The sequence below is a fragment of the Pistacia vera genome, unplaced genomic scaffold, assembly GCF_008641045.1.
Source record: "Pistacia vera cultivar Batoury unplaced genomic scaffold, PisVer_v2 Contig926, whole genome shotgun sequence".
Taxonomy (NCBI): Eukaryota; Viridiplantae; Streptophyta; class Magnoliopsida; order Sapindales; family Anacardiaceae; genus Pistacia; species Pistacia vera.
In genome coordinates this window covers 153,208-225,296 of record NW_022196808.1, presented here as the reverse complement: position 1 = coordinate 225,296, position 72,089 = coordinate 153,208, and the positions used below count along the sequence as shown (strand labels likewise).

The 72,089-nt window shown below is 37.3% G+C and overlaps 3 protein-coding genes and 1 pseudogene across 5 annotated transcripts; all 4 read left to right on the top strand.

Annotated features, from left to right (window-relative positions):
* Positions 1-7,534: 7,534 nt before the first annotated feature.
* LOC116120134 (FT-interacting protein 3-like) lies at positions 7,535-8,698 on the top strand (the record flags this gene model as incomplete). The annotated part of the gene is made up of 1 exon (XM_031406072.1): positions 7,535-8,698. A coding segment is annotated over one exon (846 nt), but the record flags the coding sequence as incomplete, so codon positions are not given.
* Positions 8,699-30,663: 21,965 nt separating this feature from the next.
* LOC116120121 (molybdopterin biosynthesis protein CNX1-like) lies at positions 30,664-31,594 on the top strand. The gene is made up of 2 exons (XM_031406062.1): positions 30,664-30,725; positions 31,371-31,594. Exons 1-2 carry the CDS (start codon positions 30,684-30,686, stop codon positions 31,587-31,589), a joined length of 261 nt encoding a protein of 86 aa, XP_031261922.1. The 5' UTR covers positions 30,664-30,683; the 3' UTR covers positions 31,590-31,594.
* A 2,129-nt stretch (positions 31,595-33,723) lies between these two features.
* Positions 33,724-50,064, top strand: LOC116120132. 3 transcript variants are annotated; one of them, XM_031406069.1, is made up of 11 exons: positions 33,724-33,742; positions 46,035-46,178; positions 46,375-46,468; positions 47,395-47,442; positions 47,659-47,854; positions 47,953-48,149; positions 48,275-48,567; positions 48,671-48,820; positions 49,040-49,260; positions 49,353-49,499; positions 49,706-50,064. In XM_031406069.1, exons 5-9 carry the CDS (start codon positions 47,793-47,795, stop codon positions 49,103-49,105), a joined length of 768 nt encoding a protein of 255 aa, XP_031261929.1. In that variant the 5' UTR covers positions 33,724-33,742; positions 46,035-46,178; positions 46,375-46,468; positions 47,395-47,442; positions 47,659-47,792; the 3' UTR covers positions 49,106-49,260; positions 49,353-49,499; positions 49,706-50,064. The 3 variants fall into 3 exon arrangements, with proteins under 3 accessions (XP_031261929.1, XP_031261930.1, XP_031261928.1); XM_031406070.1 differs by having other exon boundaries at positions 47,649-47,851; XM_031406068.1 differs by having other exon boundaries at positions 47,649-47,854.
* Positions 50,065-58,160: 8,096 nt separating this feature from the next.
* Positions 58,161-67,339, top strand: LOC116120127 (annotated as a pseudogene).
* The last annotated feature ends 4,750 nt before the right edge of the window (positions 67,340-72,089 follow it).

Sequence of the window (72,089 nt, the reverse complement as noted above, 5' to 3'; positions counted from 1 at the left end):
TTGGTTACAGCATTACAATATTCGTTAAATGCTCATATATGAATTTTGTAAAAGACTAATAACACCTTCTTTTTTTTCTTTTCTTTTTTTTTTTTTTGAGAGTAAAGGCAAAATATCATGAAATTTTCTATCAAAATACCCTCCTCTTCTTCATCTCAACCCCTTCCTCCTGTTTTCTTTGTTCTCTCTCTTCTAAACTCCATCTTTATCTCTCCAAACCCAATCGAATCACTCTCCCTACCTCATGGCCCAATCCATGAACATCACAACTTATCATCCATAATCAAGAAAACGCAAGATAGTAACCATAAACACAAATCCCAAAAGATATAAACCAAAATCCTCCATTTTTTCTCATGGCACTCATGTCTGTTGAAGTGTTCTTCATGTTCTTGTATTCTGATGAACAACCCAGAGGACTGGTACACCATAGGAAGGGCAAGAGGGTAAAACAGTAGAAGAATAAGTAAAAAGGTTGGAGTTTGTTAGAGAGGACAGATGGCTTGACAGGAGCAAAAATAGGAATTCGGTTAGAAGTACAAAAGGTGCCAGGAATGAATAAAAAGGGGAGGAGAGAAAAAGAGGAATCAAGTAGAAAATTGTTAATTTGGAAGGGAGGCAGCTGACCCTCGAAGTCAGTATTCTGGGAGGTGACTGACCCTCGAAGTCAGCCTTAGTACCATTTCTTTTATTGCACTTTCTGTGTTTATTTAGTACATTTGCTTAGTGAGTACTGGTAGAGCAAGGCTACTGGAAGTATTGTTCTAGTTGTAGTGTTCTGTGCAGATATTAATAGAATTGGGCATTTTATTGTTGATTGTGAGTGACTGGTTGTGTGTTGTGGTATATTCTGTGGTATTGCTGGTGTTTTTGCAGGACAGCTTCATCAATTGGTATCAGAGCACTGTCGTCTGGGTAATGGTCTTGACAGGATGGATTACAAATGGATAATGTTGAGAGAGAGATTACGAAGTTGGGGGTTGAAATGGGTACAATCAGAGAATGCTTAGTGGAGTTGCAGTCTTGGGTGCGACGGAAAGACGAGGAAGAAGCTGGCAAGCTGAGATACGGTCGCAGAGAATATACAGTCTCACCAAGAAGGAAACCCAAACGGAGCTAGTGGTTCTGGGAACGATGCGTCAAGCCGCAGTGAAATGGGGGGCGAAGTTGGAAATGCCCATACTTTTTGGCGAAGATCCGTACGGATGGATCTTCAGGGTTGAACGCTACTTTAACCTCAACGGGATATCGGAGGAAGGGAAGTTAACAGCTGCAGCCATTTGCTGGAAGGTGAAGCTATAATTGGTTTCAGTGGACGGAATCCATAACTCCGCAAGCTCGTGGGCCATGTTTAAGCTGGCACTACTGCAGCGTTTTGTGGGTCACAAGAACTCAACCCTTACGAATCGTTAATGGCATCAAACAAAATGGTTCAGTCATGGGTTCCGTCGCCAGTTTGAAGCAGTGGCAGCGCTGTTGGTGGGGTAGAAAGATGAAATACTGCAGGCTGCTTTTGTGAATGGGCTGAAGGTGGAGATACGGGCTGAAGTCAGATTAGCCCAACCAAACTCATTAATCCAAATCATGGAATTACCCAAAAATTGAAACAGAAATCGGGCTTTAGAAGAAGCCCAAACGGATCAAATAAGCCTTCACGCCAGCTGGGCCGGGTATATCTTATGGGCCCAACAATCAAGATCCAGGATGACGACCCATTTGAACCCAACCCAACTAATCAGCACCACCCGACCCGATTTGAACCCAACTCAAATGACCAAATTTCCCAACTCCGTTGAATCCCTAAAAGACGCCACATCTCGTTTCAATCGTCATTCCCCAGAATCCTCCATGCGGATCTTCGACGAATTTTCCAGCTCGCGACCATTCGACGACATCTGTCCGGCCGTCAGAACGTCAAAACTTCCCACGGCGAGATTTTCCCTTCGTCGAATGAACGATCAAGTCCAACGAAAACAGAGAAAGGGATTTGTTTCAGGTGCGATGGGAAGTATTCGATTGGGCACAGATGCGGGGAAAACCAGTTTCAGATCATCTTGATTGACGATGAGAAGATGACCCAGATCCGATTGGCGTTGGAGATACTGTCGAAGCGATATCTGAGCAACAGCAGGACAAGTGGAACTCTCTCTAGTTCGTGTGGGGGATCCAGGCCGAAAACAATGAAGCTTAAAGGAAGGATCCAAGTATAGGAAGTGATTGTTTTGGTTGATAGTGGGGCTTCCCACAATTTTATTAGTTCAACGGTGGTGGAACAGTTAGCACTTCCAACGGTGGGGACTCAGTCTTTCGGGGTCAAGTAGTGAGGTATAGTGTGCGATCGAAGGGAATGTCGGGATGTATGTATGGAGTTACCAGGAGTAACGAGTTGTTCAAAATTTCTTCCCATTTGATATGAGCGTGGCGGACGTAGTCCTGGTTATTGCGTGGCTTGAGACTTTAGGCGAGACTGTTACGGATTGGAGGAACAAACGATGAAATTCACGTTGGGAAACCAGACAGTGTGTCTGTATGGGGACCCGTCTCTTAGCAAGACAATGGTCTCCCTCAAGGCAATGATTAAAGCACTGCAGAATGAAGGCCAGGGCGTTTTGATAGAATTTGGGCAGATACAGACTCATTGTTAGCGGATGGGGAACATCGATGACAGACTGCTGGGGGTTTTAGGAAGTTTAGCAGAGTCTTCGGCACTTCCGGGGTTACCACTGGTCAGATCAAAAGATCATACACTCCAGTTGGTCCGGGAGCACAACCCCCGAACCTCAGGCCATACGATACCCTTATTACCAGAAAAACGAGATAGAGAGCATTGTCAAGGAAATGTTAACTTCAGGGATTATAAAACCTAGCATTAGTCCATTCTCCATCCTGTTTTTGGTGAAAAAGAAAGATGGAGGGTGGCGATTCTGTGTAGACTTCGGGCAGTCAACAAAGTGACATTCCGGATAAATTTCCGATTCCCGCTATCGATGAACTGTTTGATGAGTTAAAAGGACAACGGTGTTTTCTAAACTCGATTTGAAATCCGGATATCACCAGATTCAGTGAAACCCGAAGACACCCACAAGACTGCTTTTCGAACACACGAAGGGCACTATGATCCCTTGTGATGCTTTCGGCCTTACCAACGCACCGGCAACTTTTCAGGCAGTCATGAATGACGTTTCAGACCGTACTTAAGAAAATTATTGGTCTTCTTCGATGATATACTGATTTACAGTCGGGAATGGCCGAACTGCGAAGCATTTAAACTTATTTTGCAGTATGTAGGAGAATCAGCTGGTGGTCAATCAAGAAATGTCAGTTTGGGCAGCTCCAGATGGAATATTTGGGACACCAATATCTCACTAAGGGTGTGGCAGTAGATCCATCAAAAATTGACAGCATACTAAATGGCCAGAACCGAAGAGATCCGAGCACTCAGAGGATTTCTTGGACTCACAGGATACTACCGTCGCTTTGTGCGAGATTACGGTAAATAGCTCTACCTCTCACGGGCCTGTTAAAGAGATTCTTTTAATAGGAACACAGCAGCTCAACAGCTTTTGAGGAGTTGAAAAGGATCATGACCAGTGTTCCTGTCCTACGGATGCCAAATTTTACCCGGAATTTATATAGAGACTGATGCTTCAGGCAGCGGATTAGGGCGGTGTTGATGCAAGAAGGACGGCCGATCGCATTTCTCAGCAAAGGGTTATCTCTCAAGTCTAAACTGAAATCAGTCATGAGCGGAATTAAGGCGGTCGTATTGGCTGTGCAAAAGTGCGTCATACCTCTTGGGAAGGCATTTTGTTATCCGAACAGATCACGGAGTCTCCACTTCTAACCGACCAGAAACTATTAAGTGAATGTCAGCAAAAGTGGGTTATCAAATTGTTGGACTTGATTTCAGTATCCAATATAAGCCAGGACCGCAAAATAAGCGCAGACGCTCTTTCCAAATGCCTGATACGATTGAGCATCATGCTTTGTCGGTGGGTTGTTTTTCCGGCTTAACGTTTAGAAGATGCATTCCAGCAGGATGACAGGTTGCGGGGAATAATACAACAACTCCTGATTGACCCGAACAGCCATTCCCATTTCAGATTAGTGGGACCACCTCGTTGTATCATAACAGGTTAGTACTCCCTAAATCGAGGCCTCACATCCGAGAATACTGCAAGAATTTCATACTTCCCCTATTAGAGGCCATCGGGATTTTTTCGGACATATAAGCGGCTCTCGAATGTGGTGTTTTGGGGGGAATGAAGAAGATATCAAGGAATGTGTGCTGCTTGCGCTGTCTGTCAACAAAATAAATACATGCACTAGGTCCCGCAGGACTGCTTCAGCCGTACCAATTCCTAACCAGGTGTGGGAGATATCTCCATGAATTTCATTATGGGACTGCCCAAAGCAAATGGGGTTGACACTATTCTGGTTGTGTTGATCGTTTGACCAAATACAGCCATTTTCTCACTCTTAAACACCCATACACGGCCAAGGTGGCGCGGATTTGTTTAAAAGAAGTGTCAGGTTACATGGATTTCCCCGCAGCATTGTGTCAGATAAGATGAATATTCATGAGCAACTTTTGGCTGAATTATTCAAACGTCTGGAACCCATTTACTCATGAGTTCGCCTCCCATCCGCAGACGACGGTCAAACAGAAGTGGTAAACCGAGGCTTAGAGACATACCTCAATGTTTTGTAATAGCCACCCCAACAGTGGCCAAAATGGGTCCCTTGGGCAGAATTTTGGTTCAATACCACCTATTATAGCTCCGCTGGCATGAGTCCATTTAAAGCCCTTTACGGCCGTGAACCTCCAACAGTGTTACGCTATGCAGACCGATGTGTCACCCGTGGAAGAGTTGCAGCAACTTCAGCAAAGAGACCACATTATTGAGGAGTTAAGGCCAATCTTCTCAAAGCCCAAAACCGCATGAAGTTGTATCTGATCGCCATCGTCGAGAGGTTCCCTTTGAGGTTGGTGAATCTGTCTATTTGAAATTACACCATACAGATTACGTTCCTTAGCACGTCGCTACGAAAAGTTGAGCCCACGGTTTTACGGTCCGTTTGTAATTACCGATAAATTGGGGCCGTGGCATACAGGCTGGAACTACCTTCGTCCGCCCGTATTCACGACGTTTTTCATGTCTCTCAACTGAAGAAGCAGCATTTCCAATCCCCAATAGCCCCTTTACCGGCAGCCCCACCGAGGATTTAATTCTACAACTAGAACCTGAGGCAGTCCTCAAGAACGAAAACTCCTGAATGGGCAGTGGGGGTGTTGATTCCTGGCAAGGATTACCGTCCTACGAAGACACATGGGAAATATTTCGACGTTATCCCCACCAATTTCCTTCTTTCCACCTTGAGGACAAGTTGGCTCTCCTTGGGGAGGTATTGATGAACACCCCAGAGGACTGGTACCATAGGAAGGGCAAGAGGGTAAAACAGTAGAAAATAAGTAAAAGGTTGGAGTTTGTTAGAGAGGACAGATGGCTTGACAGGAGCAAAAATAGGAATTCGTTTAGAAGTAAAAAGGTGCCAGGAATGAATAAAAAGGGGAGGAGAGAAAAAGAGGAATCAAGCAGAAAATTGTTAATTTGGCAGGGAGGCAGCTGACCCTCGAAGTCAGTATTCTGGGAGGTGACTGACCCTCGAAGTCAGCCTTAGTACCATTTCTTTTATTGCACTTTCTGTGTTTATTTAGTACATTTGCTTAGTGAGTACTGATAGAGCAAGGCTACTGGAAGTATTGTTCTAGTTGTAGTGTTCTGTGCAGATATTAATAGAATTGGGCATTTTATTGTTGATTGTGAGTGACTGGTTGTGTGTTGTGGTATATTCTGTGGTATTGCTGGTGTTTTTGCAGGACAGGTTCTATCATATTCTGTCAACAAATCTTCAATTAAGTTTTTCACTTCCAGAAAAGATGAATTCCCAGTAATTCTTCTTGAGGTCGCTCGTGTTCTTCAAAAATTTACAAAGCTTATGGGTTTCTGTTCTTCAGACTTATTCAAACTGTTCTTTGTGCCACACCACACGAGTTGTTTGGCAAACTCTTCCATTAAAAATTTTCCAGAAAGTTGTAAAAGGGAATGGTTTTTCTGATTAAGATTGAACGCACTGTGTGAGTGTAACTGTCTTTAACCCCATTTTGTTTCAACCACTACTTTCCATAGTTTTCCTTTTCCATTCTAATTTAATATCTACCAACTCAATCAACAAAAACTTACACACACAAAGTGTGTGTGTGTGTGTAAATTAAATGCATTGTCTAGGGTAAACAAAATAGGGAGAGTGGTGGGTTTGGTTTAGGGACATAAAATGGAGTTTAGAAGAGAGAAAAAGGAGATGAGGAGGAGGAGGAGGAGGAGGGTATTTTTGGCATCTCAATTAAAAAATTTATATTACTCTGCACTTGGTCTCGAAAAAGACAAAAAAAAGGGTATTATGGTATTTTAACTGATTCACATATGAACAGTTAACGGATAATGTAATGTCGTAACCAATTTGGGGGGATTTTGATGCATTTCAAAAACTACTAGGGGCAAGGTAATTGAAATCGTTAAAGTTGCCCTTAGAGGATGCCATTCCGAAACTGTAGGGTAGGATTTTGATGTTTTTTCTCTATACAAAATTGTAAGTCACATTAAATTTTTTTTTTTTTTCTTCACAGGTAGGAAACTATTTTAATTTATATATTTTTTGTGTTGTTTAACTATATTATGTTACTTGGATTTATAATAAGGACCTTTTTTAGCTTTATTTTATGAGAGTGCTTTCAATCTAATTGTCTGAAATTTTATTTTAGGAATAACAATGTTGGCGGTATATAGCATATGCGAAGAAAATGAAATGCTAACTATATATATACTAAAACCTCTGTATAATGGTAATTTATATAAGAATAATCTCTATATAAATAAGAATAAACTCTACATTGTAATAAGTTATAATTTCTTTAATTTTCATCTTAAGAAAGTTGTCTTTACATAACAATAATTATATGTATATTGCAAAAATACGTATAATATGTTACATTAAAGGTTTAAAATGAAATAAAATATTTATCTAAAATTGTTTGGGATAATAATTTATGTTTTAGAATTGTTAAAACTTAAATTAAGTGTTTATCTGATTAGGTCTACTTCCTTGACAAAAGTGATTATTTTTCCAGGTATTCAAATATTAAAAAGAATTGAGCCCATCTTAATGCTCTAATGACAAAAAAGGTATTGAAAGCTTTTAAATCTTATAAATGAAGTTGATTTAATTTAAAACAAGGGAGTTTTGAGTAAATATTTTTCAAAATTAAACAGAATCTCAAGTGAAGTGAGGAAATGATGATCAATTACCTCACTCAATGACTTGGCTTTATCACTTTTTACAAATCTCCTTCTCGAATATGCCAATAGTAAAATAATTTTATTTTTATTAAAGACAAAAAAAAAATTATTACATAATATCCTACAAACATTTTAAGTTTATCTAACACTCAAAATTTTCAACCACTATTTTTACATGTACAGCTTGGGTAAACATGGTGACGCAGTATGGAAAACCATTGTTTCCCAAAATGCATTATGTGCAGCCAATACCAGTTAAACATATTGATTGGCTTTGCCATCATGCCCAGCAGATAATTGCAGCAAGGCTTGGAAGATCAGAGGCACCACTCAGGCGCGAAACAGTTGAGTACATGCTGGATGTAGATTCCCATAGGTGGAGTTTGAGGAGAAGCAAAGTCAGTTTCTTCAGAGTACTGTCACTTCTTTCAGGGGTTATAGCTGTTGGTAAATTGATAAATGACATTTCCACCTGGAGAAACCCAGTTACGACAATTATTGTGCACGTATTATTTTTGATACTGGTTTGCTATCGAGATCTGATACTGCCCACAATTTTCCTCTACCTCTTTGTTATTGGAATCTGGAACTTCCGTTTCAGGCCAAGGCACCCACCTCCAATGAATGCTCGGCTTTCACACGCAGACGTGGCACACCCAGATGAGCTGGATGAGGAATTGTATACAGACCCAACATCAATACCTGAAGACATAGTAAGAATGAGATATGACAGACTTCGTAGCGTGGCAGGTAGGTTCCAGACAGTGATTGGAGATTTGGCGTCACTTGGGGAAATGGCTCAAGCTATGCTCAGCTGGAATGACCCAAGAGCTACCGCTATCTGCACCATCTTCTTGTTGATCTGGGCAGTGTTTATTTATGTTACTCCATTGCAAGTGGTGGCAGTTCTCGTTGGTCTATACTTTCTTCGCCATCCCTGGTTCAGGAGCAAGATACCTGCTGTACCTGCCAACTTCTTTAAAAGATTACCATCCAAGTCAGACGGGCTATCATTCTTGTAAATGTCAAGATAAATCATAGCTGCAGAGGACCGCAAAATGAAGCTGCAGCAGTTCTCTTTTGTCCCTGCTATCCTGCATTAGCAGAAGAAGTTACTCTGCAAGATTTCTCAGCACCACTCTTTTCGTCATCTATGTATACCTGTTTATTTTTCTCCTGTTGGGTGAATTTTGAATGTTATATATATTGTCTTCCTGAGTAATAAGCAATGTACTAAAGATTAGCTAAAAAAGAACAAAGCAATCATGATAGGAGAAAAAAGAGTACAGAGTGTTCTGCTCTAATTGCTGTCTCACCATCCAACTTCCTTCCATAAAACATCTATAGCTGAGAGGGAAAAAAAACAAAGTAGAAGCGAGAGTAAATATAGTTTTTCTAGTCTGTAAATAGTGCGTCATCAAAACGTGATCTGAAGCTCGTTGCCGTCCAATCGTTTGATTTTTGGACACTGTTGTTCATGACACAAAATCTACATTATGAACGGGGAAGATTGAAATCAAAGTACTGTAAGCAGTCAATTATAAGGTAAAACTATCCATTAATTTGGTAATAGTGGAAAGACTTAATCCGATGGATTTTACTCTCATAATAATTTACTACAACTGAAGAGAATCCAGATAAAATTACACAAAATTTACGTAAAATGATATATTGTCTTTTGTTGTTTGTTGAGGTATATAATTCATTATAAGTATAACATTGCTCTTTTACTCCTCAATTGGAGGTTTTTCCAAGTAAAATGTAGGTGTCATTGATTTACTAACTTCTACATATATTTGTAGCTTTTGATTATATACACTCATTAAAGAAAAGGAATTGTTGAATTGCTAGGTTCCTTTTTAGTTACAGAAAAGCTAGAGACAAAGTTAAACAAGAGAAAAGTAGAGAGCAAAATCAAACAAAAGTGAGGATGATGCTGGAAATAATTCTTTATTTATTTTTTATTTTAAATAAGAGGTTTTGAGGAAACAAAAAACGATAAACAAGATTGCAGAGGGTTGTATTTATTTATTTTTGTAAACGAGAAATAAGGAATGCAAAAGGGTTTTCTTTAAAAAAAAAAAAATAAACAAGAAAAAGAAGAGTTCTTAAGTTAAAGGATTTTAATTTTCAGCAATAAAAAGTATTAAAAGGGCTTAAGAAGAGGTAGAAATTAAGGAGGGGAACGAAGAGATCAGTGATGGATGGCAAACAATAGCAAAGTGATCTTGATCGAGAGTAACTAGCAGTGAAATAACACCTATCACTTGACCGTAGGAGGAACCAACATATAAGTATATTGTTTGATTTAAGTACTAATGTTTGGAATAGAAAGTCAAGTCTACTACCGAAACAAAAAAAAAACTTTGAATCAGACCACTTTGCATAAAACAAAACAAAACTTTGACTAGAAAGTCGACTCTGCTACCGAGAAGAAAACAAAACTTTGAACCAGACCACTTTATGCAATAAAAACAAAAGAAACATGATAAGTCTTCCTCGTAAACATGTGGACCCCAAGTGGAAGAAATTAAAATATTCCTCAAGCGGTGGCCTTGATCTGCAATCTAACGTTAAGACAAAATGTGAAAGCCAGAAACTACAGAACAGGTGCAAAAGAAATGATAGGGCAGAAATAAAAAATAATATTAGCAATTAATAAATATTAACACTCTAAATTAAATAAATAATTAAAGAAGTGGCACACGCCAGAGTGATGTAATTGAGTTGTGGGCTGTAAAAATAAGTTAAAAAAGTGACACAATATTGAAGTGGTGGTATAAATTGATGTGCGTCATAAAAGAATATTAAAATGCATGCTCAAATCTGATGTGTAATAGTATAAGCAGATACAACCTTTGCACTAACTGTTCGTTTCATATGTAAATGGGAAGAGTAATGTTATGTGTATTAATTAATTTATATTAATCCAAGTACTAATATTACAAATTTAAAATTCTTAAAAAAAAAATTTTAATTTTTAATATTAGTACTTAGATTAATACAAATTGATTAATACACCTAATATTATTTCATATAATATATCTACCGAACCTTTTATTTGGGCTTTAATTGCTGATACTTTCAGTTGATACAAGGACATAATTCACTAAGAATCTGCTTGTATACTTTTTGGACTGTATTGTTTACTTTAACTTTCACAACTGATTTCAACAAAATATCCTAGTGTAATTGATCAGAGGTTTTAAAACTTGTACCTACACATTAGCACACTAATGCTTTTGATAATTGTAATTGATATATACCTTTCTTCTTCTTTTTTATTTTTTTATTTTTAAGTATTTATGATAATGGCACGTATGATTTATATATAAGAAGTTATATATATACTTTCTTTGTGTAATATGAATTTTAGATCTATATGTGGGACTCCTGCAAACAAGTGTTCTTTCCAAAGTTGGTTCCTGTAAATAAGGCAAATTTCAAATGCTACTGGTGCAATAAAAATCATGGGTTAAAAATACATTCTATTTGTTATAAATAAATGGAAAATTATATTATCTAGCTACTAAATTTCAGAAAGACAAAATTACCCTTACATATAAAAATCAAACTAACACATATACATTTCTCCCCTAACCTTCTATATTCTCTCCAATTTCATAACTATTCAAAACTTAAAAGAGACCAATTAATCTTGATATTCTAATCCGATACACCCTTACCTTCATCATTTGAAACCGACAAAACTTTTGTAAATCACGGATAGGTGGCCATTTTTCAATAATGGAACAAAAAAATTAGAAAATTTATAATAATGCTTGATTTTTAATTTCCTTTAGGATATTTATCAATAGTGGAAATAGAGTCAAACGGATAAGAATGAAACTACAATATATGATAAATGCATTTTTAAAAGATATGAGAATTTGTATAAAAAGTTTGTACATAAAATATTATCGTTATAAAAACAAATTGAAAACAATGTGTAATGTGTCAACAACTTATATAGTTAATGAAGATATTTTCAAGAAGAACAAGAATATAAAGAACACGAAGAAGAACAAAAAAAAATCCAGAAACTTTGTTGTTCTCATTAAGTGATGAAGAGAGGGGAACTACATTTTATATTTTCGTACAAACATAAAACAGTGCGTTTCACAAAGTTAACAAAAATACAACGATACAACTTTCTAATTTTACAAATATAACCCAGAATCCAGGTTTTTAAGTTCTGTCTAATAGTCCCCCTTAAGCTAAACATTCCTCCATATTAGCAATTCCTGCTTTGTCCAATATTTCCCTTAAACAAAACAGCTCTCCAGATTGACAATTCTTCCTCACTCCATGAAACTTCAAACATCTTTTTCAACCGCTATCAATACACACTCCCAATAGAAATCCTACCAACACTTCAATTATTAATAAACACACTTCAATTATTAATAAACACACTTAAATCATGAGCAAACACACACTTGTAACATACACAAACACTTCAGCTAGACTTCCAACATCTCTGCAATGAACCACCACACTACTTTTGTTGCAACTTCAACCACCAGTATGTCACCTCTTCATATTAACATTAACACTTCATTACACTACTTTTGCTGCAATTTCAAACACCAGCATGTCTACTACAGACTAACATTAACACTTCACCACATTACAAATTTGCACAACACACCAACTCCACCAACTATTTTTTACAAGTATACCAAAAATTGATAAGCATCAGACTTACACCAACACTACACCTACTGCAACAATAGTATCAGCATGTCATCCTCTTCGGTTTGCTAAACACAGTGCACAGTACACACCAACTACACCCAAAAAAAAAAAAAAAAATTATAACATGACCAGATTAGCATGTAAGTACTTAGGAAGAATAAAGACAACATGTAACTTGTCCCTTAACAAGGCAAACCTATTACCAGGAAGTGCTTTGGTAAGAATGTCAGCTATTTGATACTCAGAAGCCACATATTGAACACTTAAGCTTTTCTTGGCAACCAATTCTCTAACATTATGAACATCGATTTCTATATGTTTGGTTCTAGCATGGAAACAGGATTGGAAGATAAGGCTTCAGTACTCATGTTATCACACCAAATCACAGGAGTGTTATTCATCTCAATCCCAAGTTCCTTAAACAAATGTTGGGTCCACACAAGTTCAGTGGTAGCTTGACTCAAGGATCTGTATTCTGCTTTTGTAGAGGATAGGGAAACCACTTTCTGCTTCTTTGAACTCCATTGGACCAGATTTCCTCCTAGACAAACATAACACCCATTGGTTGATTTCCTATCATTCACATCACTACCCCAATCTGCATCAGCATAGGCTTCAACAAAAAAATGTTCCCTTTTTGTAAACAAGATTCCATGTTATAGTGTTCCTTTAACATATCTTATAACCCTTTTACATGCAATCCAATGTGCTACAGTAGGAGCTTGAAGAAATTGACTTAACTTATTGGCAATAGAACTGAGATTTGGTCTCGACAGAGTAAGATACTGCAGACCTCCGATGATACTCCTATATAGAGTTGGCTGATCAAACATGTCACCATCTTCTTTACTAAGCTTAGCTCTAGTAGCCATAGGTGTCGCAATCTATCATATTGGCCTTTTGCAAAAAATCTTGAGCATATCTGGTTTGAGTCAATAACAACCCTAAAGAATTTCTAGCCACCTCAAACCTAAGGAAGTAGTGAACTTCTCCTAAGGTCTTTAAGGCAAATTGTGTATTGAGATCTTCTACTACTTAGGATATAATCTGAGGACTATTTCTTGTTAACAAGATGTCATCTACATATACTAGTAGGTAAATCACTTGAGATCCTTGTTTGTTAAAAAAAAAATAAAAATAAACTGACATCAGAAGCAAAATTAACAAAATCCCAGTTTAACAAAGCATTTTTCAATTTATCAAACCAAGCTCTTGCAGCTTGTTTATTATGCCGTCTACACACATGTTGTGGTTCAAAAAAATTAGAAAATCCTTCAGGAGGTAGCATAAACATTTGTTCTGTTAACTCTCCATTCAAGAAGGCATCGTTCACACCAATTTCTTGAATGCGCCAATTATGATGAATAGCTAGAGATATCAGATTCTAATAATGGCTGCCTTAATTGGTCAGAAGGTATCGAAGTAATCTAGTCTTGGGTTTGCTAAAACCCTTTAGCACAACCTAGCCTTGACTTTTGAAGAGAGAGCTAGCCATCAGTTTAACTTTGTCTTGAACACCTATTTATTACCAACTACATCTCTGCCAAATTCATAAGGTACTTCTCCCAAGTGTTATATTCATTAAAGCTTGATATTCGACTGCCATAGCAGCCTTATTCCATTCAAGTATTTCTCAAACTCCTGTAACAGATTGTTTCCTGTAAATACCTTGAGTAGACAAAAGAGCCTGTATCTAGATTCAGACAAAGACTTTTTGATCTGGTAACCATAAGATTACACTTGTAGCTGAAGTATAACTGGGAAGAGACAAAGGTTGTACCAAGGGAAGCACTACTTCTAATGAATACCAGAAGAGTCTTTTGTGCTGTTTGAGAACATATATTAATTAAGTAGTAGTGGAGTATCATTAGCAAATGCAGACTATATGTTGAGCTTGACAATTTGGACTTAGAGAAGATGATCTGATGAGTGAAGCTAAAGAGCAAACATGTGCCTCAGTAGTTGTGTATGAATCAGAACTTGAACTAGTGAAAGTAAAGGTTGAAATTGTTTTTTGTAACTACCCAGGACTTGTTTAACTCGGGAACCATAAATCTATAAGCTGTGATAGAATCTGAAGAAGTTCACAGGATTTTTGCAATGTACAAAATCGCACAAGTAATAAGATGAATAAAAGTGTCGAATCCCAAGAGAACTACTACTACCAAGTACCAACTAACCTATCTTGTTACTATTTGATAATCAAACTCCTCAAGAAAGAATTACTAAAACTAAAACAAATTAAAAATAAACAGTAGCAAATTTTTTATCAAAACTTTGGTTGAAAATCATATGAGTAAACCTTGGCACAGATTTCACACCATTTAATCTTATGCATTGACAATTTACAAAACTCGAACAATTTCTCTTCTCACTCAATTGTAGTTTCATTCAACTGTTCTTTTTAAGGTTCTCATCTTCACCCCTTGAACGTTTTTTTTCCTGCTTTGATTGTGGGTTTATGATGAGTATTGAAAACATATTATTGCTAGTGGGGTTTTGAGTTGAAAAGTTGTCATGGTACTATAATAAATAAAAAAAAAAAAAAAATCTAATGATGGTTGTGATGGTGATAATCTACTGATGGTGGATTAAGAGTTTGTGATTGTGATGAATGTGTAGATGGGGTTGGGTTAATTAATTTTCATTAATGAATATTAAGGCCGAAAATCATTTTCTCACCCTAGGTTTAGTGAAATCAATGTTTCCCACCCATTGAATTGGAGACTATCAAAGTTTCATTGAAAACCAAACACCGTTAGTTTAAATGTACCGGTAGAGGGGCATAATGATCACACTACATGTGGTAGCTAGAAGTAGTGCAAGGGCTAAATTTAGGGCTGTTGCTTATGGAATTTGTGAAGTATTATCGATTAAAAGAATATTAGAAAAATTTAAGATCTCTAATCCATTACCTATGAAGGTGTACTGTGACAAAAATTTGTTATTTCTATTGCACACAACCCGGTGCTTCATGATAGAATGAAGCATGTTGATGTCGATAGATACTTTGTAAAAGAAAAGGTGGAGATTGGACAGGATATGCATGACTTATATTCCTACTGGTGAACAAGTTGTGAGCATACTCAGTTACTCACAAAGGGACTGTCAAAGAAGCAATTCAAAATTTTAATTAGCAAACAAGCTTTAGAAGATATTTTAAATAAGCTTGAGCAGTTGCAAATCCAATAAATGATGAGTGGGGACCATGGTCCCCACTGAATTTATAAAAAAAATTCAGATTTTATATTTATTTAAATTTTGCCCCTATAGAACTTTGAGATTTTGGGAACGGAACGGCCCCCATGGTAAGTTTGGATTTTGTTTTTGTAAAAAAAAAAATAAAAAAAATAAAATATATATATATTTCATATTTTTTGTGATTTTTATCTTTATGCAATGGGATCTATTAGTTTTTAAAAGGTTTTATTAGGAGTGAAAATGAAAGGAATAAGAACTGTTGGGTTTGCATGTAATTGAGGGGAGAATCTAGACATTTTTATAATAGAAAGTTGATGTGGGGGGGTCATGGTGAGAATAAGAGAATTTTAGGGCAATTTCATAATTCAAAGAAGCTGTTTATATATAAACTGGGCTTTTTGCCCAAAATAAAGAAAAAGAGAGAAAAACCCCTAAACAAGAAAGGAAGAAGAAGCAAAGGAAAAGGAAAAAGAGAAGAGAGGGAATAATGTGGTTTGACCAGTTTTATTCATCTGATTTTTCCGTACTTGAGTTGATGGTACTTGAAAACCAGGCTAAGACTTATGTTATTGACATGTGTTCTTATGATGAATTTACTGATTTACAAGGAATTGGTGATTTGGTTAAGAATTTAGTTAGATTTTAAGAAGACATTTCGTATCCATTGGTGTATAAGCTTGTGAAACTTGCATTGGTTTTACCAATTACGACTATGATTGTTAAAAGGGTTTTTTCTGCAATAAATCTTGTAAAAAGTCGGTTACCCAATCAAATGGGAGATCAATGGATGAATGATTGTTTGGTCACCTATATTGAGAAAGATGTATTTGATATAATTAACAATGAGATGATTATCTAACGTTTTCAGAATATGAAAACTCGTCGAAGACAATTGTAGAAAAATTGTTTTATTTTTACAAAAATTGTGTTGTTTGAAGATATTTATTTGTATTTTATAACTTTTTATTGAAGCTAATCGTAATGAAAAAAAAAGTATGGTTATGATTAGTTTTAATTTTCTTTTCTTTATTTTTTGCCCCCATCGAGTGAAATTCCTAAATCCACCACTGAGCTTGAGGGAGTGTGTTGGAAAATATCAAAGACATAGGATTTGCTGTCTTTAATTAGATCAGATTAAATGTGACAATTTGTATTTGTTAATTGTAATATCTGTTATTATTACAAGGGCTTAATAGTTGTATATGACTGTAGGATTTTTTAAGATTGGTTAGCTTTCTGATTATTTCTTTCCTTATTTGTTTTTCCTTGTAGATCCTATAAAAACCTACTGTGTATATCAACTTTGAAGGAGAATCATATAACTTTGTTTCCAATCTTATAGTCTTTAGTGAGGCTATCAGTATTTTAGCTATTCCTTAGGGGACGTCAGTGAAATTTATTGTAATTTCTTGGATTAGTTTTTTACCTTCCCACCTTCATCTGAAACAACTATTTAGATTTTATTTCACCATCATGTCTTTGTTGCAGAAAAAGATTGGGGGACCTTTGGGGCTTTGTTAATGTAGACTACTTTTTGTATGTGATTCAACAAAAATGGCATATGACCACTGATCCTAAGCATGGATTTGACTGTGCAAGATACTTTGTTCAGCAGCATCCCTACAGTTTTGCTGCCTAGAACTGCTATCTAGGTATACGATAATGTAATATGTTGTCTTGCAATAGCTTGCTGAATTTTATCAGTTTAATCAACTTACATCAATGGCTCTGTCTACTTCTCCTTGTGATCCAAGAATGCTATTTTTTCATCTAGAGTGTTTATGCAGTCATGGCATTTTGTGTTTGGATGCTATAGAAGAGCACCAACACCTTAGGTGCATTTATTTTAAATGGACATGACACAACCTGCAAGCTTCAAATATTACTTGAGAGCATGGTGATTTTTAAACTAATATTTTTTGTAATTTATTGATGGGTTTCCTTGAATGTCATAGGTTGGGGAAAAGCCACTACAGGCATCCAAGTTTCTTCAAATATGAAGATTGTGCACCACCGCTTATCATTTCTGGGCATCACTTTACCTTCGCTAGCCATCGTCAAGATGCTGCAAGAGAATACTTAGAAACTTATAAACTGTTGCCTGAGAATCCATTGATTAACTTATGTGTGGGAATGTTCCTCCTTCCCCAAGGGCATGCATACATATTGTTGATAATTGAAAATGCTTGTTGACATATATCTAAACTTTCTGCTGTAGGATCTGCCTTAATTAACTTAGCCCTTGGATTAAGACTTTCAAAACAAGCATCAATGCCTCGAACAAGGCATAGCTTTCCTGCACACAATTTTGCAGCTTTGTGAAAACAGTTGGTTTTGATTTCGCTCTCTTTTCTCTTTCTATTGTTCCAAAGAATTTGGTATATTTGTAATTGTTGTAGGAGTTTGATTCAAGTACACCAGTCTTCACCAATTAAACCAATTTCACTTTCATCTCTGGCCCGGCTTGAAATACATATTGTTAGAGTTGATGAACCCTATGAAACTTTTAGGTACCCATTTTTAAAGGCGCAATGGAAATGTTTTACCATGTTGATTAAACATTATCAAGTTAGACATGAATCAACAACTATAAACGAAAAACATATCGAAAGCACACAAGCATATAAATGGTTCGGTTAAAACCACTCTTAGCCTACATCCATGAGACCTTGTCCAGATTGAAGTTAATCCATTATAACATCAAACTGATGAATTCAAACCACCAGATTGACGTTTGACAGTGGATAATAAGAGAAAAACATACACTCAATGAAACACACTCAGCAAGAAACTGAAATAAAAACTTATATTAATGAAATGTGTTTGTAACACTTGATTGAGAACAACAAAACAGAAATTGAAAGAGACTCGACACTATGCTGAACTTCGAGGGTCAGCTCCTCCTAATTACTCTCCACTAATTCTCCATGTTCTTCAAGGCCTACTGTTTCCCTTTTATCTTTGCTCCAGATTCCTTTCGTAACAAATTCCAGACACTCGTCATTCTTTCATTGTGCCAACCAGTTGATTCATAACAGACTCATAACAAATTCCTCACACTTGTCACCCTTTCATTGTGCCAACCATCAATCCTTCTTTGCTGCCATCTGTCAACAGTTGGTTATGCCATTTGCCACCTATCTAGTCCTACCTTTTCCATTATGCTTTGTTCTGACAAACCATTTGGTTACCGGAGGTCCATCAATACCCTCCCTAAGGAGTGCCACCTTGTCCTCAAGGTGAAAAGAGGGAAATTGTTGGCGAATATTGTCGTAGGCCTCCCAAGTGTTGTNTTTTTCTTTGTGTTTGCAGGATCTAGGTGAGGACGCGGTCGGATGGGCATCGGCAAGCGAGGAGTAATAGCTACACTGTCCACTGTTTTTGATAACTTTTACTTATGATGCCTTACTTTGTATAAAGAAAGATTAAATGTATTAAAAGAAAATTTTGGGCCCATTTACTTTTGCTAATATAAATATATTTACTTGATGTATTTCTATACGTATCCTAGTATGAAGCAGTTATTACATTTTCGATCCGCTCAAATCTGCTTACTATTTCGTCTAAAGTATGAGAAGACATATCTTGTATATTCTGAGATGATCCAGGTTCAATACTCGTTCTTCTTCTTTTGTGTACATAGAGTTATCCTTGATTTACTCCTTCTGGAATAGTGATACCTTCTTGAACTGTTGCTTCTTCCTCCATTTCATCCCTAATCACAAACATTCTCTTGCCATATTCTTTTTAATCAAACACATTGTACACAATGTCACATCCCCCAACAAATTATTTTCAGAAAACTTAATCTTATTTGCTTCATCATTAGGGGTGATCTGAATACACAACTTCTCATATATTAATGTAACAAGCATCCCCCAGTATATTACTCTTTTTTCTGTTTGAACCTCTCCCAGCTTCTTAATCAATAACTTTGCTGAATTTGCTTGCCTCCCTACTATTGTTGCTTCCATGAACAATAAATCCTTAATCGTCACATTTCCATTTGTCTATTTCCTGCCATTAAATGTGTAAGTCAGAAATATGTGAAATACTCTCATAGCAGGATTCTTTAACTTTGTAAATTTACACCTATGTGGATGGTAAATCCCTATTCCAGAAACATCCATCCAAGCTTGTTTGGAATCCCATGTTCTAGATACGTTATTTAAACTTTCAAAAATCAAATCCTATCTAGGTTGCTAAATCTTGTGGTCTCACTACAAAATTCTTATTCTTTAATCTAAAAAACATTGTATACACCAGAAACTCATCAATATCTATCTCTACGACTTCCAAACTACTAAAAAACTCATAGATCAAATGCTTATATCTACCATATCTAATACTCACCAACTAGACCCATTTCAAATTACGGATTCAACCATTAATTTCATCAAATAAACTCAAACTTGTTATAAGTCCTAAATCCAAACTTCTTCAAGGCAAATATCTCTTTTCGACACCTTCTCGTATTGCTTTCTTTGTCGCAAGTCTCGAACTTGGAATTTAGATGATGATGTGCCTCTTATGAGCTCAACCACCAGATTCACGTGTTGACAGAAAGAAAAAAGATACACTTAATGGAACCACTCAGCAAGAAATAGAAATAACACTGATATTAATTGAAACGAGTTTGTAACACTGGATTGAGACAATAAAGCAAAATTGATATGTGTTTACAACACTTGATTGCGAATAATAAAACAGCGAATAAAACAAGAATTGAAATGGACTCCACACAATGCTGAACTTCGAGGGTCAGCTCCTCCTAATTCTCTCCACTAATTCTCCATGCTCAACCAGGCCTACTATTCCCCTTTTATCTTTGCTCCAGATTCCTTTTGTAACAAATCCAGACACCTGTCACTCTCTCATTGTGCCAACTAGCAGATTCATAACAAATTCCTCACAGCTGTCACCTTTTCATTGTGTCAGCCCTCAATCCTTCCTTGCTGCCATCTGTCACTAGTTGGTTGTGCCACTTTGCCAACTGTCTAGTCTTGCCTTTTCCCTTGTGCTTGATTCTGACAAACCATTTGGTTACCAGAGGTCCGTCAATACCCTCCCCAAGGAGTGTCACCTTGTCCTTAAGGTGAAAAGAGGGAAATTGGTGGCGAATATCGTCGTAGGCCTCCCAAGTGTTGTTACATGCCGGTAACATCTTTCACTTGATTAACACTTCATAACTACCGTTTAACAGACGTCATTGTTTAAGGACCTCCTCGGGTTCAACTTGTAACATCAAATTACGGTCGAGGATGTCAAGAAGAGCTTGCGATGTAATAGGGTAAGAGGTGGCTTTCTTCAGTTGGGAGACATGGAAGACGTCATGTATGTGGGCTGTAGGGGGAAGATTAATCCGGTAAGCCACTTGACCCACTTTTTCAATGATCATATAAGGACCATAAAATCTAGGGCTGAGCTTTTCATTGACTCTTCGTGCCAAGGATTTGAGGCGATAGGGCTAAATTTTCAGATAAACGGTGTCCTTGACCTCATAATGAATTTCTCGCCTGTGGCCATTAGCATAACGTTTCATACTTTCTTGGGCTTTAGACAAGTTGTCCTTTAATTCTTCCAAAATGATATTTTGTTACGTTAACTGCTGGTCGACCTCATTGACGGCAAAAGTATTTTCAGTATATTTGAGGATGATGAGAGGTTCTCGACCATATAGGGCTTGGAAGGAGGTCATGTTAGAGGAGCGATTGTATGTGGTGTTAAACCAGTATTTCGCCCATGCCAACCACTTGGGCCAATGTTGTGGTTGGTGTCCTACAAAACAGCGCAAGTAGGTTTCTACGCAATAGTTCATGACCTCTGATTGTCCATCGGTCTGTGGGTGGTAAGCCGTGCTCATGTGTAGTTGTGTGCCTGATTGCTTGAACATGTCTCCCTAAAAGATGCTTATGAATACGCGATCCTGATCCGAAACTGTAGTGCAAGGGAACCCAAGTAACCAGACTATCTCTCGGAGGAATATGCTGGCTACGTCCTTAGCGGTGTAGGGATGCCACAAGGGAAGGAAGTGAAAATACTTGGTGAGGTGGTCCACGACTACTAAAATAGTATCAACCTAATGAGCTCTTGGGAGACCGACTATGAAGTCCATGGAAATGTCTTCCCAAACTTGGGATGGGATAGGAAGTGGTTGTAACAATTCGGTTGGTTGGAGGGCTTCATACTTATTTTGTTGGCAGGTAAGGCAAGCTTTTACAAAAGCTTGGATGTCGCGTTTCATTCCTTCCCAATATACGACGTTTGCTAGCCGTTTGTAGGTGCGGAAGAACCCGTAGTGACCCCCCAGAGGAGATGAATGGAATTCCTGTAGAAGTTGTTGGGTCTAAGGGCTAGACTGCAGGAGCACCAACAATCATCGTAGTACAGTTGATGGCCAATGAGCTTAAAATGCCGATGACTGTCGGGATCCAGAATCAAATCTTGGCAAATTTTCCTCAACTTAGTGTCTTGTCGAATGACCTCCTCCCATTCTTCCCTTTTGGAAAAGAAACAAACAGATAAGACATGGTACTCTACTAGCTCCTCTCATCTGGATAAGGCATCTGCCGTCTTGTTTTCTAATCTCGGCTTATATTGTATTTCATAACTGAGCCCCAACAACTTGATAATCCATTTTTGTTGTTCCTCCCCGTGTAATGCTGCTCGTTCAAATAGTGTAAACTGCATTGATTAGTCCAAATGATGAAATGTCTTCCCAGCAAATAATGTCGCCATTTTTGTACGGCTAATACAATGGCCATTAACTCCTTTTCGTAAACTGATTTTAACCTCGATCGTGTAGAGAGTCCCTGACTGAGGAATGCTATGGGTCGACCCTCCTGCATAAGAACAGCTCCGATTCCCTGTCCCGAGGCATCTGTCTCAATAACAAATGTCTTATCGAAGTTAGGCATGACTAAGACAAGTACGATGGTCATGGCTCGTTTGAGTGCTCCAAAGGCTGTTTGAGATGATTCTGTCCATATGAAAGCGTCCTTGCGGAGAAGATTGGTCATGGGCAGTGGATTTTACCATATCCACAAACGAACTTTCTGTAATAACTGGTCAGACCAAGAAAACCCTGGAGTGCTTTGACGTCTTTCGGAACATGCCACTTCAATATACACTCCACTTTAGAGGGGTCAACTGCAACACCTTGGGTAGAAATAAGATGGCCCAAATAGTCCAACTGTACATGGGCGAATTTGCATTTCTTCTTATTTACCACCAATTGATGTTTCAAAAGTACCTTAAAGGTAATTCAAAGATGATGTAAATGTGTTTCCATATCAACACTATAGATTAAAATATCATCAAAAAACACCAATATGAATTTTCGCAAGTAGGGCTTGAAGATGTCATTCATGAGTGCTTGGAAGGTGGAAGGAGCGTTTGACAACCCGAAGAGCATGACAAGGAACTCATAATGTCCTTCGTGAGTTCGGAATGCTGTTTTGTGGATGTCCTCATCTTTAAATCTGATTTGATGGTATCCCGATTTGAGATCAAGGTTTGAAAATATGGTGGCTCCTCCCAACTCATCGAACAATTCGTCTACGGTTGGAATGAGAAACTTATCAGGAATGGTGATCTTGTTGAGTGCCCGATAATCAATGCAAAATGCCATCCTCCATCTTTCTTTCGTACTAATAAGACTGGGCTGGAGAACGGGTTGACACTTGGTTTGATAATTCCAAAAGCCATCATTTCTTGGACTATTTTTTCTATTTCATTTTTTTGATAATACGGGTACCGGTAGGGCCGAAGGTTGGGTACTGGCATGCCTTGTTTGATCGTGATGGCATGGTCTTTTGCGTTGGTTGAGGGAAGTCCTTTCAAAGGTTCAAATAACGCCAAATGATCATGTAACAGTTTATTGACGGGACTGTCTGCTTCTGACTTGTCTTCTTCCTGTACTTGCAGGTTCCCAAACTCCACTAAATACCCTTCTCCTCTATTTTGCAATGTCTTGATCATGCCTTTGAATGACACCATCATCTTACTCAACGAGGGATCCTTGGCAAAAGCCACAATTCTGCCGTCCATATTGAACTTCATGATGGATTTTTTCCAGTTTGTCATGGTCTCTCCCAATGTCTCTAGCCATACAATTCCCAAAATCACGTCAGCGCTGCTCATGTCGAAGGGAAAAAAATTTTGAACTAGTGTGATATCCTGTAGCCTTAGACTCACATCTTAACACTCTCCCTGACATCATACATTAAACCCATCTCCCACTCGGACTCCAAAGGCTTTTGTCTGAACTATTGGAATTTTTAACCTTTCAACAACCTCTCTGTTGATGAAATTATGTGAGGCTCCGCTGTTAATGAGCACAATGACCTCTCTATTCTCGATTTTTCTTTTTAATTTCAACGTTTTCGGTCCCTGTATCCCAATTATAGAACTGATTGAGAGTTCGACTGTGCTTGGGGCCTCTTCTTCGTTTGACTCCTCTGCTGCAATTATTTCGTTCACCTCAGGGTCCTCTTCGTTGACTAACAACACCTGGAACGTCTTATCCCCGCACAGGTGACCAAGCGAATACCTGGCGTCACACTGGAAACACAACCTTTTTTCCTTCTTCCGTTGGATCTCGATTTCAGTCATCCTTTTATAAGGATATTCTCGTCGGAAAAAACTCGGCCGAAAATTGACAAAGGACTATGAGTTTGGCTTGACTGAACGCCGTTGGAATTTCGTCAGAAATGGGATGGGTTTGGAGTTGGTGTCCAGGTCGGTTCAAGTGGGTTTGGTTTAATGTCTTCGGGTCGGGTTAGTTGTGGGTAGGATTTAGGCCCAATGTTTGGTGAAACCCATTTTCCTTGGCGACGTGGCCCAGTTATGGCCAATTCCACTGCAACATTTCTCTCTTCAACTCTTTAGGCTAAATGGGTCACTTGGATCAAAGAGTTGGGCTGGGTCAGAATGTCGGGTTGTTGCAGACAAATCTCCACCTTGATCTCGGGTTTTAGACAATTCAAAAATGCAGCGGTGAGAACTTCCTCGCTTTCACTGCTTGCTAAAGCTGCCAGTTCCTCAAACCGGCAGCGGTATTCCAACACAATCCCTATTTGTCGCATCGCCATCAGTAATTCAAGTGGGCTAATCTCTTGACCTCCACTAAAGTGTTGACAGAGAGAGATCTTCAACTTGGCCCATGTCGTCAAGGCTCCCCGCATTTCCATCCACTGATACCAGTGGAGGGCCTCCCCCTCCATACATAATGCCACCGTCGTCACCCTCTATTCATCGGAGATTTGATTGATCGAAAAGTACCGTTCCACGCGAAAGATCCAGTCATGCGGATCTTCGCCAGAGAAAACTGGTAACTCTAGTTTCTGGCCCCCCCACTCGTAGCGACCCCATGCTTCTCTGTTGTGCTGTCTGGTGTGCTAGTGGGACTCGTGTTCAGTTCGACCACCACCGTGATCTTCTTCCGTGTCTTCCTGTCGATCTCGTTCGTTTTGGCCTTCCTTGCCTCTGTTCGAAGTCCCAGATAAGTTCCTCCTTCATTCCTCTTCTTCCTCGTCTTTTTTCGCATCCAACTCTGGATGCCCATCAGAATCTCACTCATCGAGTTCATCGTTTCCGTCACTCTGGCCACATCTTTCTCAACATTGTCCATCCTTACTTCCATCCTTGTACCAACCATGCCCTACACTTGCCGAGCTCTGATACCAATTGACGAGCTCAATCACCAGATTCATGTGTTGACAGAAAGAAAAAAGATACACTTAATGGAACCACTCAGCAAGAAACAGAAATAACACTGATATTAATTGAAACGAGTTTGTAACACTGGATTGAGATGTGTTCATAACACCTAATTGCGAATAAAACAGGAATTGAAATGGACTCCACACAATGCTGAACTTCGAGGGTCAGCTCCTCTTAATTCTCTCCACTAATTCTCCATGCTCAACCAAGCCTACTGTTCCCCTTTTATCTTTGCTCCAGATTCCTTTTGTAACAAATCCAGACACCCGTCATTCTCTCATTGTGCCAACCAGATGATTCATAACAGATTCATAACAAATTCCTCACACCTGTCACCCTTTCATTATGCCAGCCCTCAATCCTTCCTTGCTGCCATCTGTCACTAGTTGGTTGTGCCACTTTGCCACCTGTCCAGTCTTGCCTTTTCCCTTGTGCTTGGTTCTGACAAACCATTTGGTTACCGGAGGTCCATCAGCCTCCATGAGGAATGGTTGTATTTTTTGCTCTTGCCATTTTCTGCTTTCTTCTAAAACCTGTATATATAAAAAATTCATCATCATAATTAGTGCGTAGAGAAGAAAACCTGTATATAAAAATTCATTATCATAATCAGTGATAACTAAAAATGTTTGAAAGATGCAAAACAATCAACAATCATATGAAGTCAATACCAATGAGAAATGACACAAACAATCACAAGAAGAAGAGAAATTAAGCTCAGATAGCTACATTAAATAATGATGTTCAAGCTGATGTTATTTGGTAATTTTGGTTCTCAAGCTTGAAACTGTGAAAGAGTTAGCATTCAAGTTTTGAAACGAAGGTTAACTTGGAACAAAAAAGTGGGAGCAGAGGTTTAACAACTGAAAATTCTTTGGAGGAATCATAACAGTAGCATTGTGCAAAGAATTATTGAATTTGTGAGTAGACAGATTATATATGTACTCTATAATGAATCTCATAGCATTTTTGTTGGTGTTTGGGCATTGTTGTTGTTGGATACTTCTTCCTTGTATTGCCAGAATGATGAACAACCCAGAGGACTGGTATACCATAGGAAAGGCAAGAGGGTTAAAAGTAGAAGAATAAGTAAAAAGGTTGGAGTTTGTTAGAAAGGACAGATGGCTTGACAGGAGCAAAAATAGGAATTCGGTTAGAAGTACAAAAGGTGCCAGGAATGAATAAAAAGGGCAGGAGAGAAAAAGAGGAATCAAACAAAAAATAGTTAATTTGGCAGGGAGGCAACTGACCCTCGAAGTCAGTATTTTGGGAGGTGACTGACCTTCGAAGTCAGCCTTTAGTACCATTTCTTTTATTGCACTTGCTGTGTTTATTTAGTACATTTGCTTAGTGAGTACTGATAGGGCAAGACTACTGGAATTATTGTTCTAGTTGTAGTGTTCTATGCAGATATTAATAGACTGGGCATTTTATTGTTGATTGTGAGTGACTGGTTGTGTGTTGTGGTATATTCTATGGTATTGCTGGTGTTTTTGCAGGACAGGTTCTATCAATTGGTATCAGAGCCCTGTCGTCTGGGTAATGGTCTTGACAAGGATGGATTCAAGAATGGATAATGTTGAGAGAGAGGTTACGAAGTTGGGGGTTGAAATGGGTACAATCAGAGAATGTTTAGTGGAGTTGCAGTCTTGGGTGCGACGGAAAGACGAGGAAGAAGCTGGCAGGGCTGAGATACGGTCAGCAGAGAATATACATTCTCACCAAGAAGGAAACCCAAACGGAGCTAGTGGGTCTGGGAACGATGCGTCAAGCCGCAGTGAAATGGGGGGGCGAAAGTTGGAAATGCCCATATTTTCTGGCGAATATCCGTACGGATGGATCTTCAGGGTTGAGCGCTACTTTAACCTCAAGGGATATCGCAGGAAGTGAAGTTAACAGCGGCAGCCATTTGCATGGAAGGTGAAGCTATAAATTGGTTTCAGTGGACGGAATCCAGAACTCCGGCAAGCTCGTGGGCCATGTTTAAGCTGGCACTACTGCAGCGTTTTAGTGGGTCACAAGAACTCAACCCCTACGAATCTTTAATGGCAGTCAAACAAAATGGTTCAGTCATGGAGTTCCGTCGCCAGTTTGAAGCAGTGGCAGCGCTGTTGGTAGGGGAGAAAGACAAAATACTGCAGGCTGCTTTTATGAATGGGCTGAAGGTGGAGATACGGGCTGAAGTCAGATTAGCCCAACCAAACTCATTAATCCAAATCATGGAATTAGCCCAACGAATTGAAGATAGAAATCGGGCTTTAGAAGAAGCCCAAATGGGATCACATAAGCCTTCACGCATAACTGGGCTTGGTCTATCTTATGGGCCTAACAATCAAGGATCCAGGATGGCGACCCGATTTGAACCCAACCCAACTAATCAGCACCACCCGAATAGCATGACCCGATTTGAACCCAACCCAACTAATCCCAAATTTCCCAACTCCGTTGAATCCCTAAAAGACTCCACATCCTGTTTCAATCGTCGTTCACCAGAATCCTCCATGCAAGGATCTTCGACGACTTTTCCAGCTGGCGACCATTCGACAACATCTTTCCGGCCGTCAGAACGTCAGAACTTCCCACGGTGAGATTTTCCCTTCCGTCGAATGACAGACGCAGAGATCCAATGAAAACGAGAAAAAGGATTTGTTTTAGGTGCGATGGGAAGTATTCGATTGGGCACAGATGCGGGGAGAAACAGTTTCAGATCATCTTGATTGACGATGAGGAAGATGACCCAGATCCGATTGGGATTGTAGACACTGTCGAAACGAGATCTGAGCAACAGCAGGAACATATGGAACTTTCTCTTAGTTCAGTGGTGGGGATCCAGGGGCCGAAAACAATGAAGCTTAAAGGAAGGATCCAAGGTAAGGAAGTGATTGTTTTGGTTGATAGTGGGGCTTCCCACAATTTTATTAGTTCAACGGTGGTGGAACAGTTGGGAATTCCAATGGTGGGGACTCAGTCTTTCGGGGTCAAAGTAGGTGACGGGTACAGTGTGCGATGCGAAGGGGAATGTTGGGATGTATGTATGGAGTTACCAGGAGTAACGATTGTTCAAAATTTCTTCCCATTTGATATGAGCAGTGCGGACGTAGTCCTGGGTATTGCGTGGCTTGAGACTTTAGGCGAGACTGTTACGGATTGGAGGAAACAGACGATGAAATTCACATTGGGAAACCAGACAGTTTGTCTGTATTGGGACCCGTCTCTTAGCAAGACAATGGTTTCCCTCAAGGCAATGATTAAAGCACTGCAGAATGAAGGCCATGGCTGTTTGATAGAATTTGGGCAGATACAGACTTAGTGTGAACAGATGGGGAACATCGATGACAGACTACTGGAGGTTTTAGGAAAGTTTAGCAGAGTCTTCGAGCCACTTCCGGGGTTACCACCGGTCAAATCAAAAGATCATACCATCCAGTTAGTGTCGGGAGCACAACCACCCAACCTCAGGCCATACCGGTACCCTTATTACCAGAAAAACGAGATAGAGCGCATTGTCAAGGAAATGTTAACTTCAGGGATTATAAAACCTAGCATTAGTCCGTTCTCCAGTCTTGTTTTATTGGTGAAAAAGAAAGATGGAGGGTGGCGATTCTGTGTAGACTATCGGGCAGTTAACAAGGTGACAATTCCGGATAAATTCTCGATTCCCGCTATCGATGAACTGTTTGATGAGTTAGAAGGAGCAACGGTGTTTTCTAAACTCGATTTGAAATCCGGATATCATCAGATCCGAGTGAAACCCGAAGACACCCACAAGACTGCTTTTCGAACACACGAAGGGCACTATGAATTCCTTGTGATGCCTTTCGGCTTTACCAACGCACTGGCAACTTTTCAGGCAGTCATGAATGACGTATTCAGACCTTACTTAAGAAAATTTTTATTGGTCTTCTTCGATGATATACTGATTTACAGCCGGGAGATGGACGAACATGCGAAGCATTTAAGCATTATTTTGCAGGTATTGTTGGAGAATCAGCTAGTGGTCAATCAAAAGAAATGTCAGTTTGGGCAGTTCCAGTTGGAATATTTGGGACACATAATCTCAGCTAAGGGTGTGGCCGTAGATCCATCAAAAATTGACAGCATAACTAAATGGCCAGAACCGAAGGATATTCGGGCACTCAGAGGATTTTTTGGACTCACGGGATACTACCGTCGCTTTGTGCGAGATTATGGTAAAATAGCTCTACCTCTCACTGGCCTGTTAAAGAAGGATTCTTTTGTATGGAACACAGCAGCTCAACAAGCTTTTGAGGAGTTGAAAAGGATCATGACCAGTGTTCCTGTCCTATGGATGCCAAATTTTACCCAGGAATTTATTATAGAGACTGATGCTTCAGGCANTTGAGACTTTAGGCGAGACTGTTACGGATTGGAGAAAACAGATTATGAAGTTCACATTGGGAAACCAGACAGTTTGTCTGTATGGGGACCCGTCTCTTAGCAAAACAATGGTCCCTCAAGGCGATGATTAAGGCACTGCAGAATGAAGGTCAGGGCTGTTTGATAGAATTTGGGCAGATACAAACTCAGTGTGAACAGATAGGGAGCATCGATGACAGACTGCTAGAGGTCTTGGAAAAGTTTAGCCGAGTCTTTGAGCCACTTCCGGAGTTATCGCCTGCCCGATCAAAAGATCATGCCATTCATTTAGTTTCGGGAGCATAACCACCCCACCTCAGGCCATACCGGTACCCTTATTACTAGAAAAATGAAATAAAGCGTATTGTCAAGGAAATGTTAACTTCAGGAATTATAAAACCTAGTATCAGTCCGTTCTCCAGTCCTATTTTATTGGTGAAAAAGAAAAATGGAGGGTGGCGATTCTGTGTAGACTATCGGGCAGTTAACAAGGTGACAATTCCGAATAAATTTTCAATTCCCCCTATCGACGAATTGTTTGATGAGTTAGAAGGAGCAACGGTGTTTTCTAAACTTGATTAGAAATCTGGATATCATCAAATCCGAGTGAAACCCGAAGACACCCACAAGACTGTTTTTCGAACACACGAAGGGCACTATGAATTTCTCGTAATGCCTTTCGGCCTTACCAATGCACCGATAACTTTTCAGGCAGTCATGAATGACGCATTCAGACCATACTTAAGAAAATTTTTATTAGTCTTCTTCGACTATATACTGATTTACAGTCGGGAGATGGACGAACATGCGAAGCATTTAAGCATTATTTTGCAAGTATTGTTGGAGAATCAGCTAGTGGTAAATAAGAAGAAATGTCAGTTTGGGCAGTTCCAGTTGGAATATTTGGGACATATAGTCTTAGCTAAAGGTGTGGCCGTGGATCCATAAAAAATTGACAGCATAACTAAATAGCCAGAACCGAAGGATATCCGGGCACTCAGAGGATTTTTTGGGCTGATAGGATACTACTGTCGCTTTGTGTGCGATTATGGTAAAATAGCTCTTCCTCTCACTGGCCTATTAAAGAAGGATTCTTTTGTATGGAATACAACAGCTCAACGGGCTTTTGAAGAGTTAAAAAGGATCATGACCAGTGTCCCTNCTGTGCTGCACACCCCTCATTAATTCATGGTCGCTTTCCTCTTTGTTATCATTGTTGAATATATATTTTCTACTCTGTTTATTTGGGCTTTTACTGAATGGCGCTCTCATGAGTAAGAATTCTTTCTTCCTTTCTGTTGTCTAAAACAGGTGACACCATTTGCTATGCTTTCGCGCTCTGCTGCAGGGATAAGAGGATCAACATTGGTAAGCTGCAATATTGTTATGCTATTGTTACCCATAGATATTGTAGTGTGAAGGATGCTCATCATGAGTTTTTTTCTTCTCTTTTTTTTTTCCCCTCTTTTTTCTGAAAGGCTTTTATAATTGCATTCTATCAGTGACCTGCCATCATTATCTTTTGCCATGTTGTGTATGGTAATTAATTCTAATAAATATTCTGGTAACTGTAGTGAAAGATTATGAAGTTCATGCTGTTGGGGGATTTGTTTGAAGCGCTTTATTAATAAAATGAGACTGGTGATTTGAAGGAAATTTAACTTCGAAACCATACTCTGGTGCCCTAAAACTTTTCACTATGCCTTAATAACAGCGGCGAACCTTTTTTCTCAAAAGATAGCTATGCAAATACCAGAAAGTAATTTGACCTTATTTTGTCTCTAGCATGGTAAACATCTAGAGCCTTATATATTTGGCTCCTGAGTTTGCTGAATTGATTTCTGAATTTGGTCATGTGGAGTTTTGCTAGAATCATTTTCTGGGAATTAAAATTCCTGTAAAAGCTACATGTGATGCTTTTGTAATGTTACTGTACATATAATCAACATCAATTCTTTAATGTTGCTAATCTGAACATTTTACAATGGCATTCTGCTTATTTTGTGTACTCAGATCATTAACATGCCTGGGAATCCGAATGCGGTTGCTGAATGCATGGAGGCTTTGTTGCCGGCCCTTAAGCATGCATTGAAGCAAATAAAGGGTGACAAGAGAGAGAAACATCCTCGTCATGTCCCTCACGCACAGGCAGCGCCAGTGGATACATGGGAGCACAGTTACAAGATGGCTTCTGGTGGTAACACAGAACATAGTTGTTCTTGTTCCCATTAGCGTTTTGTATGTTGTTCTTGTTCCCATTAGCGTTTTCTTTGGGAGAAGAAATTCAAATTCTGTAACATTGTGTAATTTTGGTTCACTTCATATCGTGTGTGATTAAGGATAAGTACTCCATTTTACACGTGGGAATTGTAATTTTTCAGTTTTATTATTTTCATTTTCCCCAAAGCTAAAATAATAATAATAATAATAATAATAAATCATGGATAATTTGTTTAGCCTTTTTTTTTATGTGATTAGAATGTCTTGACACAAGATATGAATAATTTTGAAACTAGATCTGTGATAAAAGAATTATTTCAGAGTACTATTAGCCTCCCATATTTTGTCTCATTTGATCCCAATTATTGTTAAATTTTTAATTACAATTTTATTTTTAAAATTACTTAAAATTTAAAAACACGTAAAGGAGTTATACGTATTTAAAAGTTTTATTTTCTCTTTCAATCATAAACCTTAATTCAATTAACCCTAATTTTATTTTCAAACAATGAAGATGTAATTTATATTATCGAAAGAGTTTGATTAAGATCATGTAAGTGAAATGGAGATGAAATTTATGATTTGTAAGTTGTTTTGTTAATTTTTCTTTACTTTTTTATTCTTTTGTACTTTTCTAAAATTTACAAGTTAGTTTGATGTGTTCAAATCCTTATACTATTATTTTTTGAATCTTGAAAGCAATATTCATGTGAACGAATTTCATGTTTGAATATCTTTTAATCCCCCTACTTGAGAATTAGATTAAATGATACATTCAAAACAAGAATCATAAAAAATATTAAAAATATAAATAAAATAGTATATTTAGAAGTAAATGGAGTTTATAAAAACATGCCATGTGTCAAAACATTTTTATGGGGTAAACTTTTGAAAGATAAAATATGAGGGACTAAATATCCACACAAAAATAATGTAATTATAATATTAATGACCAAAATCATATGATTATTTAATAAGTCCTCCAAAAAATTCATGTCATCTTCACATAAATATGATCACTCTAAAGTATTTAATTTTATATGCTTGTGGCATAAGAGACGAACAAATAAATAAAAATAATATTTCTGAGCTTGGGTTGACATTGGGCTGCCCATATATTTTTGGACTGGGCCTAATTTGGGCTTCAGAAATCACCTTAAATCAAACCATTGCCAATATTCCACAGTGTACCATCACCAGTTTGGCATACTTATACTTTCTTAAAAAAAAAATGCAAAAGTTTAATACTTATATGGGAAACGTTAAGAAGGAGTGGGTATGTTCTCTGAATGAAAACAAGCTTTTGTTATTTATTTATTATGTTTAAAGAAATGTGAGAGAACTTTATATCCTTAGTCTTTTTAACTATGTGTTTGTAGAAATGTCTACTAGTATTAATACAATATAACAGAATAATTCTATTTTATTTTATTTGTACAACTTGACTCTGCACATGACCATTTAATGCACTCACAAGTCACAAAATACCAGAATAATTCTATTAATTAATAAAAATAAAAACAGAATAATTCTTCAACTAAATAAATTGATAGAAAGAATTCATTCTTTACTTTTTATCTATTAGTAAACCGTGTTTTTCCTCTGTTTTCTCTGCAGTTTTCAAACTTTCTCCTCAAACGGCTCTTTCGATCCCAAGATCTACAACGGCTCTTTCTGATCTTTGGAATTTTTTATCCCAAGATCTTTGGGTTTTTTACAATTCTGGTACTACACAGCTTCGCCTTCGCTGCAATATCCACAACATTCCAAGCAATGGACAGATTTTGAACGCCGATTCTGGGTAAACAAGCAATTAAACGAACATCCAATTTTATTATACGGTTTTTTTTTTTTTTTTTCACTTAATTTTGAAGTTCTTTTGAATTTTTTTTAAAATTTGTGCAAGTGAAGCTGTTGTGCGCATCTGAAGATGGCGAATGTTGTGGTGGTAATTTCTATTTGTCAAGTGTTATTTGCTTTACCTTTATTGAGAAATTGGATAGTTTACTTTTGTTGGGATTTTAAATTTGAAAATTTTATTGTATGTAGGGCGTTCTTTTGGTGATGCCCAGAAAAATGTGTTTGATTTAGGCGCATTTGTGGGGGACTTGACTTTTGAATAAGATGCAAGTGGGTAAGTTAAGAATTGAGGAAGATGCAAGTGGGTAAGTTAATGCACTCACAATATAACAGAATAATTCTATTAATTAATAAAAATAAAAAACGAAATAATTCTTCAACTAAATAATTTGATAGAAAAGAATTCGTTCTTTACTTTTATTTATTAGTAAACCATGTTTTTCCTCTGTTTTCTCTGCACTCTTTCAAACTTTCTCCGCAGCCTCCAACCGCTCTTTCTGATCTTTGGGTTTTTTGATCCCAAGATCTTTGGGTTTTTTAGTTTTATTTTGGAAGGTTAAGAGTTGTTCAGTTTCGTATTTAGGGTTTTGGCTTTGTTATATAATTTTTTTTACAATGAACTAAAATTAGGATGTTAATGAGATGATGAATCAAGGAGGCAATACTCAAACCATAGCTTCACTTGACCCTAATTTGGTTGAGATAATTATTTTCTTTTTATTTTTATTTCATGGTTTTAATTTGAATGGATGAATTGTGTTGTATAAACCAGTAGAAATTTTGTTTATGTTATTGTTTAATTGATAGCTGGAATATGTTTAGTAGAATTTGTAGCTTTTATTACTGTTTATATGTTCAAAAATAAAATTTGTTGATCTAGCAAATAAATCAATTAGAATTAGATTATAATGCATTGTTTCTGCGATTATATGCTTTTCTTAGAATGTAGGGTTTGAATGGGGCACAAGTTTTGAATTGAAGTTTGTTGAGCATTTCTGGGTTATAATAAAGAAGAAGAAAAGCAGTGTGTGGTTATCTTAGCTAGAAGTAAATAGTAGTGGATGTTGATGTAATAATTTGGTTTTCAGGTTATGGTGTTCTTTAGCAAATTTGTAGCAGTGTGTAGTAGGAAGGAAAAATTGTTGATTTAGTTGCTCTGATTGATCTATAATAGAATTGCAACTCACTCTATCAATGTACTGAAGTTCACAGCATTACTTTTAATTGTTCATCCGTTGTATTTTCAGTTTTTGATTCTAATTGAGGTGAGCAATAATTATTTGGTTCAGAACTTTAGCCGAATTCAGTTTCTTCTTGGATCCAAGTTTGATATATGAAAGAGGTCGCCTATTTTACATATCTTCAGGTTTCATTTTTCTTAGACTACTTATGTCAAGTTAAAGAGCTCTTGCTTCTGTCTCTTGTCTAAGTGAACTCTGCTTATGGATGTAATGCTGTATGAAAATGAGTATAGCTGTTTGTTTTCATCATAAAGGGAGTGGAGCATAATGGAATAAGATGAGTTGTTTACTAAATTAATCCTTGAAAACTATCTGAAACCACTATAAATAGTTACATCCACTCTTCCAACCTAGTAGATTACTTGTATGGATGTTACTGCCCCTCTACCTGATAATTACCTCCAATAAGTAAACTTATTAAATCTGATTTGCAATTTTTACATTCTTACCAATTTACATGACTACCACACACTACCTGTATGGTTTAAAAATATATAATATATGATTAGGCTATTATAACACACAACATTCTTGGTGTATTAATCTTTAAGTAGGACCCTTTTCATTGAGCGCTGTAGGTGGCTTGTTAATAATTTGTACTTATTGCATCTTGTTATTAATTTAGTGTCTTTATCTTTATATTCACAGTACATACAAAGCCCTTATATATGTTAGACCCCCCATACGTAAGGTCTATGAGTCCAAGGGCAGGGGAAGGAAGAGGGGCAAGGGTACAATAAGTGTGAGTCAAGTAGAGAATGATGATGTGTGCAAGGAGGGTGATTAGGCATGGGAAATCTGTTGTGATAAGGGACACGTACAGGGGAAGTTTGTTATGGAAAGGGACACCTTGCTGTCAGTTGGTTGAAGAGTTGATTATTTAAGAAGACGAAAGTAAGGAGGGAAGATATCTAGAATATTATTCATTGGCTGGTTAGGGAGGTCCCCAGCTCCTCGAATTGCTGGGATTCTGCTTGTTATTTCCATTTCTTTGTCATTTGGCTGGTTGCTCTATCTTAGTTTCCATTAATATCAATTTCCAGTTCTTTCACTTGTGCAATTCCTGTGTTTGTGTGCTGTTTGTGCGTGGCTGTGGTTCTATTTGCAGGGAGTTCCATCAGATTGGTATCAGAGCCAAGTTGCCATCAGATTTAACGCTGGGGAATGGTCAAATCAAAAATGGATAATAGGATGGATAATATGGAAAAAGAGATGAAATCAGTTCAAGAAGATATGAGTTCAATCAAAACTGATGTGGGGAGTCTTAAGGAATACTTGACTGAGATGAGAGAATTGTTGAGTTTGAGAGACGAGAGGGAGGAGAAACGTTATCATGAAAAAGAGAAGCACCAGTCATCGTCCGGGAATACAGATTCAGGTGATGGCCGTGAACACGAACAAGACACAGTAGGGGACAGTGGAAAAGGGGAAAGAAAAACCCGTAAGCTGGAGCTTCCAATCTTCAGTGGGGAGGACCCTTTTGGATGGACTTTTCGTGCCGACCGATACTTCGCTATTAACAAATATGGACCATCGGAGATGGTGGAGGTAGCGGCTGTTTGCATGGAGGGCAGGGCGCTAAACTGGTATCAGTGGGTAGAAGGAAGAGATCCTTTCAAGACATGGGAAGAGCTCAAGGCTGCTCTAATCGCAAGATTCAGACCGTCGTTCCAAGGGTCTGCACATGAGGCACTGGTGGCGCTGAAACAAATTTCCACCGTGACTGAATATAGGGAAGATTTCGAAGCCCTTACAGCTCCGTTGAAAGATTTGGGAGAGGAATTGTTAATGGGGGTTTTCATAAATGGGCTTAGCGAAGAAATTAGAGCTGAGTTGAGAGTGTTGAGGCCCAACTCCCTTCAAGAAGTCATTGAACAGGCCCATAGGGTGGAGGAAAAAAATTGGGTAATGGAAAAATGGAGGCCCAAAACATTTAGGGCCCAAGGCTCCAGGGAAAATTATTCAAGGGTGTCCAACAGCCTAGACCCAACTCGTCAGACATGGTGGCCCAACTCACCCAAGTTAGTCTCCCACCCGGATCCGACCCGACCTGACCCGCCTGGTGGCCCAACTCAACAAAACCACCTGAAGCAAGTCAGATCGCGTCATCTCGCGATTCTCGTGCACCAGATAGACGCGAAAGAGCTCGAGAAATAGGAACGACGAACTTCCGAGGGGGATCAGGCGGCAGTTTCCGGCGGCTGACGGAGGCTGAGATCCAGAGTAAATGTGAAAAGGGCCTTTGCTTTAAATGTGACGAGAAATTTGGCCCTAATCACCGCTGTCGTAGTAAGTCCCTGCAGATCCTATTAGCCTTGGAGGATGACAGTGATGAGAAAGCTGAAAACCCACCGGAAAACGACGACATTCCTAACCCAGATGGTGTCGATTTAGCGCTGTCCATTAACTCCATCGTGGGCATCACATCTGATCACACTTTGAAAGTAAAAGGGCAGATTGGTAATACTGAGGTTGTGGTGTTGGTCGATAGTGGGGCATCCCACAACTTTATTTCACAGGAACTTGTAGAGAGGTTGGGACTGACAGTGGAAAAAGGGAAGAGATTTGGGGTGATGATAGGGAATGGAGTAACAGTAAAAGGGGAAGGGGTGTGCCGACAGATCCATCTGATCGTGCAAGGAGTTCAGATTAGACAGGATTTCTTTCCTTTCCAATTGGGGGGTGCCGATGTGATTTTGGGTATTACATGGTTGAGTTCCTTGGGGGACGTGTGTGCCAATTGGAAGAAATTGACTATGAGGTTTGAAGTGGAAGGGGTGAGGGTCAGTTTACAAGGGGATCCGTCTCTGGTAAAGTCCGGTGTATCCCTGAAGTCTATGTTACGGTCCATCAACAGCACCGGGGGAGGGATTCTAGTAGAATGTTGTGCAATCGAAGAAAAGCCAAGCCACATAGACGAAGACATCAGTCCTCAAGTTCAGGTAGTTTTGGATGAGTATCGGCATCTCTTCGACCAGCCCTCTAAACTTCCCCCACACCGTTCCCATGACCATGCCATAAACCTTAAGGAAGGAGCCTATACACCCAACATTAGACCCTATAGGTACCCCTATTTCCAGAAAAACGAAATCAAAAATTAGTGGAGGAAATGTTAGCAGCCCATATCATCCAACCAAGTACCAGTCCATTTGCCAGCCCGGTGTTGTTAGTCAAGAAAAAAGATGGAAGTTGGAGGTTTTGTGTAGATTACATGGCCTTCAACGAGATAACAGTCCTCGACAAATTTCCCATCCCGACCATCGAGGAACTGTTGGACGAACTGGCAGGTGCAACCATCTTCTCTAAACTGGATCTCTGCTCCGGGTACCATCAAATTCTGATCAAGGACGAAGACATCCCCAAAATAGCTTTCCGAACACATGTGGGCCATTACGAGTTCTTGGTGATGCCATTCGGATTGACCAACGCTCCTTCAACATTTCAGTCACTTATGAACAGCATCTTCAAACAGGTTTTGCGTAAGTTCATATTGGTTTTCTTTGATGATATCCTGATATACAGTAGTGACCTGGAAGCCCACCTTCAACACCTTCGACAAGTCCTTCAAATCTTGGATGACCACGACCTGGTTGTGAATTGGAAAAAATGCTCATTCGGACAGCTTAGACTGGAATACCTTGGGCACTTAATTTCAGCACACGGGGTGGAGGCTGACCCCCAAAAAATTGCCGCTATGGTTTCCTGGCCCGCACCCACCAATGTGAAAAGCCTCCGCGGGTTCTTGGGATTAACAGGGTATTATCGTAGGTTTGTTAAAGGATATGGCAGCATAGCCCAACCACTCACACGGCTTTTGAAGAAAAATTGTTTTAATTGGGATCAAGAGGCTCAGCAGGCCTTTCATGCCTTAAAGGAGGCTATGACCTCAGTTCCAGTGCTGGCGGCCCCTGATTTCAGCTTTCCATTTGAGATCCAGACAGATGCTTCAGGCCAAGGAATGAGAGCTGTGCTGGTGCAACACAAACGACCCATAGCGTACCTAAGTAAAGCATTTTCCCTCCAAGCTAAACAAAAATCAGTCTATGAAAGAGAACTAATGGCTGTTGTTTTCGTTGTACACAAATGGAGTCCGTATTTATTGGGCAGAAAGTTTATCATTCGAACGGACCAGAGACGCCTTCAATTCCTCAAGGATCAACGGATTAAAACACCAGAGCAGCAGAAATGGTTGTCCAAGTTGATGGGGTATTCTTTTGACATTCAGTATTTGCCGGGCACCACAAATAAGGTAGCGGATGCACCATCCCGGCGAGACAAGAACCCAGAATTATCTTCCTTATCAAAGATTCAGTTTTCGGAGTATGAGGACTTAGCCAACGAAGCCCACTAGGACCCCAAGCTACGGCAGTTGATTCAAGCGTTGGTTTTGGACTCTAACAGCCGACCACATTATAGAATCCACCATGGGTGTCTCATGTACAAAGACAGGTTAGTACTACCTAAAGGTTCTCGGTTTGTTTAGAAGCTACTTAATGAATTCCATTCTAGTCCGTCAGGAGGCCATTCGGGATTTTTTCGGACATACAAACGGGTGTCCAATGTGGCTTATTGGGCAGGAATGAAGACGGATGTCCAGGACTTTGTCAAAAAATGCACCATTTGCCAGGTTAATAAACACTCAGCTTTGAAGCCTGCAGGGCTACTTCAGCCACTTCCAATTCCTGTTCAGGCATTTGATGATTTGACGATGGATTTCATCGGAGGCCTCCCAAGAACCAAGGGGTTTGACACCATACTGGTTGTAGTGGACCGCTTGACTAAATACAGCCATTTCCTACTTCTGTCACACCCTTATACTTTGTTCATTGATTTGTTTAAGGTGTGGTCTGTGTTTCAGAGAATTTGACTATTCTCAAGTTTTCTTGAATGTTTGTGTAAAATTAGTTGGTAAAGTAACTTAAAATAAAGAAATAAATGGTGGGTGATTGTAAGTTCTCTGGGTGAGTTGATTGAGGTGCTAAAATCTTGGAAATAGCTGGAAACTTGAGAGGGTCACCTTTGGAAGCCTTTGTTGGTGACCAAAAGTGTCACTCTCTTTCCATCATGTAGTGATGCTGACTGAATTTAATTTGTAAACCTGGAAAAGAAATAAATTTTCTTTCCTTTTTAGAGATTATTGCTTAGAAGATTCTTAGGAAAAAGTTTGTGGGATAGGTCATGGAGAGTGCTTTTAACGGTAAGAGAAGAGGTTTAAACTGTTTTGTATTTTTGTTCAGACTACTAGGTATTTTATTGTGAAGATGTTTATTGCTGTTGCTATTTTTTGCAGTCCTTGAGTTGACATGGTGTAAGTTTGTACAATAGGCTACATAGATTAGATCTATGAGTTCATACTGCTTCTTGGCTTTTGTCATTATGATTATTGTGTTGAAAACACTCTTTGGAAAATTGTGATACCTTGATGTATGATAGAGATAATCTCTGATGTTTGTTAAATCAAGGTTCTCTTGTTCCTTAGAGATGAAATTTTGCTTGTAGTGTCTGAGTATTTGCAGAACAAAGTGATTTAGATGTTAGTATAAAATTAAATTGTTAAATGAGTAACACAGGAAGCGACAGATTGCACTATCTAGTTAATTTTTTTAAGCAATTTGAGAGTACTTATCTATAAAAAGGAATAAAGTGTCTGGATTACATTTCTGATTATCTGGTAGTTTGGTTTGGAGTCTGCATACTATATGATCTTCTTGTACTTGCCACGTGAAGTTTGTGCACTATCCTGTCCTTAATATTTATATTTGTTTCTGTTGCAAACTATGTATATGTAGTGTCAAGGGTATATATGTAATTATAGTGTGTATATATTTGTTAGGTTGTACTGTTGAGTGATTCAAGTAAAATAGAAATTGAAACATGGTATCAGAGCGGGACGATGCGTGAACCCTTAAACCCACTTCGTTTATGTTTTCCGGGGATCGGCGATCTATGGTGACGTCTTTGTCCATGGTTTCTCTCTCTCCAGCGACGTCTGCCCTTAGCTTCTCTCTTTCTAGCGACGTCTGAACCTGTTCGACGTCTGCCCTTAGTTTTTCTCTCTCTTCGGCGACATCTGCCTTTGGTTTCTTTTTTTCCGACGACGTCTGAACCTGTTCTTTGTTCCTCTATTATCTCCGGTGACGTTTGGCCTTGGTTTCTCTTTTTCCAGCGACCTCTGTTATCTCTTGCAACATCTGGCCTTTGTTCCTCTCTTTCCGGCGACTTTTGTTCTCGGTTTCTCCCTTTTCGACAAATGCTGGTTCTGTTCCAGTTAACTTGTCCCTCTCTTCTGCTCATTCCAGCAATCTCTCCTTTGGTTTCACTCTTCTCTACTGTTTGGTGCAGGGTGTAATCTCTCCTCTGGTTTCTCTCTTCTCTGTTGTTGTTTGGTGCGGTGAGCATGGAGTTGTTGTGAATCCTTTTGTGTTTGCTTGGAGTTGTTGTGAATTCTTTTGGCTAGCCTCCTTCTGGTTGTTTGAGATTGGGACATTGTTGTGTTTGCTTGGGTTGTTTGGTGTTGAGGTTGTTGTGAATCTGTGGAGTTGAGAGTTTTTTGCTATACATTATGGCAGAAGACAGTAAGAAGATGGTGACTGAAATTGTCACTTCCTCCATCAAAATTATTGATCGGAAGTTATTGGGAAAAAGAATTATATTCAGTGGAAGCGGATTATCCGACGATATGTGGCCAGCATTGATATGGGAAACCATTTAATCGAGGATCCACCTGAGGAAACAGAAAGTGATAATAAAACTCGAAAATAATGGCTTAATGAAGATGATAAGCTCTTCAATCAGATTCAGAACACTCTCGATTCGTCCGTGGATGATGTGATTGGTCACTGTAATACCGTCAAGGAGTTATAGGAGTATCTAGAGTTCTTGTATGCTGGTGAACAAGACCTGTCTCATGCCCATGAATTGTTATTGAAGATCTATTGAGCAAATATGCAAGAGAAGACGTTGCTCGAATATTATACCGAGGTAAAACAAGCCTTTGAAGAAAAAAGGGCTATGTTTCCTGTCCCTATTGATGTGAAGATGAAGAAGAACAAGTGGTAGTGCAATGTTTTCTGGCTAGGTTGAGACCAGAATATGAGATTGCTCGTACATAACTTCTTACCGGTGACACTTCCCTCTGTTACGGATGTCTTTGCTCGACTTCTTAGAGTTAGTAAGGGGGAAGATCGAGGAGTGTCTAAGGACAAAGAAACCCTTAAGGATTTTAATGTTGATCATGCAGCCCTAGCTAGCATGAAGTCTGGTGATGGCAAAGGTAACAAGGGGATAAGTCGTGATACTAGGAACAATCGTGGTAATGGCCCTCGCACTTGCTTTCACTGTGGTGTTGAGGGTCACGTAAAAAATAATTGTTGAAAGCTCCATGGCAAGCCCCTGAATATGCAAGACACTCAGAAGTTTGCTCATGTTGCAACTCAAGATGGTCTCTTACCCACCCCATCACAGGTTACTATCTTTGCAGCATAATATGCTCGCCTCACTCAGAATTCGTGCTCCCAGTCATCTATCCCATCGACTATCACTACATTAACCTAGTTAGGTAATCCTACAGCCTGTTTGTCCACTTCTAGTAGTAATTTGGTCATTGATTCTGGTGCTACCCACCATATGACAGGCGATATAGGTATTTTTTCCTCATTTACACCTTCTCCCAATCTGTCTTCGGTTACCTTAGCTAACGGGTCTACTGCACCTATTAGTGGATGTGGTACTGCCCATCTCAACAAATCTATGTCTCTTTCCTCTGTCTTGTGCCTTTTTCATTTTCTCTTTAATCTTTTATCAGTTAGTCAAATTACTAACGCATTCAATTGTGGTATTTACTTTTTTCCTACTCATTGTATAGTTCAGGATCTTGGGACGAGGCGGATTATTGGTATGGGTTGTGTATCAGAGGGCCTGTATATGCTCAATGATGTCTCCACCCCTGTCTCTTAACCTGTTGCGTGTACTAGTGTTTCATCTCTACCCATATTACATGGTTGCCTTGGTCATCCTCCTCTTCCCATTTTGAAAAGGTTGTGTCCTAGTGTAAGGTCAATGTCATACCTTGAGTGTGAGGCGTGTCAGTTTGGAAAACACCATCGACTGCCTCGCCCTCGGATCCGATTCCTCCTTCCTCTAACCATGATCATGATCTTCCCGTTGCTCTTTGTAAAGGTAAGCGCTCTTGTACCTATCCTATCTCCTCATTTGTTTCCTATTATTCTTTGTCTTCATCTTCCAAGTCTTTTATTGCCTCCTTAGACTCCGTGTCTGTTCCCAACTCTGTGTCTGAAGCAATTACTCATGATGGGTGGCGAAGAGCTATGGAAGAAGAGATGTTGGCTCTAGAACATAATGATACATGGGTTCTAATGGAGTTGCCTGAAAATAAAAAGGCTATTTGGTGCAAATGGGTTTTCACAGTGAAGGCTAATCTCGATGGGACTGTGGCTCGGTTGGTTGCTAAGAGTTATGCCTAGATGTATGGTATTGATTATTCTGAGACATTCTCCCTAGTGGCTAAAATAACCTCTGTCCGACAATTCATCTCTCTTGCAACTTCATATTGTTGGCCTCTTCACCAACTTGATGTAAAAAATGCATTTTTACATGGTGATCTTCTTGAAGCGGTTTACATGGAGCAACCTTCGGGGTTTGTTGCTTAGGGAGAGTCAGGAAAGGTATGCAAACTGAGGAAATCTTTATATGGCTTAAAGCAATCTCCACGGGCATGGTTTGGGAGGTTTAGTGAAGTGGTGACTCAGTTTGGTTTACATAGGAGTGCTTATGATCATTCTGTCTTTTATAAGCAATCTAGTTCTGACATTATTCTTTTGGTTGTTTATGTTGATGACATTGTAATCACTAGCAGTGATGATGTTGGCATTCAGAGTTTGAAAAACTTTTTGGCTTCCAAATTTCACACAAAAGCCTGGGGCATTTTAAGGTATTTTCTGGGAGTCGAGGTTTCTCGGAGTAAGAAAGAGATTTTTCTCTCTCAATGCAAGTATGTGTTAGATGTGTTGACCGAAATGGGTCCAAGTGAGGCTAAGCCTTGTGACACTCCGATGGTTCCTAATGTGAGATTGAATGCTGAGGATGGTGAGATGTTTGGTGATCCAGAGAGATACAGACGGTTAGTTGGAAAGTTAAACTACCTTATAGTAATCCGTCCAAATATTGCTTTTTCAGTAAGTGTGGTGAGTTAATTTATGTCATCTCCTAGGACATCTCATTGGGATGCGGTCCTCCATATTTTGAAGTATCTAAAAGGAGCCTTTGGACGTGGGATTCTTTACAGTGATCATGGTCATAATAAGGTAGAAGGTTCTTTAGATGCAGATTGGGCAGGATCCTATGTGGATAGACAGTCTGTGACTGGGTTTTGTGTTTTTGTTGGAGGAAATCTTATTTCTTGGAAAAGTAAGAAGCAACCGGTTGTAGCTAGGTCAAGCGCAGAGTCTGAGTATCGGACTATGACACGAGTTACGTGTGAACTCATATGGACAAGACATCTTCTTAGAGAAATTGGGTTTGGTGACCTAGGGACTATGGACTTGTAGTGTGACAACCAAGCAGTCATACATATAGCAAACCATCCAGTCTTTCACGAGAGGACTAAGCATATAGAAGTGGATTGTCACTTTGTACGAGAGAAACTTGAACAAAAGTTAATTTCTACTAATCATGTTAGAACAGGGGAATAACTAGCTGACATCTTCACGAAGTCTCTAGTTGGTAAAAGGGTAACCTATATTTATAACAAGTTGGACATGATAGATATATGAGTAATACTACATGTACAAATAAATCTTACAAAGATTTATGTACAAAGTGATATGGCAAGAAATGAATGGAAGAGTGAACACAAAAAGTCAAACTCATCATATTTATTCTTCCATTCATTTCTTATCACATCACTTTGTACATAAATCTTTGTAAGATTTCTTTGTACATCTAGCATTATTGTATATATATATGCTCTAGCTTGAGGGGGAGTGTTGGAAACTATGAATATATAGTGTAAAGGGTATATTTGTAATTGCTGAGTGTATATATTTTAGTTAGGTTGTACAGTTGAAAAACAAGTAATATATAAAATGAACATTTTGCAACTGCTCATATGTTTTCTTCCTAAAGGTCTCTTAGGTTAGTGGTGCTCTCTGTATGTGGTCGAAGTTTATGTGTGCAAGTCCCTGTCATGATTCAGTTTTTGATCGATATAGATTTTAATATATCTTTTTCTTGGGAGGGCATGAGTTATAGTAGTTACAAAAGAAATGTATCGTGTTTTACTTATGTCATCATTGGTGTGTTTGTGTGTAAAGGTGATGGAGCGTATCAATAATATTATGTGTCTTCTCACTGAAATTGTGATGTCATCTCTATAGAGCAGCTAGGTTGGTGAGGGTCGTTATCGATCTTGCATATTCCTGATTTGAGAGTGTTTCTGTGCTTTGGTGGGGCAGAAAATCTAAAGTTTCTATAGCGATGTCAGTGCTTGCAACTCTTTGGGTAATATGGATGGAAAAGGATTCTGGAGGATGCAATCATAGGAGATATTTCCTTCTTGTGGGCAGAGCTTGTCTTTTGATATCTTATAGGTTTTTTTAACTAAAATATTTCAGGGTTCTTTATTTTTCATCTTTGGAAAGTGGTGGGCTTTTGTCCAGTAGTGTTGGATGCTGAATTGGGTATTGAGATTATAGAGTGGAGGCACTTTTTTACCACTGTTGTTTTGTACGTCTTGCGATGGATCAATGGATTACCTTACTGTATAGCAAAAAATATTATACTGTATCTTAACCAAAAAAACAAATTTTACTGGTTACCATATTCGTTAGGAAAAGCTTTACAATGCTAATACTTGTTCTTAGGGTTTTCATGAAGTCTATGTACAGGGCTTATCGATTTTAGATGGGATGCAGACCTGAAATTGAAATATAACCAATTGAAGATTGTAAAAGATTTTTTTAGCTCATCTCTATTTTGAACACTCCTTCCTTTGAACTCTATAATCATCTCTTCTTTTTATAGATATAAAATATTTTATATACTCCTTTGGTCTGTTTAGTCTTCTTTCTTCTTTGAAGTGCACTAGCCCCTAGAGCTTAAATCATATTTATTGAAAGATCTGAACTTCACTTGTTCCTTTTAGTTCATTTCTTAAATCGTAACTCATGATTAGTCAAGTTCCATAATTTCACCTTATACATGGATACACACACATATATGTCCTCAAGTATTTCCTTGTTCACCATAAATGTTGCTTTGTTATCCTATTTAATGTGGAAGCTACTGGTTTTCCTTTCCTTCATCATACTAACATATTTTCAGTGGAATTTTCATTTAGGTCAATGAGGAGTATATGAGAACTCTTGAGATCTTAAGTAAGAAGCTGAAATTTGTTGAAGTGGTTCTTATGGTTAAAACTTCAAAAGCCCTTAAAGATGTTCAGCCAGAGCTTGAAAAACTGAGGCAGAAAGCAGTTTCAAAGGTAGTTAAATGGTGTTCCCAGGTGTTCACCCGAGCTTGGTTTAGAATTATGACTTCTCTTATGAAAACAATGATGATGGTTTTGAATAGGGAAGTAAATGATGTCAAATGACCATGCAGTGAACTTTTCTTCACTGCACCTTTGTCTGCTAACAAGGGCACAAGAATTCATTGTGACTATCTTCATCGTTTTGCAGGTTTCTAACTTCATTGTCCATAAGTTTTATGCATTGAGAAAACCCAAAACACAAACATTCAGATCCTTCAGCAGAATGTTCTTCTTAAATACAAGTGAGCTATCTATATGGCACATATATCTTTTTGGTCCTGTGTTTGATCATTTTTCAATATCTTGTTTCAACTGTGTTTGGTCCTGCTGGGATGCAAGCTCTCTCTAACATGGTACAGTTTATTTACCTAGCTTTGTAAATGCACATTTAGCTATACATACAATCAGACTTAATGCACATTAATCTCTATGACCAATTCTTTTAAGTTTCTTTTTATAAATTCTTCTTTCTTATGATGCTTAAAATTTATTTATGCAGACTGTTGTAATTTAATTGGTTTTTGGTACTTTTATCTGCTCCGAAATGACGTAACCATTTTATAGTTGTGTACACTTTTTTTGTAATCTTTTACTTTTCTTACTTCTAAACTTCTCTAACGCATTTGATGAGAGGACTTAACATGATTGCTAAAGTATAGATTTATTAAGGTTAGGTACATAGTAGTCCAAGTCCTACACTTCTAGTCCTTCTTACATGGGAGATAACAAAGACCTAATTAATTTTAATCAAAATCTAACTAAAACAAGACAAGGTAACCTTTTGTTGAATAAAACTAATTTTTGGTTTTGGACTTGCATTCCTTGTTTAAGAATGTGGGTGTGGCATCACTTTTTCCTGCTTGCGGAGGACTGTGATTGAACATGAAATCTGCTTCTAGTAGCAAGCTGGTTCTCTGCATTACCTTTCTGGACCACATTGTCTGTCACTTCTTCTACTTGTCAACAGGCCTCTTTATCAGACTTAGAAGATGTTGAATTGATTTTATCATTTGGCCTTTAATACATGAATAGATAATTATTAAATTCTTTTCTTATAACTCCAACATATTCTATTGACAAACTTAATTATTTTTTGGTTCAAATGTAGAGATTTCATTTGTTAATGTTGTGCCTCTTTTAATAATCTTTTCCTGCGTCCTATGCTTAGGTGTGGTTCATGGGTGAGCAATCACAGATCTCAATGGACATTGACAATGTGAGTTTGCTTTTCCTCTTGTTGGTTCTTATTAGTGTTTTTTACTTACATGATATATATAATTAATGTCATCTAGTTTATACGTGAATTTTGGGAAACATTTTTTTTGCTTATTATATTTTAAGTTGGACTATGAGGTACACTAGTAAGTGTGCACGGTGTTTGCTTTTCGTATTAATTTGAAGTAATTTTCCATTCTGAAATAGATTATTTCAGTGACTTTGGAGAACTACCTCGATCTTCAAATGAAACCAGAGGATGGTAAGGAAGCGAGGTAACATTATCAATCTCAGGACCAGTGGGTTCAAGGGGTGCTTAAAGAAGAATCTCCTGGCTCATCTTTTCCAGATATGAGTAAGAGGGTTTCTTCTCTCCAGAACCCTGTGACTAATCCTGATTTGTATTCAACAACGTAAGGCATCATTTTTCACTTCTTGGGTATATATTCTTTATATAAGGAGATTTCTCAAATGTAGTTAACATACTTAGCTTTATATGCCAATTTTACAGTGACACTTTTAAGAGCCCCTCTTACTGGTCCAAAGTTTGCTTGAATAATGTAGCCAGGTTGGCTAAGGAAACTACAACAGTGAGGCGTGTGGTTGAACCCCTTTTTCATCATTTTGATGTAGAAAATCATTGGTCATCAGATACAGGAGTTGCCTGTTCTGTTATATTGTACCTGCAGTCGCTTTTGGAGGAATCAGGTTACATATGGAATCTTAATGCTCCAGCAAGAACCTTAATGCTCCATCTTGCTGCAATTATTTTTTTATTAGTTTTTCTGTGGATATAATTGATATGAACTTTTTTTTTTTGGTTTAATCTCCAGGAGGAAACTCCCACCTGTTGCTATCTATCTTGATCAAGCACTTGGTTCATAAGAATGTTGCCAAGCAATCTCGTGTACAGATTCATAATGTTGACGTTGCCACACAACTCACACAAAATGCAAAGCTGCAGGCCTCTGTTGCTATCATTGGTGCAATAACCGACTTGATTAAACAGTTACAAAAATGCCTGCAAAATGCAGCTGAATTATCTAATGCTGTGGATGATATGGCTAAATGGAATACCGATCTTCAATATGCCTTAGAAAATTGCATTTCACAGCTCTCAAAGAAGGTTTGTGATTGTTTATGTTCTTTATTTTTTGAAGTGTGAGTCAAAAATATTTATGCAAGCATGCCATATATGCAACTGTTACACAACCGTTTGTACTTAACAGGTTGGCGATGCAAGACCCAATCTTGATATGATGTCTGGTTTGCTAGAGAATATTCCAAATAATACTCTTATTGCTAGAACAACAATCTCGGCTGCTCATAGGACTGCTCAGATTGTCTCTTCCATCCCAAACATATCATATTACAAGAAGGCAAGTGTACTTGTTGAAATTGCAATATTCTGTTCAGTTTTAAGAAACATATAATTTTTGAGGATCTCTGTTTTTGAGGATTTCTGTTTCAGGCTTTTCCTAATGCTCTGTTTCATCAGTTACTCCTAGCAATGGTTCATCCGGATCATAAAACCCGAGTTGGGGTGCATAGTGTATTTTCTATTGTGCTAATGCCATCTCTGGTCTCCCCTTGGTCAGATCAGGGCAAGGATACTTAACAAGCTGTTTCTAGCATCTTGCCAGTCTCTACTTCACAGAAAGTAAGAATTGGAAGTTTCTCCTTTCAGGATGAAGGTAAAGAAAAAGAAAAACTCATGGATGGAGGACTGCAGGAGGAAAGTCGGGTACTAGATGTGAATGTGAAACACTCTCATAGTCGGTCATATAGCTTTAAGCGTGCTCTGACTGATGGAAAAACAGTATGAAACCCCCAAATCCAATAATTTTAATTTAAAGAGAGTGTTTTAGAAATTCTATTTAATCATCTACCTGTCTAAATTATTTCCCACAGATAACTTCCTTCCAACTGAGTAGCCATCAAGTGAGTGTTTTGCTTTCATCACTCTGGGTTCAAGCAACATCTGCAGAAAATAACCCTGCAAATTTTGAGGCTATGGCTCACACTTGTAACGTTGCTTTATTGTTTATGCAATTTAAGGTGATTCATGTTTATTTTATTTTCCATTGTTTTTACTATTATCTCCTCTGTGTTCCTTTTTCAGATATTTTGAAAAAGTGGAACAAATTTTGCATGGTCTCATCATTTTTCTTTGAGTTTTTATGGCATGCCTGAAGTTTGATAAATTTTTTTGTGTACTTTAGTACTGTACTTAACATCTATGGTTATCATTTTGGTGATGGCAGACATCCAGCCACACGGCCTTAGTTTGGTGTTTTCAGCTTGCTTTTTCACTTCGGTGCATCTCTTTGGACCAAGAAGGTAAGTTGCATCTAATGGAAATGGTTTAATTCATTTTTCAACTAAGCCATTTAAGAGAATATTTGTTGGGTACTCTGGATCATCTTGAATGTTTTCTTTTCCCATCCCAGTTATAAAATGGGTAAAATTACATTGATGCTCTATATGACTTTGTAAAAGTTGATAATACAAAAGATTTGCGGCTCACCTATAATCAGAATCAGTTTATGCTATTTAACACCAACGCAAATGTCCATTTAAAACATTTTTCATCAGATTGTTGCCCCCTCACCCCCGTCCGCTCACCACCGATCAGGACCGCCGCCCACTCATTGAGGAGTGGGACCCCGGATTGCGTTTGTGTGGGGTACTTCAAGCCCATGCAAAGTATGAACCATATCCAATAGTTATTATGATTATTATTATTTCAAAGGGAGAGACACCTCTTTTAACTGTGTTTCTTGAGTTGTTCTTTGTTTTAATTGGATCTTGTATGATCAGGACTTCATGAGTACTAACGTTTTTAGAAATTTTGTTCCAGTCTAGGATTGGTTCTATAAGTTCAGAGATAAAAAGAATAAGTCTATCCTTACAAAGAAGCTTACAAAGTTAAGAAAAAAACAAAGAAAAAACTGAAAAAGAGAAAGAGAGAGAGAGAGAAATGGTGAAGATGAAGGGTAGAAGTTGTCTTTGTATGCCTCCTTAGTAGGCTTCTTTGTAAGACTAGCACTGCTGGAGATAAAAATACTCCAAGAGAAGTCAATGGATATGGGTCTGAAGCTGATGAAGCTGAAGAATCATAAGGTGTGGTTTCTATTGGGGAAGTTTTGTGTCCCAGAAGATTCTGCTGTTATCTTAATCTTAATAGGGGATATGATGGCTGTCGAGGAGCGACATCTAGTTCTGTTATTTTAATAAATTACTTTTGTCCTCAGACTTTTGTTAATCATATTCAGGCTCAAAGATTTGTTTTCCTAGGGAAAATGGTAAATTTTGAAGAGATTTTGATAAAAAAAAACAATTGATTATCTGTATAATATATTTTATATTATTAAAGTATAAAATAAAAGTAACCAGCTAAATAATTTTTAAATTAAATGAGTTCAAAATTTTAAAAGTTGAAGAAACTACTACTCATCCTTAATATGGTTTGTTCTCGTTTGCGAGGGTAAACTTCTGAAAATATTATAGTTGTCTTAGTTATCTTTTATTCTTCTTCTTGTGCATCTCTAACCTTTTAAGTGTGCAAGACTTGATATATTACTTGTCAAGAGCATATTATGGATGGCTTTTCCAAATCAATATGCTTTGTTGGGGAAATTGATGGGATTGGAGAAGGGATGGTGAAAATGGAATCGTACCAAATCCGCGTCAAATCAATCGAATGCAATTCAGTTGGAATTGCACTCGGCCAAGTGCGATTCGTCCTGAATTGCACCTGGTCGAGTGTGACTTCAGCCAATTGATGTGAGAAGATTTTGTTTATTGATTTGTGTGAGAAGATTGTGGTGAGAAGGCTAGGTGCAATTTCGACTGATTCGCACCCCGCGATGCGATTTTGACCAACTAAATTTTTTTTTTTTCAGTTTGTAATTTTTTTTTTTTTTTAATTGGATGATGTTGTTGTGTGTTGATTTGGATAAGGGTGATGATGTTTTGTGTGTTGATTTTTGTAAGAAGGTTGGGTGCGATTCTGATTGATTCGCACTCGGCCAACTGCAGTTCCACTGCAATCGCTGATCGAATCGTTGGGTATGGATTTGGATTCAAATAATAAAGGGTATTTTCGTCTTAACAATGATTATATCATGTCAGTTAATAAATTTTACCAACGGATCTGAGCAGTGTGTGGAAAAGTGTTGTTTCGCCAAATCTTGGGTGGGAAAATTTCGTCTCCCTTTAATTGATGGGTCTAAGTCGCTGCAAATATGTGCGTAGGAGCTTATAGCATTTAATAGTTTTTAACTCAAAAGAATTTTAATGATATCCTAATTTTCGTTTAACTTGACCATTTAATTAGAGTATATTGTGGTTATTGATTTAAAGTAAAGTTAGAATGGATCTATAATTGTTTTGTGGGAGTCCTAATTTCGATTTGAAATAAGCATTTCTTATATAAAATCATGAAAAGAAATATTATTTCCAATTTGTTTTTATGGCTTTTCCATAACTGTTTCTAATCATGAGTTTTTAAGAAAGAAAAGAGGTTAAAAAAGATTAGGAAATTAGAGAAGTTAAAAAAGATTAAAAGGGTAATTTTAGGATAAATTAAAAATTATTTATTTTTCTAATTGATTTTGGGCCTTAAATAACATCACTCTAAAATAAGTATATAATGCAAAAAATATAAAAAATAAAAGATAAACAGTTATTTTAAAATTGCTCCAAGTATAATTAATACATATAATTCAATAGTAACTTAATTACAAAATAACGAAATCAAGTAATTAAAAGTTTAAAACGGGTCAAATAAAATAAAAAATATAGTGATGTGATTGAGTAATTGACAAATTTCAATTAACTGCATCCATGGGAAACTCCAGATCCCGAAATTTTAACAAATAATCTGGAGATTAAAATTCCATCCATTCATATGAATTAAATCATAAATATAAAGCATAGTACGGATACCATACGTATAATACGAGTATCATATGTAATTTTAACAAATGATAATAAGATGGTTAGTAAGATTTTAAGTAAACATAGCATTACTCATATCATAACAGTATATATATATCATAACATCCTATTCAACAAGACATAACCATCAGACATCTTCAATTTATAGATTCCCAAAAAAAAAAAAAAAAAATCTACCATTATATATATATAGCAGTAGCTTACAACCTACAATGGCAGAATAACAAAAGCCTGGTCTTCTGTAGACCTTTAGCATATATGCAAAAAGAGATATATCCACATTCTATATGTTGTGCATGATTTTCCTACGGTTTGATTCGCGCCAACTGTCCGCAAACTATGTTGAGATCGGGCGAACAGGGTCGCCCCACATGTCGCTTCCGCAACAGATGACTTGGTCAATTAGTCTATTAGTCATAAGCATGATTACTTTGACTTAAGTATAGGTAAACACTAAACACTAACTCATATCAGAATTCCAAGGGATTATGCGTGTAATCCACCCATAATCTATCAACTCTCAACCACTGTCATAAACATGTATAAAAGGGAGACATCACCTCCATTGTTGGGATCCAGATAGACAACCTTGTCAAACTCTAGAAAAACACTTGTAAGCAAAGAATATACTTAGTGGAGCATTGTTAACTCGCTACTACAGTTCTCATCTTGTAATCACCCCGTATGTACTTCGGGCATAGGCAATAAAATAAGGCTTGGTTTTAACCCGCCGAACCATTTTAAAAACCATTTTTGTCTTTCGTTATTTAGTACAAGCCCTATTTTTAGCTGATTAATCTTAATCACGCGGACATCCTACCCAGACCTGTCTTGGTTGACTGAGTATCTCTGGTTCTTACGGATTTTCGTAAAAACACTCTCTAAAAAGAATCTCCCCATTCTTGGTACTTTAACAGACAACAAACATATTCTGGAAAAACTCATAATATCAACTAACTGATACAGAGCAAAACTAGGTTAACAATTAAGAGTGTGAACAGATCAAATAAAGTTACCAGATCAGAGGTCAGTGGGCGGTTGAGTTGGAGGGAATAAGGCTGTCGAAATTGAAACTGCTTCCTTCTGGTGTATTCTGAAAACTAGCAACCAAATTCTCGACAATGGGACTTCAATCGAATGCCAAGCCCTGTTAGATAGTCATTCTTCAACCTGAAAGCACGTTCAGAGTTCTGGAGTTTGGGTTAGAAAAACCATTTATGAAGCAAATAGGTCAAGAAGAGATAAATAATAATGAGAATTGCAGCTAAATTAATTCGATCTCGATTCCGTTTCTTCAGCATCGTTGTTACACCAGTCAGAACCCCTTCTTTCCAATGCATTCGTTTCCACATGGATGCGTTTAACCATGGACATATGAAATTATCATAATTGTAATGTTGTTGCTGTATTTTTCCCTATCAACCAAGAAAAATGACAACTAATTAAATAAAAATTTACTACTCTGAAACACCGTGTCCAAAACCATTGAAATTTGACTGTACACTCGTGTTCATGCACAGCCCACGTCTCGAAAGAGAAAACATGAATTTGGAATACTCTGAAATGTGTTTCCCCTCATTATTTCCAGAAACTGTATTTGGAAGAACATGCTTTTTTCCCAAAAATGAGATTTCCATAATTTTCTTATATAATAAACCATATACAACAAGAAGCATATATAGAGCATTATGAATCATAAATAGACATTCAAACCTATTGAATTTTCTTACGTGCTACGAGTTTATTAACATCTATGGTTAAGGATTGCAACTTTGCCTTACGTTTTATAATAAAACTAAACCTATTGAATTTAGCACTTCAGCTGACTTAATTTGCCATATCAAGAGATTCAATCACAACCAAAAAATTAGTGAAACAAGATGTATATCATTTACGCAGTACAATAACAGATTCCCACATCATATTCTGAAAAAAAAGGTTAAAGAATGTCGGCGAATTTTTTTTTATTATTTAGCTCCTTTCAATAATTTTATTATAAAAGATTATATAGAAAGCCAAGGACTGCATGCAGTATGCAGATACAAAGGATTTGATATTCTTATATTTACCTTTGAAAATTAACAATAAGAACTTATTAATCATCACAGTTACATTAAATTTTATTTACTTATAAACATTCTAATATTGCTAGAGGAAGCATCTTTTGTCCTACTTGCCATAAAACATGGAAGTAAAGTTCATAACTGATATCACATGAATATGCAAATTAAAAGGTATAAGCAATTACATAAAAACAGTGGTTGGTAATTCAGTAAATGATGTAATGAGACAGACATGATGTGGAAGAATTCATTATGCCTTATACTTTCATGTCATTGTTCCATGTATTTGTAAGAAACTCCCAGTCACTGTCTTTGACGTACTCAGGCTCCGTTTTCATACCTTCAGCCTTGTCCTCACATTGCATGTACGCCTTCTTCCAGTTGTGGTGATAATCGCCGTAGCATGCCGCTAAGGTCAGCCGAACACATCCCTTCGTCCACTCATCATCGAGATGAACCTCAAACTTGGACTGCATGGAAGCAATAAGTCAGAGGACATAATTAAAATAAAATACAATAAAAACATTGTCAAAATGTAAATCACACATAGGTCAGAAACATTAACCTCCAAACACTGCATCAGTGTTTTTTGCTATGGTTTCGGGATTTTGCCTCGAACTTCATCAAGATTCTAATTTAGGCCTAATAAGAATTTCTATATTCGTTTCTTTTCCACAATCTTTTTGTATCTTGCTGCATTAGCACTACAGTCCCACTCGTGGGTCTCGTATAAGTCCAGCTGCTGCCAATAGCGGTTGAGAAGGCTGTAGTACTGAGTGACTGGTAAATCCGCTTGACGCAAATCATGAAGTATTCCTTCTATCTCAAAGGATTCTGCATTATCTTTTTTATCCGAGTACGTTTCCTTGGCTGCTTCCCAGATTTCCTGGACAGTTCCATAGAGCACAAAATCATCTCCAACATCGGTATTCATGGAGTTGATCAACCATGAAATAACCATGATTTTTTCTGCCTTCCAGACCTTTTGAATCTCGGAGCATCCTCCGTTGGTTGAACTGCTATTCCAGCAAGGTAATTATCCTTTCCTCGGCCTCTTACAAACATCATCACTGAATTAGACCATTGGATGTAGTTTTCCATATTCAGTTTGTGCCCTGTAATAGGAAAAATTGAGCCATCAGATCCACCATGTCTGTTGGACTCGGAAAATTCATGGTTGTTGTTTGAACTAGTAATTCTTTGACCAGTTGTGACTTCAGAGATATTCTCGGCAGTGGCTTCTTTATCAATTGCCATTCCGTATTTTGTCATGGCAGATTGAAAAGAATGGTTTCAGCAGATTGAGATTTGGGGGAAGAGCTTTCAACAGGCAGAGGGAGGTTTCAGCAGGAAGAGCAGAGGGGAAAAGGTGGCAGAGAGGTTTCAGCAACCTCGGTCTGATACCATGAAGATTTTTGGAGAGAATTATAGTTACTATTATCTCATGATTATGGCTGGAAACAAACCAGCTATTTATACAGGTTTTATACTAGAATCAAGGCTGAAGATCTGGTAACAACAACAGTTGTATGTCTTTGACGGTTGTATATTTGTGATTCTGATTTCCTACAGTTTCCATAAAATATTTAAACTTTTATTCATTTCTTTGCATACAAACTATTAGTAATTTCTTATTTCCCTCACTATGTTTTTTTCACTGAAATATTAGAATGATGTGCATAAGGGATTAGTCAATAGAGGGTTTGGAGATTTTTGTTGGCTCTAGTAAACATTTATTTGCATACACCATTGGAATTTTTTTTTTTTTTTTTTTTTTTTGAGTATATATATGCAGCTTTTGTCAAACTGGACTGGTATAGTCCTTTTTCTACCTTGTTTTTGTCTATATTTTATAAGGTATAGGCTGATTATGTGAACTTAAATTATATTCTATATCCTTACTGTGTCTTGAGGATATAGTGTATATTATTTGGTATGGTCTCAGACTCTCAGTTATGGAATGAAGTTATTGTCTTGATATATATGAAGTTATATATTCATATTTATTTATTGTGGAACTAATACATCATCATGCATGCATTATTCTTTAAGAAAAAATAATAATAAATAAAATTAATACATGCAGCAACATATCTTGCATTCCACTATAGGCCTTGTAACCACAATTGCACACTTTATTTAATTTTGAAACTCATAGCCTCCCATCCATCATAAAATTCTTGTACCATGAACTGGCATTAGAATGACTTATACCATAATCCTTGGGAAAAAAAAAAATTATGTTGCTACTTAGAATTTGTGGAGAAGAATTAGAGTCGAGTGTTTAAATGGCTATAACTGGCTTTATACACAACCATTTTCAAATCTAAAATAAAAGCTGTGACGGTCATGTGCTTTTATTTCTTCTAAGGATATTTTCATAATTAATGGCAAATGGACATTATTTCATATGTTTATTAGGGGCTATTTTGGTCATTTAACATTTAGTTAGCTTTCCATGCCAAAACGTGGTTGAAAACCATAATTGGTATGCGCCTGTCTTTATTGAAAACCATAAGAGGGTAATTGTGAAACTTGCTCATTTGCACATAAGGTCTTTAAAAAAAAACTCTGACGAAAAGGTTAGGTTTAATTTACCCCCTGAAAAAGGTTTTTTAGGTTATTTTCTTATTTCTACAGGGTAGGGTTTAGAACAATTTCTTCCGTGAGCTTTAAAGAAAATAAAACATATTTAAGGGTTCCAAATGACACTTTCCATCCAAAAAGTTTCAAAGTATCACTTTTTCACCCAAAGTTTATATTCCATATATACTTAAAAATACATTTCACTTTCTCATATTCGACAAGTTACTAAGAGCCAATGTAAGATGGATTTTGTTGAGTGGAAACCAGTGGATCGAATGATGGTGATCAATCAAATATTCGTTGTCGGAATCAACCAAAAATCAGCTAAGAATAAGAAGTCGTAGCTTTATGGTGGTCTGCAGTTGACGAGAAATCAGGTGTCAAAGTGAGAGGCGTTTTCTAGAGAGGAGATCAAAAGTTCACATGGTAGTGACGTAGAGAATTTTTGCGATCAGAATTGGCCGAAATCTGCTTAGGGTATTAATGGAATATTAACTTTGGGTGGAAAGTAGTATTTTGAAAATTTGTGGGTGGAAAAGGGTCATTAAGGCAAACCTTGGGTGGGAGAAATTATTTAATCATAAAACCTTTTACTTTACCATAATATTATTTTCTATTATATATTATTTTCAATTTCTATTTCTTCAATTTTTTTTTTTTTTTTTTAACTGAGATGTTCGAGACAGTTTACGTACACCTCAATTAATCCTTATAGTAGACTCTACAATCCCAATGAACCGAGTAAGATACAATTATGTATTGAGATAAGTGACTCTAAAGTTGGAACCTAGGAAGTTAAAGAAAGGAGCACATCTCCTTGATCACCAGACCAACTTTTTTTTAATTTTTCTTTTAACGGTATAAAATAATAATATTATTAACAAAATTTATATAATAAATAAAAATAAATATTATTATTTATACAATTAAAATAAAAATTGAAGAAATAAAATTTAACAGAATATATAATTAGAGAAATGGTTTTGTAGTCTCTATTAATCAATTAATCAATTTTTTGGGTGCATTTGTCAGTGTCCGAAACTCTTGGATGTATTGGTACTTGAGCAAGAAATTGTTCTATTTTAAACCGGTCCTGATCCACCATAAAACGAAATATTGGTACGGAAGTCTTAAAGTAAGATCCCTTGCTTCGCTTTGCCTTGCCTCTTGCCCCTTTGAAGGTTGGCTAACTTAACTACCTCCCGTGTACCATCACCTGATTATCAAATCACTTTTTCTCCCTTCAAATCGTTGGAGTTGGCTATTACTAATACTAGTAATCAATCTGGAAAATTGAAGCAATGATTGTTTGAAAGAATTCTAGGGTTTTGCATTATTTGAAACAATGAGCAGCAACAGCAACAACAACAGCAAGAATCAAGATCTGGGCTTGTTCTTTCTAGAGCGGGCTCGGTCTTCAATTTGGATGGGCGTTGAGGAGGACGACGAGGAGGCACCAACGGAGCTTAACACAATCAACAGTTCGGGAGGGTTCCGTGTGGTTTCCCCCGACAAGTTATCGGTTAAGTATACCAGCGTCAACCTCCACGGCCACGATGTCGGCGTGGTTCAAGCTAACAAGCCTGCACCCGTTAAGCGCCTTGTCTACTACTTCGAGATTTTTGTAAAGGACGCTGGTGCCAAGGGCCAGGTTGCAATTGGCTTTACTAATGACTCTTTCAAGATGTGCAGGCAACCCGGGTAACTCTGACTTATTATTTGGACTGTCTTTTAAAATTCTGATAGCAAACTTGATAAAACAATTATGAACATCCTATAATTTGTTTTTGCACCATGGTTGGGTATGTCTGATTGGGGCTTCTTTTGTGCTATGGGTTCCCAATTTGGTATTGTGTTTTAAGATTGTGGTTGACAGTTTTGTGGGGATGGATCTACTAAAGGTTTCTTTAATGAAAAATAAAATAATAATAAAAGAATTGGAGTTTATAGAAGAGCCTCAGTTTAAATTTGTGAACAAACTGTCAACTCATTAAGATTGACTACTAAAGTATAAGATGAGTTGGAAACCAACTTAAGGTTTCATGCTTTGGCATTATTTACTTAACAAAACAGACACGGGTTCTAGCCAAGTTTATTGAGCTTCCGCTGAAATCCTATGTCTATATACTTTAATTTTGGAGTCTTTTTTTGCTTTTAACAATAAAGATGAGATTGTTGATGGTTGTTTGCAGCATCATTCCTGGGGAGAGGTTTTCAGTCCTCTTTTTGTTACTTAGTATATCTTGGCTAAGGCCCCAAACAGATGCTTGTTGATCGGAGAGGGAATTTTGGTGGAAAGAGAGGTGATGGAGACAAGTGGTGGCCACCTTTAAACGTTTGCCAGTGGCATAGTTGAAAAAAAAACCATCAAAAAGCCTGAATTACTCATTTTGTTTCAAATATAGACCAAAAATTTTGTCCAACAGCTAATTAGTAAGCCTAGAAGATATAAATTGGTTAAAAAGTTATTGATGCATTTGTTTTTTCAAGAGTCTTAAATGTGGAATCCATAATTCGTTGTCTATTTTTTTATTTTGTTCAATGGTCACTGTTAGTTTTAAGTTTTACTGTTTCAATTTAGCTATCTTTTAGCTAGATATGTTGTTTGTATGTTATTCTCTGAAGTATCAATGAATGGATAAATAGAAACTGCATCTTAACTTTAGTTTCTGGTGATGCCATTTGACTTGGATACGATGTTAATGCCCAATCTTATCTTCTTTTCCTCTTCAACCCTTTTGTTTTTTAAAACCCTTAGCAATTGTTCACCGCACGTAATACATCCCATAAAACATTGTTCATACTTCAAACTCAGAAATCTACCTAAATCATTGGTTCTGCCACTTAGTTCTTGCCTTTAACCATAAGCCATCTAATGGTACCAAAACAAACCGACAACAGCCCTTCCCTTTTTTAAGCTTTTATATTTATAAAAAGTTGCTACTTGAGATTGCTTCAGAGTTTTAGATTAACTCTCCAACAAGTTGTCTTATTTACTCCTATATCATGGCATAAAACCAATCAGTATCAATAATGTATTCACTAAAAGTCAGAAGAAAAAAAAAAAACATTCATGTAAATCCAATAAAATATGAATTTGTAACTTTTATTCACTTTCATTCTTATAAAAAGAAAGCACTGTCACGTGTGAAACAATTCTTCACCATTTTCACTAGGAAACACAAGCCACCCTCCTTGAAAGTCACACACACACTACACACATCGTCCTGCCATCTGGATCATAAAAAAACTCCATTCTACACACATACTTTCATCTTAATTACAATCAAACATCATTGTAAACGCATAGTAGTTCCATCTGAATCACATACACTAGACACAATCCTGTTACTAAAATGCTTTTTGCAATTGAAAAGATAAGGCTCATCAACTATACAAAAATTAGGTGTATGTTTTGTGTAGTTTCCATGAATATATATATTTTCATTATGTGAAAACATATATATTGCTTTCCTCAAGAAATTATACTATTTATATGCAACACCATGTTGATATGTACTCACAGAAAGTGGAACAAGAGTTCATGGTCTCTAGAAGGTTTTTCAATAGGGGTTTGTTTTTGTTTGTAAATAAATCACAAAGTTGAGAGTTTTACTTTCCGTAGGTTGTTTTTTTGTTTTTGTCAATGAGAAAGAATGGGTGTGGGTGCCAATCTAGGCTGTAAAGTTAAAATGTGTCTTCTGAATGCTTTGCAATGATTATTGACCTTTTTTTTTTTTTTTTTTTTTTTTTAATCTTATCAAAATCAAAATCGTTTATCATTTATGTTATAGTTATCAGGATCAACTGTTTTTCAGGATTAGCAGTCTGAAATTTATGAAATCATAGTGTTGATTTCTTTATGCCAAACCTCAAGGGCCTCGTTATCTTATTTTAATTATTTTTATTTCTTTTATAGAGGATGAATTAAGGGGGAAGACATCTTTCTTATACCTGTAATAGCAGTTGAAATGGAATTTACTTGAATTTTTCTCCACTGCAATTTAAGCTATCGCAAAATTTGGACAGTTTTTTTTTTCTTTTCGCTTCAAGTCTTAAGAGATGTCTTGATATACCCAGTATTTGGTTAGCAAGATTGTTATTGTTTCTTATTTAAGGGGAAAAAAAAATCTGTGGCTTGTTGTTTTACTGAAGTGGTTGTTGCGCTCCATTATTTGGCAGAAATATCATGACCACTTGCAGTTGACAAGTACACTCATTTAATTACTACTGCCGTTGAACAAACAGTGTGTTATTTGAGTATTCTTATTTTAATTGATTGTTATTATTAGCCTGGAGAACTAATAAACTTCTTCCATGGAACTGTTAAACTAATGTCAAACTATTCTTATAAAAAAGAAGTTATGATTTATATCTTTAACCTTTTTGCCTCGCTTATCCCTTTTGAAGGTGGGAGCCAACAGTTGTGGTTATCATGGGGATGATGACTGCTTTATCATGGGCAAGCAAAGGGAGAGACTTTTGGCCCAACCTTTACGTCTAATGATACTGTTGGTGGTGGTATTAACTATGCTTCTCAAGAATTTTTTTTCACGTAAGGAAGCTATATTAATTATGCTTTACTAGCTATGATGTTTTAAATGTCTTCCCAGCGATCCTCATCATTGCATGTTCCTTTGTTTGATGCCAGTAAAAATGGGCTTTAGTAGGAACATGTCTAAGAGATAAAGGGTCCCTTGTTTCCAACCATTGCAGTTCACGCCAAAACGAGGAGTATGTATACTCTCTTTTCAGTATTTTGTATTTTACTACCTTTTAATCTATTTGAAGTATATTTGGTGCAAGATTTACAATGAAAATATCATTTATCTATAAAATGAGTAATGCTACACCTCCAACCTCTTCTCACAAACTTTCTCTCACAACCCTGACGTGGCGCTCGTAATTGGTTAACCACAATTTATTAGGTGTGACTCAGGTGGACCTATTACGAGCTACCCAATTTCGAGTTGTCCAATAGGGTTTTGAGAGGAAGTTTGTGAGAAGAGGTTGTGGGTGTAACATTTTCCTTGTCAAATTATTCTACTATTTGACTTTGTTCGGTTTTATTTTGCTCTCTTTATAAAACCATCCATATAGTTTTTTTGCCTTTAGACACTAGTCTACTAACCTACTTGTTTATTGGTATTTTTTCAAGGCTAAATTTCATTGTCCTCACTGAAATTTGAGTAAAAGTCACACATAACTTCATTTGTTTTGAAACTTGTCAGACCAAACTCGAATTTTTTTAAGATATTTTTAGGAACCTCCCCCCCTCTAGAGAGGTCTTTTATGTTTTTCTAAATTAGATGGTTTTTCTAGTACTAGGTCATACCATAAGAGGGGTTTCTGTTGTGGTGTTCAAGGTCCATTTAGATCTAAAATTGATGATATTCATCAACGATGAAGTTAGTTAAATTTCTATTTGTTATTAATTTTTTTTTAAATGAAATTGCAAAAAAGAAACTCAGTCCTTGGAGTTTTAGTGGGAAAATTTATAGAAATAAAATTACTTTATTTATGTCTTTTCATACTGACCTTTTCTTTTCTTTTTTTTTTTTTTTTTTTTTTTTTTTTTTTTTTTTTTTTTTTTTTTGTTCCCTATGTTCGTTTAATTCTGATATTTGTTTTCATCAATTGGATAGTATAGAAGTTCAACTGTGCACCTCAATGCTGATGCACAATTGATTATAATGAAAATTTTGCATCTTGTGGCAAAAGTGTTTCATAATCTTGCAATGCTCTTGATCACATTGCAAGCGAAGTATTTTTGTGAGAGACACTATAAATGATCTATCTTTGAGTTCTTAGTCATGGGATTTACGCATGACCTATATGCATACCTAGATGACAAAAACTTTAATGGAGTAAAGTTATGGTTCTTTGTGAAGAAATTTGAAAGCATAATGACTTCATTGAGTGAAAAAATGATCCAAACTTGGACCAAGAATTTAGAATTGAAACAAAGGTTTTTTTTTTTTTTTTTTTTTTTTTTTTTTTTTCTCCTTTCATTGATTTTTGATGAAGATTCTAGAGTTAGATTGCTTCCTGTTGAAGATGGACTTTAATTGTGTTTTATGGGTTATTCTAGTATGGCTTGCTTGATGATCACAATAATGCACTCTGTAAGCCCTCTAACTAATATAGAAAGCAAGCTCCAATCAAGATCAAAATTTTGGCATGGTCTTTGGCTCATAGAAGGGTTGACACAAATGAGATCACTCAGATGAGGAAATGAATATCCAGTTTCTTTCTTGAAGGTGTATCGTGCAGCAAAATAGATGCTGAAACCGTACATCACCTATTCTTACATTGCCAACCTCTTTGCACCTTTAACCTGCTCTAGGCTTTCAACCATAGTTGGGTGTTGCTTTCCTCTTGCTATTCCATTTGTATTGAAAAGATTATGGCTTTTAGGGGGAACAAGAAAGCAAAATTATTGTGGGAATGTTGTTTTGATGGTTTGAGCTCATTGGAAACTGAGGAAGTCAACCACAGACTTTAACAACCATAATATAGTGGATAGCACTAAATTATCATGTATCCTTGAGGGGTTGAAGAGGCAAGACCTGGGTCCTTTCCTATTTGTGGCAAGCAATATGTCAAAGGGTGCACGAAATGCTGTACATCCAATAAAAAACATTATGAAGGCCAAAGATGGTGAACATCACAATAGTACAACAAAAGTAACAAATATAAAATCCAAGTTGTAGGTTTGGGTCAGAGAAAATCCTTAGGTAAAGTACAAGAAATTGATAAAGTGGACAGAGAAGGGTTGACAAAGGAGAGTTTTTATACTTAAGGGAGACAAGCTAAATTATACTAGAGTTAATTCTTTACAAAAGTGGTTCCATATAAAATTATTTTATGAGATTAAAAGAAACAGATAGTAAGGAGAAATGGACTTCCTGGAAAATTCATTAAATTTCTTTATAGGAAATGTCATGTAAAACTCATTAAATGCCCTAATAAGATATAAATGTCTTCCCGGTAAATTAACGAGGATCTTTTATAATCAGGTAATGTAATTATCACTTTTGAAAGCTTTTACTAAACACTATTTAAATCAAAATTATGGAATACTTCCAACTTTTCAAAGTCAATCTTAGTCGGGCCTGAAGCAGTTTGGATTTTGGTAAGAAGTTACTATATGCATTGCCACCTGAATGATCCAGTCCCTTCTCTGTTACCAGGCACCTGTGAAGTGTGAATAAGAATCTAACCAATCTACAGCGGATAGGATTATTTTCTTTACTTTTGTCCTGTTTGAGGGTTGTATTGTTGAGAAATTACTGTTTCCTTGTTTCTCTAAATCTGTAAATTTTTGGTTCCCTTTTTTATATTTATAATTATTTTTAGTAAATTTTTTATTTTTATTTTTATAGTTATTCTTTTGTTTTGTTTTACTGAAACTGGAGTAGTTAAAAATTGACCTCTAGAAGGAAAATAATACAGTTACCGAAAGGAGCGCACCGAATGACGTAGCGCAATCCTGACCATTGATTAATTATGAATTAATATTAATCGACGGTCAGGATTGCGTCACGTCGTTTGGTGCATGAATTCGGTGCGCTCCTTTTGGTAACTGTAGCATTACTCCCCTCAGAAACCTTGGATCTTCAAGGCTGATTTACCTGATGCACAGTTAAAGTCACTAATGCTTTTGGTTACTCAACTGCTATTAATTTTTCATAAATTAACCTAACCAAATCGATGTGCCCTTGTAAGCAACGTCATGAATTGTTGTAGTTTTGTAAATGTTTGGAGGAAGCTGGCATTTGGCCTTTTTTGTTGTGAAAAGAATTTTTTGCCTGTATATGGAGTTGAGTGCAGTACTTGTTTTCTTATACTATGCCTGACATAAGGTATAGATGTCATAATTGAGATGGACCCTTAGTATTGTATTTCGAGTATCATATGTCATTTTCCTCTCATGTGTAGCTAAATAAAGATTGTTTAGTATCCAATTCTGTGAACTTGTTGGGTCTTACTACCTGTCCTAATACTTATTCTAGTAATCACATTTACTATTTATTACCTGAGGCTTTGGTTATTCAATTTATGTGTTTGATTTGAATCCTGCAGAGTTCATGTCAACTTTGGGCAGAAAAAATTTGCTTTTGATCTTAAGGCAAGTCTCTTCTTCTGTCATTTATATTTTCCTCTTTACTTTAGTAATGAGCTTGTACTTTTTAATAACACAGCTTTCTATTTTCTGTGTTTCCTAAGCCTTAAGCTTAAGGTAACTACATTTTGGTGCTTGAGGTTTGACCTAAGTAACAGTTAGGTCTAGTAGATTGAGAAAGTAACGATTGGGTCCATAACTACTAACTGCCATTGTGTTTAAAAATTAAAAAAAATATACACCCAACCCTCCCTCCTAGCACAGCCCCTCCTCCATCCCACACCATCCTTGTGCAGCAGCCCCACCCCCTCATAGCAGCCTTGCCCCAGCCACAGCCACTGCCACAGCCCCAACCCAAAACCCAACAGAGCGCAAACCATTTGTATCAGCCAATGAAATTGCTAGCAGTAAAATTTTGAACGCAGGAGTCTCCCCCATCCTAGCAGGCCCCACACCCCCTCACTGCAGCAAACCAGCAGCCAACACCTCTAGCAAGCCGGCAGCCGATCTCTGCACCCCACCCCACCCGAAGCATCACGCCCTCTTTCCCCACCTCAACAGCCCGCATGTAGCAGCCCTTGCAACCTACCCTTCGTTTCATCCACGTTAAATTCTCCAAGTAAGTGCCTCTTCCAAAGAGGTTACGATGACTAGCTTTTGCTTCAGTTTTTGGAGTCTCTGACCTAAGGGAGGTCTAACTAGTGACTAGGGGATGTGGCAAATACGCATTGGAAGACAAAGGCGCTCTATTTATTTATTATTTTTTTTTTTTGGGAAAGGATGTTTGGTGGGGAGGGAATGTAAGAATAATAATTGCTGGTGGTTTTTAGGCAAAGTGGAATATTTGTCCAATGTTGAAACCATTCAACATTAAGGTAAAGGGCAAGGAGCGTTACCTTGGCTATCAATGTTATCCTTTCTCCTTCGCTACTTTTTTTTTTTTTTTTTCTCTCTCTCAAAGCTGTGCATGGAAAAATTTTTTTTTGGGGGGTTTGATTTAGGTAAATTTTTTCCAAGATGTCCTCTTTAAGGAAAACCATTGAAGAAAATTACAAGAAAATAGCCTAAAGATTTAGATCCAAATCGTGCGATCTTCAAAAATCGATAATAACATTGTCAAACTAATGAAAGAAGAGAGATAATCAGTAGCTTCCTCATCCTTTGGATTTATAACTAAGTGAAGACTCATCCAAAAGATGCTTATCATATGTCATGCCATAAATTTATGGTTTTAGCTTTGGATTGGGGTCAAGGGTGGCTCTTTCTCCCCTTGGTTTGTACAGTTTATAATATTTGCATTAAAACCAAAGATGACTCTACATGATTTATCATTTGCAGATATGATTTATCATTTCTGCGATTAGGGATTCAAACCGTGCAATGATACTGGCAGCAGCAGTGCAGCAGCAGTTGCAAAGGTAGGATCTTGGTATTGGTAGAGACGATGAGGAAAGAACTTGAAAGATCTGGATAATGCCTTTTCTGATGGGATTGATATTTCTAATAACGTTGGTGTGTTTTCCAGGGGAGACAAGGATTTTGTCAAGCCAGTGCTGAAAAGGGAGGGCCAGTACATTTCAGCAAGGGGGTGAGATTTGTCCTGTTAAGTTTTCTTCAATCTTTAGGAATGTTGAATGTATTCCTAGGCTCAGGACAGGAGAAGCAATTGTAGTTGGAAGTAGGAGCAAGAAATGTATGATCATGTGACTGAGCTTTAGTAATTGATTCAAACTTTACTAGTTTTAGTGGTATAGACAAAAATTTGTGATCATTGTTGGGTTGGATTGCCTTATCAGGGTGTATGAAGCCAGGGAAAGCCTTTGACATTTGCTGAGATCAGTTTAAAGCCAGTAGAGAATATGATGGTGAAAAACACTTGCATTTGGTTTACTGGAAACCCAGTGAGATGTCTTCTATGTTTTCATTCTTCATAGTCCCCACCATTCGCCCTTTCTGATGGGAAAACCCTCATCTTTTGAGGTTGTTGAAACTCCACAATAGTGTTCTTCTCTCTCTTTCACCATTTGTATTTCTTAAAATTATTTATCCATCATAAATGAAATTCAAAGCAAATACAGTTTGAGTGACTACTGTCCTCTTTTTCTGTACATGTACAGGTGCAGGCTCCTCTTCTCCAGCCTGTGAAGACAGATAGAGTATGACCAGAATTTCATCGGCTATTGTTAGATGGAATCCGATGATCGATCAGGCAATCCTGGGTAAGTTGTTTAGCCATGTTTTCCAGCGGCTTCAGATCTGGGTTTGGATTGGATTCAATTGCAACCACCAAGGACCTAAATTCTTCTGTGTATTGGGGTGTGAGAGTTGGACCATTTTCACTTTCCTGGTGCATAACATTACCAAAAATGTTCTTTAATGTGTTTCAGATTTGTTGCTGAGAGCACTGGCCATCAGTGAGCAGCGACTTTAAGTATGGAAATCAGCCAAGCCTGTTGAGTTGCCAGGGTGCAGCTTATTATGCTGGAAACTTCTGTGTCAGCCATCAAATTTCAGATTGTAGTAGTACTGGTATTATGAGACTGGCTTAGGACAGTTTGCGCTTCACAAATGAAAGAAGCACAAGCCAAAGAGCAAGTACAGATGTTTTCTGAGGACACTTTCAAGTAGCTATTCTCACAATAAGTGATACAGGTATGCATGGGAATGGGCCTGATCGAGGTACTAAACCTTGTGCATAGGCATGCTCTCTCCGTCTCCTCTCTTTTATATCCTTTTTAATGCTGCTGTGTATAGTAGATTATATCATCCATCCAGTTTAGATAGTTAAAAAAAAAAACAAAAAAGGCATCTATGTACACTTGGAATCAGTAGGTTTGAAATTTATGTTAAAATCTTTATGGATGCTAGAGTTGATAAGAGCAGAGCTGATGTTCGTGCATTATATGAGTTAGATATGGAACAGTATATTAGCAAACAGTGGATGATTCATGTACTTTAGTCCTTAGGATGATAACTTTACGGATCATCTTCATCTAAGGTTGTCCTTAATGGGAATGGCAAGATATTATAAATTAATAGCATCGGGAAACTCCTTTCTGATCATATTTCAGAGGGTCACTTATATGTCATAGTAGTAAAAAGCCAAGCTGAATATTACTCCTTGTTAAAGGAAAAATGAAAGTACTAAATGCTATGCAACAGTATTCTGGAAATAGTATGGCAAGATAAGTCATCTGGGTGGTTGTTCTTCTTATTTTTGCTTCTATTGTGCGTGTAATTACAACTTCTTTGTGAGCACGGGGACTATAATAAACTGACAAACACTCTAAAACTATCCGTTGTGTATGCTTGACTATTGAAGAATTGACAAACTTGAAATCTCTTTGAAGCATTAATGACCATTTTACCTAAAGGCCCTTGGTTGTGGAGCCCGGGACCGAAATTGATTCATGAAAAAGGTTGTACACTCTTAATTTAATATGCTAGACATGCATAGTTGACGATTGCAAAAACTTGGGTTAGTCTGAGGAACAATGGATTTTCCATTTAATTCACATTATAGAAAAATAAGAAAAGTGTATCTACTTTTATCTTCTGTTCTGCCAGCATTTGATAGATACAATAGTGAAACATTAATTTTCAGGGGCCTAGAAGAAGCTGTTTCTGTGTGTAAATTCCTCATCCGAAAGGTTAGGTGGAAGCAAGGGTAGTTGGCAACACTGTAGGGCCAGATGATGTAGAAAACAAAGATGTTACCAGAGATGGTCTGATATTGCCGGAATGGATCTCATTCTACCCTCGGTAAGTTTCAGATTGTATTCAGCTAGGAAATTCTATGGTGTGAAATTTGTTTTTGGGTTATCCTGACTTTTCCTTCTCTTTTTTGAATATATTTTTGTAAAAATGGTGGCAATGGCCTTCACACCAAGAGGACGTTACCCTGAAGCTACAAAGAGGTTGATGAGAGGGAAAACACCTGGTCTTTTGATGTAATGATGCAAGAGAGTTAAAAGGACACAATATTTTTTGGAAGTTATTAATTTATATTAATACCATCATAGCTTGTTGTGTAACAATTTGAAAGTAAAGTCATAATTCGAATTCCAAGTTATGGTGCATATCTGTAGGTCATGCTTTCTAGCCCTTAAGGTTTAAACTTTTCTGAAAAATCTGATTTGCAAATGCCTTGTTTTTTCCATTTCTCGAATTGGGATCATTCAATCAGTTTTTCCCTGAAAGTTTTCTGGGCTTTTAGGTGTGCAATCAGTGGCCGTTAATTCATGGACAGTATGGCTATTTATTTATGGTTGATTAACCAATGTTCATGAGCTTTTCTGAATCCTAATAAATCTTCTTCATTGGTGTATTGTGAGTAGGGCCGTTAGCTAAAACCCCTTCCGGTACATTTCATTTAGGCAACTGTGCTGCACACCCCTCATTAATATGGTCGCTTTCCTCTTTGTATCATTGGTTGAAACTATATATTTTCTACTCTGTTTTTTGGGCTTTTACTGACTGGCGCTCTCATGAGTAAGTAATCTTTCCTTCCTTCTGTTGTGCTAAAACAGGTGACACCATTTTGCTATGCTTTTCGCGCTATGCTGTCAGGGATAAGAGGATCAACATTGGTAAGCTGCAATATTGTTATGCGATTGTACCATAGATATTGTAGTGTGAAAGGATGCTCATCATGAGTTTTTTCTTCTCTTTTTTTTTTCCCCTCATTTTTTTCTGAAAGGCTTTTAGTAATTGCATTCTATCATGTGACCTGCCATCATATCTTTTGCCATGCTGTGTATGTATGATTATATGCTAATAAATATTCTGGAACTGTAGTGAAAGATTATGAAGTCATGCTGTGGGGGGATTTTGTTGACAGGCTTTTTAATAATAATGAGACTGGTATTGAAGGAAATTAACTTCGAACACCATACTCTGGTGCCCTAAAACTTTCACTTTTTTTTTTAGCCTCAATAACAGCGGCGAACCTTTTGTCTCCAAAAAGATAGCTATGCAAATACCAGAAAGTCATTGACCTTATTTTGTTCTAGCATGGTAAACATCTAGAGCCTTAATATTGGACTCCTGAGTTTGCTTGAATATGAGTTCTGAATTGGTTCATGTGGAGCTTGCGAGACTCATTTTCTGGGAATAAAATTCCTGTAAAAGCTAAATGTGATGCTTTTGTCATGTAATGTACATATATCAACAGCAATTCTTTATGTTTGCTAATCTGAACATTACAATGGCATTCTGCTTATTTTGTGTACTCAGATCATTAACATGCCGTGGGATCGAATGCGGTTGTGAATGCATGGGGTGTTGTGCCGGCCCTTATAGATATGGCATTGAAGCAAATAAGGGTGACAAGAGAGAGAAACATCCTCGTACATGTCATCACGCACAGGCAGCGCCAGTGGCATACATGGGAGCACCAGTTCCAAGATGGCGTACTGGTGTAACACAGAACATAGTTGTCTTGTTCCCAGTAGCGTGTGTATGTTGTTCTGGTTCCCATTAGCGTTTTCTTTGGGAGAAAAATTCAAATTCTGTAAAATTGTGTAATTTTGGTCACTTCATATTCGTGTGTGATTAAGGAAAGTACGCATTTTTAACTGGAATTGTCATTTTCAGTTTTATTATTTTCAGTTCCCAAAGCTAAAATAATAATAATAATAATAATAATAAATCATGGATAATTTGTTTAGCCTTTTTTTTTAGGTGATTAGATGTCTTGACAAAGATATGATATTTTGAAACTAGATCTGTGTAAAGAATATTTCAGAGTATATTACCGCCCAGATTTGGTCTCTCATTGATCCCAATTATTGTTAAATTGTTAATTACATTTTATTTTTAAAATTACTTAAAATTAAAAAACACGTAAAGGAGTTATACGTATTTAAAAAGTTGTATTTTCTCTTTTCAATCATAAACTTAATTCAATTAACACTAATTTATTTTTCAAAACAATGAGATGTAAATTTAGAGATCGAAAGAGTTTGATTAAGATCAGTAAGTTGAAAATGGAGATGAAATTTTATGATTGTAAGTGGTGGTGTTAATTTTTCGTGACTTTTTTATTCTTCTGTACTTTTCTAAAATTTACAAGTAGTTTGATGTGTTCAAATCCTTATAACTTATTTTTTTTGAACTTGAAAAATATTAATGTGAACGGAATTTCATGTGTGAACTCTTTTAATCCCCTACTTGAGAATTAGTTAAATGATAAAATTTCATTCAAAACAAGAATCATAAAAAATATTAAAAATATAAATAAAATAGTATATTTAGAGTAAATGGGAGTGTAGAAAAACATGCCATGTGTCAAAACATTTTATGGGTAAACTTTGAAAGATAAAATATGGAAGGGACTAAATATCCACACAAAAATAATGTAAATTATAATATAATGACCAAAATCATAGATTATTTATAAGTCTCCACAAAAATTAATGTCATCGTCACTAAATATGATCACTCTAAAGTATTTAAGTATATGCTTTGGGCATAGAGAACGACAGGCATCACATGAAACGAAGGATGAGATACAACTTCTGGCAGCCTGCGTGGTACAATGGACCGTGTCACCAATATACGGTTGTGGAGCTCGCGGCTAAAGCAAGTGGGCCTTCCAGAACGTCACAGCCTAAATGACTAATGATCGGAACCAAGTGGTTCCCAGATGTCAGCTGTATCAATCCAGTCACACAGATTTGTGACTATACGACGTTTTACATTGTCGTGCTGTGATAGAGAACAAAAAAATATGCAAATAGGGTTACAAAATGATCTCAATGGGAAAGTTACAAGAAGGAATAATGGGTGGGTTGTACGTCTGAACTTGATTAAGACAAAATAGCGGTGTGACGATCAGATTTATTGTATAATGTTTAAAGACAGAAAATTGTGTACAGAACTTTGTATCTCCTTTGATCACTTTTAACATGT

Bases quoted from the DNA above. Each gene is read 5' to 3' on its own strand.
- LOC116120121 (XM_031406062.1), top strand. From the start codon at position 30,684: ATGCTTTCGCGCTCTGCTGCAGGGATAAGAGGATCAACATTG. The intron at 30,726-31,370 runs GTAAGCTGCAAT...TTGTGTACTCAG, and splicing joins GGATAAGAGGATCAACATTG to ATCATTAACATGCCTGGGAA.
- LOC116120132 (XM_031406069.1), top strand. From the start codon at position 47,793: ATGAGTAAGAGGGTTTCTTCTCTCCAGAACCCTGTGACTAATCCTGAT. The intron at 48,150-48,274 runs GTTACATATGGA...TTTAATCTCCAG, and splicing joins GTCGCTTTTGGAGGAATCAG to GAGGAAACTCCCACCTGTTG. The intron at 48,821-49,039 runs GCAAGTGTACTT...CCCCTTGGTCAG, and splicing joins ACATATCATATTACAAGAAG to ATCAGGGCAAGGATACTTAA.